The sequence below is a fragment of the Marmota monax genome, unplaced genomic scaffold (assembly GCF_021218885.2).
Source record: "Marmota monax isolate L192 unplaced genomic scaffold, Marmota_monax_Labrador192_F-V1.1 WCK01_AAM20220418_F8-fsc00064, whole genome shotgun sequence".
Taxonomy (NCBI): domain Eukaryota; kingdom Metazoa; phylum Chordata; class Mammalia; order Rodentia; family Sciuridae; genus Marmota; species Marmota monax.
Genome location: NW_026694542.1, coordinates 7605245 through 7666192, shown reverse-complemented (window position 1 = coordinate 7666192; position 60948 = coordinate 7605245). Strand labels below are relative to the sequence as shown.

The 60948-nt window shown below is 44.9% G+C and overlaps 2 protein-coding genes across 4 annotated transcripts; both read right to left on the bottom strand.

The window, feature by feature from the left end:
• Window positions 1-417: 417 nt before the first annotated feature.
• On the bottom strand, window positions 418-6931 carry Slc35b1 (solute carrier family 35 member B1). Of its 2 annotated transcripts, none has more exons than XM_046420456.2 (9): window positions 6706-6931; window positions 5781-5884; window positions 5075-5205; window positions 4753-4783; window positions 4002-4159; window positions 3085-3211; window positions 2077-2183; window positions 1750-1903; window positions 418-1154 (listed from the first exon to the last, which is right to left on the bottom strand). In XM_046420456.2, exons 1-9 carry the CDS (start codon window positions 6915-6917, stop codon window positions 1102-1104), a joined length of 1077 nt encoding a protein of 358 aa, XP_046276412.1. In that variant the 5' UTR covers window positions 6918-6931; the 3' UTR covers window positions 418-1101. The 2 variants fall into 2 exon arrangements, with proteins under 2 accessions (XP_046276412.1, XP_046276413.1); XM_046420457.2 differs by having other exon boundaries at window positions 5075-5180; window positions 6706-6722.
• A 2437-nt stretch (window positions 6932-9368) lies between these two features.
• On the bottom strand, window positions 9369-53212 carry Fam117a (family with sequence similarity 117 member A). 2 transcript variants are annotated; one of them, XM_046420455.2, is made up of 9 exons: window positions 52981-53212; window positions 28081-28250; window positions 18509-18604; window positions 16998-17108; window positions 16432-16566; window positions 14993-15191; window positions 13625-13775; window positions 11677-11714; window positions 10417-10593 (listed from the first exon to the last, which is right to left on the bottom strand). In XM_046420455.2, exons 1-9 carry the CDS (start codon window positions 53174-53176, stop codon window positions 10565-10567), a joined length of 1125 nt encoding a protein of 374 aa, XP_046276411.1. In that variant the 5' UTR covers window positions 53177-53212; the 3' UTR covers window positions 10417-10564. The 2 variants fall into 2 exon arrangements, with proteins under 2 accessions (XP_046276410.1, XP_046276411.1); XM_046420454.2 differs by lacking the exon at window positions 11677-11714 and having other exon boundaries at window positions 9369-10593.
• Between the last annotated feature and the right edge of the window lie 7736 nt (window positions 53213-60948).

Sequence of the window (60948 nt, the reverse complement as noted above, 5' to 3'; positions counted from 1 at the left end):
GAGAGCCAAGGGGCTGGGGCTGTTGAACAGATGGAGGGAAAGTTGCAGCTGGTGGAAATGCACTTTCATGTGTAAAGTTTGGTCCTTGGAGGATTGTGATTTCCAACTCTGAAGGCAGCAGTGGGCAGGTGGCTCTGCTCCATGCTCCGCCTTATCCCCCCATTACCACCCAGAAAACTCTACAGAGGCTCTGTGCCAGGACTCAGCCACCATGCCTTCCGCCAGCATCCCTTTCAACAGGCAGAAGCTGGCATGGTGACACCTTGGCACAGCCAGGATGGCAGAGGACTGCAATGCTTTCGCAGCTGAAGGGGGGCAGGGGAATAGGAGGGATTAATCCAGCCTCCCTGGAGGGGACCAGGTGGACTGAGAACAGACGGAGAGATGGAGGGAGGGAATAGGAAAAGTACATTCACAGACTTTCCAAAGCTGTTTATGTTTTTTACATGCATGGGGTCTCTCTGTCATGCTTTGGCTGAGAGAGGCAGTGGGGAAAAGAGAAAAACTAGCAAACTCTGGGAATCTGGGTTCATTTAACCCTAACCTTGAGGTACTTCATAAGGAGAGAATATACCTTCGGTTTTTCATGACATGCTTGCCCACCCAAACTTAAGAAGTGATGCCTACATCTGTAGCTATAACAAAACAGCCACCTGTCATAGCATATTCAGAGCTTTGCCCACAGGAACAGAGACTGCTGGCACAGCCATACAATCATACAATCTCTCAAGGTTCTACCTTATCATGCTCAGACTCTTGGGGAATAACTTGGACAACCATGCCACCCACACCTAAGAGAGCGGCCAGGGGCAGAGTGGGATGCGAGCAGACCCCTGCCTCTTCCTTCTCTTTTTATTTGTACTAGACTATGCCCCAGTTGATCAAGAACAGAAACTGCCCACTCATCTTGTGAAAATCCAAGAGCTTTTTTTAGAATATGTGATTTTGCTTCCTTTGATTAAAAAAAAAAAAAACAAAAACAAAAAACAAACAAAATCTGGAACCCAGTTCCTTATCACTACTAAGTCCATTTTCCCAGGAGATGTCACTGTTGGAGATAATAACTTAAGTATTCTTGGAGTGGAGGTAGTCTCTCTCTTCCTAGTGGGTTGTCTTCTTTGCTCCCTTCCCAAACTTGGCATCAAGACCAAGACCTATGGAAAGGAGAAAATGGACTTAGCTTCATGGGGAGACACAAAACCTACCAATGATTTTGGGGAGTTAGTCTTGGTTCTCCAAATGGGGACTTTAAATAAACTGAATTTCAGAACACTGGTTCTACATAACTTTCTCAGAGACAACAGAATAGCACCAAACAAACAAACAAAAAAAAATGACCAAGATACTGGTAATGACAAATATGTGTGTGTGCACGCATGCATGTTCACATGTTCATATTTGTGTGTGTGTGTGTGTGTGTACATATAGCAAGACTGAAAGAAAGTTGAGTCAGAATGTCTAAGATAGTTTTCTCAGTTCATCTATGTCATCACATGTTAGTAGGGAATAGCATAATTTTGTCTTGCTCAGGATCTGGGTAAATCAAGTCAGTGGAAGGAGACCACTGAAGAACAGCACACTAAGAAGAATACATTAGAAATAATGCTTCCTTTTCTCTTTTGAGAAAGTTTTCTCTAAAACAGCTAAATTTTCAAATACATAAATATATTTTAGGGGAAAAAACATAAAGAGCTCTGTCATCGCCCCTCTGTGTAGCCAAGAGAGGTGTCTTCTCTGGATGGAACTTACCCAGGAACACAAGCACAGTGCCTACCCACTGCATGAGGCTAATGGGGTTGGCAAAGAGGATCACAGAGGCCAAAATAGTGAAGAACTTCCGAGTTGTCGTGATGATTGAGCAGGTCAGGGGACCAAAATACACAACTGTCATGAAGATGAAGCTCTAGAGAATGAGAGAAAGGTGGCTCAGGTTGATTCTTAGGTATCTTACCATTAGGTCTAAAGTAACAGACATCAGGGCTAATCTTGACATTTCTTATCTCAGCCAGGCCAGTCTTTCCTAAGGAACCAGCCACTACCACAAGGAAGCCAAGATATCCCCTCTCAAGAACTCACCTGACCCAAGGCACTAGTCAGGCCAAAGAGCAGGATATTATAGATGATGATTGGGTACCTTTCAGCAAAGCTCAAGAACTCCCAGAGCTCCCCAGTGAACAGGATTCCTAAGAAGAAACAGTGAAAGATAAATGGCACATCTTATGTGGCACACACACCTATGCATGGTCTGCTCCAGTACTATGAAGGAGGATAAGTATGGAAAACTACATGTAGTGCCTTTATATTGCCTGTCATGCATCTTTCTCATGTTTTTGTTTTGTTTTCTGATTAGAAAAACTAACTAAAGACTTGATTTGGTGAGAAAGGCTTGAAAGTTAAGGAGTTACTTCCACTCCAGTGATTGGAGGCAGCAAAGATCCTTGGGTGCTGTGGAGATAGTGACCCATACACCTCTCACTCAAAGAAGCTCCTTGCATTAGTCACCTCCAGCCACCTCTAGCCTCCTCCATTAACCTGATGTGCTACACAAAAAATACTTTCTACAGGTGCCCAGATTTGAAAAATTAGGAAACAATCATTTCAAAGCAAAATATAAGCCAGGGAAACTCAGTGAGACCCTGTTTAAAAATATAAAAAGGGCTGGGGATATAGTCCAGTGGTAGAGTTTCCCTGGGGTTCAATCCCCAGTACCAGGGGAGAAAAATGCACTCACATTTGAACTGCATTCAGTGTATACCTGTTTGTTTCCTATGAACACCATTCCAATATCTTGTTTGCCTCTAAGAGGGAAAGTTCCCAGGTACTTCCATGTGTTTTACAATGTGTGTCTTCCCATGATATCTGACACACAGAGAGACCCCCTGTTGCATTAGTGACAGGTAGTAAGCAAATCCTGCTAGTGCAGGTCATTCCAGGAAGGTTTCTCAGGGTTTAGACAGAAGGGCATCTTGGAACCAAGCACTGGTCTGCACAAAGTAAGCAACTGGCAGCAGAGATAGGATCAACTGGACAAGTGCAGTCTGCCCTCTGGTGATACATGGAAAGAATAGCAGAACTGCTCCTTACCAGCTCCTAGAAGCAATGTCGACCAAAGGTTGATGTTCAACATCATGTGGTTGGAGCCTGTTTGGTAATGAGCCCGCATGTGGTCCTGGGAAACACCTGTCAGTCCATCCAAGGTCAGAGACAATAGCTGGGAAAGAAAGGGAGCAACCTGCAATGCAACCACCAAGTCCTCTCCCTAATTCAGGACACAGGATTCCTATCCTCAGGGCTCCTCAAAAAGCCACTACCCCAGGACAGAGACCTAGGAACACTGATGTCATTTGGTCCTGGGTAGAAGGTGGGCAGAGATGATGTCCGTCCCCCAGGCACTGAATTGACAGGCTAACTGAGCTGTAGAATGGAACTATAATAGAGTAGAGCTTTCATTAAAACTGGAAAACTCTAATCCCATCAGGTTAGTTTCCTAGCTTGAAGTACAGTGCTTCAAATAATGGATTCTGTGGTCAGACTGCCTGGTTTGGAATCCTGACTCCACCATTTAAATAGCATGGACAACAAGCCTCGGTTTCACTATCTGTAAAATATTACCTGTGTTAGGAGATTGTTGTAAAAATCAATTAATATGTAAAAGATTTGGAATGGTCCCTAACACATAAGCAATAGCTCCCAGTGTATTATTTTTAACCCTGGCCTCCACACTGCTTGGAAGTTCACAGTAAGAGCTACATTATTCCTTTTTTCTCAGGTCTCCATGACCTCACATTATGATCTAGACACAAACCTCAGAGTTAACTGTTCCCCAGAAGCTGTAGTTAAATATTTCAGGCTTCCCATCATGGGTTCAGCAGAGCCCAAAAATGGAGGTCAAGGAGTACCACAACCTTTCTCAAGACATGTAACTAGCCTTCTGTCTCCAAAGTAGGGCTGTCCTCTGGTTAACTTTGCCAGAAAAGTCTGCCCTCCCCAGGACTGCATACCAGGAGTAATTCTCCATAGCCGATTGTGTGTTCTTCCATCCCAACTACTTTCTTGGGTTTGTACATGAAAAGGGCCACTCCAGCCACAATTAGCAACACACACAGGTACTTGGCCAATGGGTACTTCTTCTTCAAGAGGGTCACCCCAAGGAGCATGACTACAGGGAAAAAAACAGAGAGGAAAATTCAGGTACTCACAGGCATCAATTACCCCAGTTACCCTCCTCCCAGGAGCCAAGAAAAGACTCAGGAAGAAAAGAATGTCTGAGAAAGAAGTCCTAAAGAAAATGAGAGGAGGGGTGCCAAGCTGGCACCTAGATAAAGATGATTGAGCAACAAGCTTGAGTAGAGTATAAGGCGGAGAAAAGGTAGAGGACAAAGGTGAAAGTTATGGGAAGAAATGCAGCATGAGTGGGAAACAGTGGGGAAAGATGAGGGGTTGAGAAAAAGAAACTGATGAGCAAAATGGGACTTAGGATATGTAATAATAATGTAAACACATGGACACCAAAATGACTGACCACGTGAAGCTGACTAGGCTAGTCTCCAGCTTGCACTGAGGTTTACCAGCCGGTACACACCACAGGAAATGGCAAAGATGCCTAGATGGGCAGGGAGAAGGACTGAAGGAAACTCTTTGGAGAAAGGTATGATGAAATCCAGAGAGACACAGATCTCTCTGGCAGAGGAAAAGTGAGCTTATTCCAGGAAAAGTGAGGACAGAAGATGGAGATCATCTTCTTCTGCTTACCTGGGATTGGCTTGCAGGATTTACCAAGGACCTGAAATTAAATTCAGCAAATAATTTCTGAGCATTTATGACATGCCAGGAACCATACTGCATGTCACATTAAGTAAGCAAAGGGCTTACATGGGGCACATTAGCCTCAGAAAGCAGCCCTGTCATTGCCCAACCCACCACTATACCCTAGCTCCAGGTTTTATACTCTGAATTTCTCAAATACTGTTTCCCAAGGCTGTTTCTTTTTATTTAAGTCACAGACATGACAGAAGCCCCCTCAGTTCTTTTCAAACAATTCTGAGCCAACACTCATCCCACCCTGAAGTTTCACCTGAGTTGGATAGTTGACAAACTGTAGTGCTGAGTTGCTGGAGACCATAGCACCCAAATAGGACAAAGAACAGGCAGCATAGAGCCAGCTCCGAGTACGATCCACCCTGGCAGTGTCAAAAAACTGGATCACTGGGAGAAGAAGAAGAAAAAAAAACATACAAGAGAAACCTGGTGGGGCTAGGATGGACCACTAAGCAAAAGTTGAAGCTGCATGAAAGGAATTTGCCAAACTATTTCTATTTTCTTAGACTGAGGAATCGCTGAAAATTATTCAACTCCCCAATTCCACCTGATCCTAACACAAGATGACATGTTGGGTGGAGATGGGGATCTCATTCCATTCAAGAGAGGACTTAGCCCTGCTGCTAGTCTCCTGGAAACAAAAAAAGTTCAAAACATGTTTGAAGATGACACACAAAGGAAAGTCAAAGGGCCAAAGGAAAAAAAGTTTTCAAGTATTCTCAATAGGGATTTAGAACACAAAAGATCCACTTTCTGCATATTTCTAACTCAAAAGTTGGGCTATGTAAGGAAATAATATTTAATCTCATTTCAAAATTATTAGTTTTACAGACTGCAGAGAGGTTGTGTGATTACTAAAGTGGGTGGAGTTTGAAAAAGTAAAATTTAAGGTGAATCAATGCCTAATGCCCAGGGTGGCAGGAGGTGGGGGACATTCAACAATTTACTATTTAGGTACTCACAGATCTTGGCAAACACAGCATTGATCACACACTGGATGAAGACTAGGGTTAAGGCAAAGGTGAACGTCTCCTGTTTGGCTCCCTCCCCATATTTTCCTCTTGTTCTAAAAATAAAATGCATGAGAAAAAAAAGGGGGAAATTAGTATACTTCATTCAATTTCATCTAGTGTGTCCAGAGCCACTGAAGGCTTTGGAGTTATCTTTCCTCTTTGGATGTAGGAAGAAAATGTCTGTGAGGATCACTGGGCTCATTTACAAAAGGGGTTGATTTTATTGGATCGAGACAATAGGCACCTCAGTATCCCACAGTCGAAGGAAATAATATCCATAAAGGAGAGAGATAAAGGACACAAGTAAAATTTGACAGTGAAACGAAGTACCCCAGGCAGAAGTATTTGCGCTAGACAGCAAAGCCGAGAGCAAAAGAACAGGCTGGGTGCAAGCATCTGGGAGTTTCAAAGAGCAGCTGGTTCAGGTCAAGGAAACCTGCTCTGGGGTAGAAGTTCCAGGTTTTTTGTTATTGTTGTTGTTATTTTATTTTGAGACAGGGTCTCGCTAAGTTGCTGAGACTGGCTTTGAACTTGGGATTTTCCAGCCTTAGCCTCCCCAGCCGCTGGGCTTACAGGCGTGCACCACCACGCCCAGCAGTTCCAGGTTCTTGAAACCAGCAAGAGCAAAAACACTAAAGGAAGAAAATTAACCAGGTACCGAAAATCCAGAGGCCAACTCTGGTGTTTTGGAATTAGCGGGTGGCTCAGCTGGGGATACATACGTAGCGGAATACTAGGAGGGCCAGAGCCAGGCGGAAGAACAAGAGGAAAGCCCAGGGCCAGAAAATGAAAGTCTGAGAACTGGAACGCAGGCTGGGCAGAGAGGACTGGGTGAGGGGGAATGTCTGCGTTCCCTCCCCGGGGGTCCGCTCACATCTTTTCCTGCAGGATCCCATAGTAGAAATAGCAGACAAAGACACCAAGGAAGCAGAGCGGCAGGCGCAGCCGGTCGGGCACCAGAGATTTGCTAGCGGCCATGAGACGCCCGGACGAGCCGACCACAGACCCGCTCACAGCCGGTAACGGCACCGGCGGCGGAGGCGACAACTCCAGGCGGACATCGCCGACCGGCGGCAGGGGCCTCATAGGAGCTGCATGCGACCGCCTCTCACTAGGCCCCAGAAGTCACCTCCAGAATTGCCAGCTCAGGGCTGCCGAGAGGGAAATTCCTTAGAACCCAGCGACCGCCTTCTAGGAAAGAAGAGCGACGCTGAGACCTTGACTCCATTCCTGGTGGTCAGAGGAGTAGGAATTCGCAAGGTTAACGCCTCGCTAAAGAGATTCTTTTGACCAGGCAATTCCGAAGACAACTGCAACCCGGAGCTCACCGGGGTGGCTTGGGAGATACCCGGGCGTGTGATGATGACGTATAAGGATGTGGAGGTCACCAATTGGCTGCACTGCGTGAAGATAGACAGGTGGGCGGGGAAGGAGGAGGGGCGCCGGCGGAGCCCATCGAATAGTCTTTCTACGGGTCTGCAGCCCGGCTTCTGCTGGGTCCTAACACCAAGAAGCAGGTGGAGCCTTGGCGCCCTCTAGCTGCTACGTAGCGTCAGCAACTCGAGCGGACTCCTCCAGAGCGTTCAAGGCCTGGCTTAGAGGAGCAGGGCTCTTTACAAAGCGGTGGGTCAGGGCTCTTGTCACTTTAGATCCGGGCATCCTACACATGTAGCCTAAATTCTGAGCCACGTTCAGAAAACTAGAGATAATTAGTAATAGCCGCGTTGTCGCCCCTTCACTGTCCTGAGGATCAAATGAGCTGAGGTTTATGAAAGTGTTTTATAAACTGTAAATTGTGACCCACTTGAATCAAAGTGTGAAATATGATATATCAAGAAATTTGTAATGTTTTGAACAACCAACAATAAAAAAAAAACTGTAAATTGTGATGTGGAAATTTAAGATATTATTGGTCATTACTGTTTCTCAACTCCGATCTTATTTCATCACATCCTGGAGGTGGAAATGCAAGCTTATTGAAGTGAATTTTCTTCAAGGCCTTCCAGCTCACCAACAATGGAGCAAATACTTTGGCTGCCCCCCAGCTTCTTTCCCACCATTATTAAGCCCTCTTGGGACCTCCCCCCCCCCCACCCCGCATCCAAGGGTTAGATCTCCACCCGCTGAACAGAATTGCCAGGGCAAGACTGACACCAGGTCTTTCCACTGCCACCCCCAACCCTCCACTTAACAACTGGCCCAATTCTCAGGTGGTCCCTTGGACTCTGAGCTTCTCTCTAGCAGCTTATTCCTTTGGCACCACCTCAGGCAAAGGAAGGAAACGCTGGGCAGCACCACACCCATCGCCTGGGGCCTGACTCACTAAGGCTTTGGGGGCAAGCCAGATATCTTTCATGGAGTGGGAGGAGTAGTAGATAGAATACAGGGTCTGTCCCCAGCTCTTTTTATGGGTGGGAGACAGGGGTCCCCACACCTTTGCTCTCTTGCCTCTTAGCTTACTCCACTGAATCAGGTGGCACTTCCTGGGAACCAAACAGGAGCTGGGACCAGACCTGAGTTCTAGTTCTAGCTCTGCTTCTTTGCCAGCTGGGACCTCAAACAATTCACCTGACCTCTGAGTCAAGTTTCCTCATGTAAAATTAATGGGAATATAATAACAAGCAGGAGAGCACTGTCATTAGAAGCATGGACAATGAATTCAAATGATCAGGTTTCCAATCCTAGCTCCCCCACTATGTGTCTGTCTTTTGGGAAAAGTTATTCAATCTTTTTGACCTTCCCACATCAGTACAATGGGACTTATTACATTTCTCTCCTTGGGTGGTTGTCATATTTTGATGGCATTTCATATGAAGCACCTAACACGGTATCTGCTGCTTTACCAAGCCCATGAATGGTAGTTACAAGTGGCCTGAGATAGGTAGAGTTATTTATATCATTATTGTGACTCTCCTTCCGGTTGTCAACTTTCCATCTATGCAGTGGGGATGTCCTTTGTGAGAATGCTTTGTGAATTCCAAAGCACTGTCAGAATGTTTGGTGATTATTCAAATTTTCACCAAAAGCCTCAGAACTCTTACAGGTGCAGCACTGGACCGAGAGACTGCAAAAGGGCAAGGACGGTTTCTTTGTATTCTCTAAGGTTGCACACTGTGCTGGGGGGTACTCACTGAGAATACCCAATGGGAGCAAAGCCTTCTTTACTGTGCCATGGGAGTCCACCTGAATAGTCTTCCCTGGTCTTGTCCCCCTTGCCAGTGCAAGGGCATACTGTCTTTCCTTGGTCACCTTCTTTCCTCTCTGAAACCCATTCGGCTTAGACTCATAGAGAAACAGGTAATTTCCCTAATGATTCCCGCACCCCACCTCCAGGACACACCATTCTGGAAAGATTTTTCTTGGACCTGTTTTTTTTTGTTGTTGTTGTTGTTATTCTTGGGAAGAATTCATACAGCACCCAAGCCCACTAGTTATATATTAAGTAAGGGCTCCTTCTCTTGAAGACAAGACCAAGTGATGAATATGGTACCCTGTATCTCAGCCCCACTCCTCCTATCACAGGTATTTAAACAGAACTTCAAGCTGCTGGGAATACGTATTGATTTATTTGGTCTATTAACACCAAGATCTGAAAAAAAAAAAAAAATCTCTAAACACAAGATAAGAAAACTTGGAACATTAACATTCTTCTTCAATTTTGTGTAAGCTCTGCAGTACGGAAAATATACAAACTTCAAACAGCTGCAAAAATAGTGTCTTTGGGAGAAAATAGAGTTTCTACATTGATACAAGAAAAATAGGCATTTTTCTAATCCAGCCCAGCCCTGGGGCAGGTGGAGGGTGTAGAGTCACCACTTGCCACCTGGAGGAATGCCAGCCCTCCCTCTCCCCTGCCACCCACCTGGGGCTGGGCTGCTGCTTAAGACAATCTTTAGTCAGGGTGAAAGTGAGATGAAAATGCCACTTGGGAAATACTTGGTTCCTCCCTCTGCCAGCAGCTGAATTGGTCAAGTGTTGTGGCCCTCTAGGGCCGCTTTGGTCAGCTCCTCCAAAGAGAGGGAGGCACGGAGCTGGGGTGTCTGCCTTCTGGGCTGCTCTTCCGTGTTTCTGGAGGTGGAGAGGGATTTGAACTTGGCCTTCCCCTCTCCTTCAATCACAGCCAGCTTACTCCACCACAACAGGAGCCTCCTATAAGTCATTTGGACTTGCATCCTGGGGTGGGAAACTCAAGACCTTCTTGGGTGAGTTTCCACTGAGTGAGGGAAGCGGCAGGTACACAGGTGTGAGTTGTCAGCTGCCCAGCTGCTAAAGGAGAAGGCAAGTCCCCTCACATTTGGAGGGGCTGGTGTCCATCAGAAAGAGGACCTGGGGCTTTGACACAATAAGTGAAAGTGCTCGAAGGCCGAGAGGGAAGGGCTCCTCCATCCCCCTGCTTGGGGAGCTAGAGAGGGGCCTGCCACCAAGGCACTGGTCTCCATGGTAAAGTTGGGGGGGGTCCCCTCAAACCACCAGGGAGCTCTGGAAAAGCACAGACTCTTCTGATGGTGGGGTGCGCTGCCATGGCTCGAATGGCAGTGGGGAGGCCTTGGAGGCCTCTGGATCCTTCCGAGTCGGTGCCCTGGGGCTGGCAGGGGGAAGGGGAGACCCCGGGCTTGAGGGGCAGTTACGGAAGATGAAGCCCATGCCAGGGAAAAGTGGCTTCATCAAGCTGACAGGGCAGAAGGCTGAGCCAGTCGGGTTGAAATGGACTTTGTTCTTGTCAGGACAGGAAGTCAGGAAGGCCAGGTCAGGACCTGGGGACCTGGAGGATGGAGAGAGACAAACACATACAAACACACAGAAAAGTGGCCAGTGAGAGAGGTTGCCAGCAGCCAGGGAGCTGGGTCTCTGCTCAAACAGGATGGTAGCTTTTTATTTTTTTTTAATATTTATTTTTTAGTTTTAGATAGACACAATATCTTTATTTTATTTTTATGTGGTGCTGATGATCAAACCTTGCACAAGCCTTGCACATGCCAGGCGAGCGCGCTACCACTTGAGCCACATCCCCAGCCCTAGCTTTTTTATTTTAAATGGCACTGGGGATTGAACCCAAGGGTGCTTTACCACAAGGCTACATCCCCAACCCTTTTTAATTTTGAGAAGCTCTAAATTGCCCAGGCTGGCCTTGAACTTGTGATCCTCTTGCCTCAGCCTCCCAAGTTGCAGGGATGTCACTGCACCCAGCTCAAACAGGAGAGTAACTTGATCGATCAAAAAATGAAAGGCTATAGTCTTTAGGCTCCTCAGCTCTCTATTTTTTAAAAATATGGCTAAACAGATGAAACACAATTTAGCTAGAAATAGGAGGAACAGTTCCCAGTAATGTGATTCTAGGAGACCAAGGGATCTTTTCATTGGAAAATTTTCTCCAGGGAGTAGTGTTTGAGGGGCAGACCACATGCCTGAAGGCAGAGATCTAGGCACAGTGACCATTCTAAGACTTTATAGCCTAAAGCAGGGTTCTTGGCCTTAGTGCTTCTGACATTTTGAGCTGCATAATTTTTTGCAGAGGCGAGAGTGGGAAAGCACTGTCCTGAGATCGCAGGATGTTTAACAGCATTCCTGGCCTCTGCCCAGGACAGTAGCAATACCCACAGTACTATGTTCTTTCCCCTTCATACACACTTATGACAACTAAAAATGTCTCTTAACATTGTCAAATATCTACCTCAGGGCAAATATGTCTCCCATTGAAATAATTGTCCTGAAGATTCTAATTCTTGAGCAGGTTTGGAAGGTAGGATTATCAAAAACTTTCACTGGGAGGAAAGGACAGCAACAACTATGAGAAAGGCTGTTAGACTTTCTCAGAAGGTCTGGATTCTGACTCCCCACGTCTCACCTTTAAAGTGGGAAGAATCATCTCTTCCCTTCTGACCACTGGAAGAAATGGAAGGATGAAAAGAGGTGAGTTCAGTGAGCTCCTGAGTAAGGAATCCTTATGATAAAAAGTGTCTGGAGTGAAGCAGCCCTGAGAAGCTGCTGGCTGTGAGGCTCCCAGTGAGAAGACAAAGGTGTGGGAAGATGATGGAGCTCCATCACTAGTGGTTCCCTTTACTGGTTCTTTTGATTGAAGGAAAATATACATGGAAAAACCCACTTAGGGGGCTGGAGATCTAGCTCAGTTGGTAGAGTACTTGCCTCCCATGCACAAGGCCCTCAGTTCAATCCCCAGCACAGCAAAAAAAAAAAAAAAAAGAAAAAGAAAAAAGAAAAACACACTTAGGGTAAAAATTGATACATTATTTTCCATTTTAATCCTAGAATCCTAATAATTCCAAGGCCTAAGAAGAAGAGTGAGATGGGAGAAGAAGAGCAGAGTTCTGGCACAAAGTGGGAAGAGGTGGCAGGCGTGATAGGCCACTGTGCCAGGGGAAGGCCTGTGGGACCGGAGACTTCAGTGGCAAGCTGTTCCCACCAGAGAAGGATTTAAAAGAACCCCTCTTTATGGAGGAGTGGGGAATGGGCAGAAGAGGGAATGTTTTTGGTGTGTGACTAGGGGAGACCAAGCAACAAAGAACATGAGTGCAACCAGCATAACCCTGAGCAGCCAGATACCCTCCCTGAGAAATCTAAGCGATCTCAGAGGAGACAGCAGCTAAGAAGAGGAAAATGTCGCCAAAAAAACTCACTGTACACGAGAACTCCCCAAAGGAAAGATGGTGAAATGAAGAGACCTCATGAGCTACAGAATTTCAGACCCAGGATGTCTTAGAAAACAACGGATCAGTCACACTCTCTTACAGGGGTAACGCAGAGGCAGAAAGCTAGATGAGATGACTTGAAGACTACTTCCGGCATTATGAGTCTGTGAAAGAATCAGGACATGCAATAGCCTAATTTCTACCAGCATTTCCAGGATGTGACTATTAACCTATAACATGGAGTGACGGAGGACACAAGAGCCTGAGATCTGCTTAAGCTGTAAGTGCTGGCCTTTTGCTTCCACAACACCTCATTCTTAAAGGACACCAGGCAACAGCAACAGCAGGAACAAACTCCTACCCTCATGGGTTGTCTTCTCTATTGTTTGAGATACAAATGGTACCCTCAATGCCCAGAACCCAGTCCTAGCTAAAGCTTCACTCACACACCATGACTGAACTCCCTGACTGCCACTGAAACCACGACTTCCAATGTGAATCTGCCCTGATGGATATGAAGCTGCAGGAGAAACCAGAGGCCCTCTATGGGGCCTGCTAAGGGGTTCTGTGTGTACCTTTGGAAGGTGACCTCTCAATCTTCTGCTAACAGGAGGAACTGTAAAGAAATCACAAAAGAATGGCCTCTGAACTATCCAGTCTGGTTTGGGAATATTCCACAGTCCTTACTTGCAAGGTCTGGAACTTTCTGTCTGCAAGTTCATGATACTTGATCCATTACAGCCACAGGGTGAAGAACTATTAGTATGTTCTCTCTCTCCCTCTCTCTGATCATGGTTTAGCAAATTCTCACACTTTCCCTAGGGATAAAAAAATAAAAATGGAAGAAACAAAGGGCTGAAGTTTCTGATATCTTTCCTTTTCAGCTCCTGCTGTGCTTATGGCTGGCATGTGGGCAGAGAACAGGTTTCTATGGAGATAATGATAAGCAAAGATTTAAGTGCTCAGAGTAGGTAATGTCAACAAGTTTGATCATGAGAAAACTGCAATACTGAAAATCTGATGTTGCCAACACCTCTAGACAAGACAGAGTGCAAGAGTGAAAAGGGCCTGGCAGGTGGGATAACATAGGGCTTGACCTCCATCTTTGTCCCTCCCTCCCACACCCCATCCACTTGATGAACTCACGTGGCCTCTTCAAACACGCGCACTCTCTCACAGCCTTCTGGGGGCTCCCGTTTGAAGACATAGCTGTGATTGGGCCGAGGGGAGGCAGCAAAGGCAAGGACTGGAGATGGGCTGCCATCTTCAAGGAAGGCTGGGTGACCTGGAGAATAGGCTGCAAACAAAGTAAGGCTGAGTCCCAGAAGGGACATGAAATGAATGTCATGAAAGGGACATTACTGCATTCCTCAGCTCAGACCTTGGGTGTAAAGGGGTGAGGCTGGGAGGTACGTGATAAAGTAGGTGGTAGTGGTTATGCTAACCAGGCTGCTCTGTTTCATATTCACATTAAAAAGCCTTTGAGGTAGCTTACAAACATACATAACATATGACAGAATACAAGAACAGTGGAGTTGATGGGAAAAGAAGGTCTTATAATACTGTACTCTTGGGAGGTAGAAGAAGACTGGAGGTAGAGGAATCCTATATGGCATCCCTCTTTGCCTTCTCCTGAGACTGTGATGCCCCTGACTGTCCCTACCTGCCAGCATGCCAGGACTTCTCCTTGTTGCAGTCTGGAACATACATCCCTCCTTGCAGGGAGCACTCTTGTACTAACTTTGAGGAACCACCTTTACACAGGATAAAATTTTATCAGAGGATAAAATTCTTCTTATTTTATACCTAGAGACTGTACTTTGCCTAGGTTACAAATATTCACTTTATCTGCATTTACCTCATTTATTCCTTGTTACTCGTGGCTCTATTTACCTATGTGTATTGTTAGATCATTCTGTCCCTGAGAAATCCAGCCTACATCATGTGCCCTTGACCAGCCTACCTCATGAAGTGGCTGGGAGAATCAAATCAGGGGATGTAGGCACAGTGCTTTATAACATATGGATCATTAGTAGGAGGCAGGAATCCTATCTCTTCTTCCCCATGAGAAGTCAGGGCACAGGAGAAAGTCAGGCTTTGGAATCAGAAAGTTCATATATCAGTCTGGTCAAACTGGGCCCTGGACCACATTCTCTTATTTTTTGATCATTTCCAGTCACCCTGAAGGCTTATGCTGGTAACAAGTAGTGTGGACACCCGAACGGAGATGTGCTGGCCTCCTACTATAGCACTCTAACCCTCAGCCAAAAGTAGGGACAGGAAGGATTGCTCTTCTGGACTCCACTGAAGATTCAGTAAAGTATAGGTACAGAATTTATAAATTACAAATCAGAATGTCATGAAAGGGACATTACTGTTAGTATAGTGTACAGAATGAAAGACTAACGTTTGGCTCACAAATCGTGCTGGGCCTAAAACTCCTGGGTGGGAAAAGGGAGAGATACCCTTCTTGCAGTCCAATGTCAGTCCTGCTGCCTCTGCTCTGTGGCTTACCTTTGTCACTGGGGACAGATGCCAGCTCAATGGCACCCCGGTGCTCCTCACGGCTGGCCCTGCCAGAAGGCTGGGGGGATGCCAGGGGCACGGAAGGAGAGCTGGCAAGGTTGCCTGGCTCCAGCAGTAGGAGGGAGTGATCACAGCTGCCATTCTGGGGAGGAGCAGGAGCACGGTGTCCATCAGGGACCTCAAGGATCTGACAGAGAAAGAAGGGGAGACTCTCACTGCAGGATCTTTTCAGGCCTACAGCACTGCAATGACCCGAAGGGTACTCCCCACATCCTTCCTTTCAGCCTCTATTCAGAACACACACACAATAGAAAACCATGGGCTCGAGATCTTGATTTCCCTGACCTCAACTCCATTTCCCCTCAGTCTAAAGAAACCCCATTTCTCCTCCCATGGCACTTTGTTCTTTTCCCTCCTAGCACTGGCAGTCCAGTGTATAATCACATATTCATTTGTGCAGTCGATCAATGTGTCCCCCCATTAGTGTATAAGCCTTATGAGGGTAAGGACCTTCGTGGGCAGGGCTCTGGGAACACAATGGTGAGTGCTATATTCAGGGGGACACATATAGCACTGACATTTAGTGCTCTATGAGTGTGTCACTCACCCTCAGCAGTTCCTCTTCACCCTGCTCCTTCACAAGAGACAGGGCACCAAGATGTGCTGTAAGCCATCGCAGGGTGAGTATGCAGACGATTATCATGTATAAATACCTATTTGCTCCCTCCTTATTAAACATCAACAGTTCTTGTACCCGCAGCTCACTAAATTGTACACATGTGTTTTGGTGTATATGAAATCCTGCATATTTCCAAATTAAAAATAAACCAGGAGGTAAATCATAAACCGAGGAGTGTGCCCATTAGAATTATATTAATACTGTCCAACTGGCATTCCCCAATTGTACTGTGTCAGTATAAAAATGTGCCTGAGACTGCAGAAAAGGTAGCACAGAATTCTGCCTGGGAGTGGGGCAGGGAGAAGGCTGCACAGGGGCAACTGGGCATGAGGATGGATGCGTGTTACCAGGTTAAGCTGGAGGGAGGGAAGTGGCCACAGGGCAATGGCATGAACTGAGGTACAAGTGGGTAAAGTTGCCAAAGATTCAAGGAATAGTGAGCTGGCAATGTGGCTGAAGAATGAGGTCCTGCCTGCTGCTTCCTGCTGGGGACCCTCTCCTCTACCAATCCTTGCTCCTTTCCTCTATTCACCATCACAAAGCCTTCCCCAGGTACAGCCACCCCCTCTGCCACCTTTTTGCTTAAGTCCACTTGAGACTAATGAGCTCCCCGTGTTGCTCTGGTAGGCAGGTGTTTGTCCATTCTTGTTTACACAGCTAGAGCCTGAGAGGCCTAGACGGGCACGCCCATCTCCCCTGACACCGCCTGTCCACCCGTTGGTGCATACAAGGAGCAGCTGCCACTTACTCTCAGCAGTTCTTCTTCGCCCTGCTCCTTCACAAACACCTCCTCCAGCTCTTGGTTGAGTCCTTCCAGGCTCCTGTGCAGGCAGGGGCTGAGTCGCAGGACAGGAGACCCTGAGGGGAAGCTGGGAGGCGACGCCTGAGGGGTGGCAAATGAAACAATTAGGTGAAGATCCACCGAGACCTATCCAGCTATCAGTTCTGACCAGAGGGTAATGGTGTCCACACAGCAGGACCCAGTGAATAAAGGACAATTTGGTGACAGTTACAGATTGTTATTGGCCCATTTGGTGGCGTTTCCTCTGGGAGTTGAGACTTTGGGGTCTAGAGTGTGATTTTAGAGTCATTGCCTCAACTGCTCAGGGATGGGTAGAGAACAGCAAGAAGCCTTTCCAGTGTCACTCAGATAAATCCAAGTTTGGACTAAAACTTCACCTGTCCCCCATGTGGCCATAAAGCATGCAATGTGGTGGGACTCAGTAGCCGTAAGACCCAAGAGAACTCTGCCCACCAGGAGAGTCCACTCTGGAGGGAAACAGAGGGGACTGTGTCTGGGGAGGAAACACATACCCTCAGTGCTCCCCGCACAGCATGGTCCCCTTGGAGCGGGGAGCTCCGCTCTTTTTCCTTCCCACTGCGGCTCAGCTTTGTCCTCTGCAGCTGTTGCTTCAACTTGGTAATCTAGAGGCCAGAAAGAAGAAGAGCAGAAGCGAGTGAAGCCAAACAAAAATGTACTGGGTCCCTCCTCCCAGGTATGTCCTCTGTCACAGGCCCAAAGACACATAAAAGGGACATGGAAGTTAATCTTCCATCTCAAAATAGCTCAGTAGTGGTTAAAACCTGTGAAGATCAGTTCCTCCAACAAGGTGGATGTCTCATGAACCAGACTCTTGCATTCTTAAAACATTACTATGTATTTTATAAACAGATCAGTCTTTAACAATTTGAAAATATGCAACACTGGAACTTTTTGTCTCTTACAGATTGCAAAAGCATGGCATACTACTCCACTAATAGCGGAAACTGTTTTGAATGTCAATGGCCATACATTTTCAATACCCCCAGCAGTCCTGAGATGAGAAGGATGGAAAGATTTCCCCCCCTTTAAAACTATACCATGCAAAGATAGGTTCTCTAGAAGTCATACCACATTTCATCTTGACTCCATACCCTGTCACAATTACAGAGTATCATCAACAAGTTTGGATATTATTCTTGTCACATTTGTAATGCTGGACCTTCTTGCCCCCAGCTGGCAAATGCTCACGGGATACAGAGTTGTAGAAATGTGAGCCTAAAGGGAATTCAGAGAGATCTGCTGTCCACAGCCAGAAAACTTGTGAAGAAAAGTGGATTTGCCATTGTGGATCACTCATAACATGACTCCCCACTTCGTGTGAGTAACTTGCGTACTCTGATCGTTAAAGACTTTTAAGTACTTTTTAATTTAGCCTTAAACTTAGCCTTAAACTCTCTTAGCTTTAAACTTCCAGTGCATTCACATCATACTTTCTCATTGTTCTCAGCAATGAGGAGGACAGGAGCAATTTTCTTTGTGAAGGGGTTGAGAGTGAGTCCTGGCAAGCTGATCCTCATGACATGTCGAGGAGCTGGATTGAGAGCCCCGAATTCCAGCCTACGACTCTAGACTCAACTTTGGTGTCCTGGGTCCTCCTGAAGCAGAGGGAAGGCCAGAACAAAGCATTTAGGAACACATAATCATTTTTCTCTTCTTTTCAAAATGAGTGAATAGTTAAGTGGTAATTGAGGTTGGGAGTTCCTAATTCCCTGGAACTTGTTCCCTATCTTCCTTCAGTTTCTGAACCACTTATGTGGCTCCAACCTCAAATGTAAAGTGAGAACAGCAGCATCTGTGGCCCTGTGCCTGGCTGCCAAAAGGCACCAGCAGCCCCTGGCCTGATCTTTCCCTAGCAGGAGGATCTGGGCTGCTGAGAGTAGGCACTGAGGGCCATCTCCTTAAGAAAATGCTGGGTGGAGACAGGTGACACTGGAGGTAAAGTGTGGCTGCCCTTTGGAGCAGAGGCAGCTGGCCCATTCAGAGAGTCCAAGAGGGCAATTACCTCTTTTCGGTGGTCTGTGCTGCCCCAGGACGCTGAGCGCTTATGTGTGCAGGAGCTGGCCCGCTCACCTTCTGGCTCTTGCCAGGACAGGGGTGTCTGTAGGGGAGAAATACAATGAGACTGAGCAGTTTCAAAGGCAGGCCCAGGAAGCAGAGAGTTTCCTGGGTAGGGGTGGTGGCTTGTGACGCCTTCTGTATCTGCTCATCAACCTCCTGTTGTGTTCTTCCAGGCAGGACCACCACGGGCACTACCTCCTTCCTAGTGTACATCCTCCAGGAAACCCTCCTGATGCCCCAACAGGGCCAGCCTCTCTACTCTGTTCTGGCTTTCAAATAGGTTTTGTACCCACAGTTATTGCAGGTGCTCTCAATGGTAAGGACAAGTACTGTTCCTCCTTTCCTAACCAGCTCTCAAAGGGCACAAGCTCAGGGAACCTCTGCAATCTTTATTCTCGGTGTGCCTAGCACAGGCCTGGGAGCCTGGGGAAAACAGTAAACAGATCCAGGGAGGAGTCAGTACTTGGTAAAATAGGAAAAAGGCCAACACCCTCCTACCCCCACCACCACTGAAGCAGGAGTCTCCTGTATAGAGCAGCACCTCAAGTTTGCTCCTTGATCTATTCCAGCACACAGAATGGGGCCCCACAGTCCTCCTGAATAAATGAGCCACGAGTCCTTTTCAGAAAGGAGGGAGCCAGAATTCTTAGCCCAGCCCTGATTTCTGACCCCTCTTGGCCTTATCATTTCTGGTCTTAGGTCCGCTTGCCCTTCACAAAGAAGGCCTCTTCATCCCCTATCTTCCTTCCCCTGCTGCATGAAGACAGGGGCCCAAGATGGAGGAAGGGTTGGGGGATTTGTAGAGCCACTTCCTGACCCCCCCCAACTAAGGAAGGAAGCTGAGGGACCCAGATCCCTCCCCACCAGCAACATCCCTACTTCAATTCCAAGGGAGGGGCCTGAAGGGAACACTGCAGCAGGCCCAGCTCTTCTCTGACTTGTGTGCATGCACCGTGAAAAACATGACAGTCTGGGAACTGTCTCCTCCAAGAGATCTGCTGGCCTCCCCCAAGAGGTTGCTGCAAACAGAGAGGGGGAGGAGAGGGGAAAACACCACCACTCACCACCCAACAGCTGCTAAGGGGAAGCTCAGCAGGCAGTCTGAGCCGGATTGTGAGAGCAGACTGCCGGGTGTGACAGCTGTGTGGAGGGGGCCACTGGGGACTGAGCCTCCTGACTCTTCCTGTCCCCAGCTACCCACTGACCAGGACCTCTCTTAGGCTGTGCAACACGACCAGGGTGAGACAACCATCCTAACTTCCTTGTCCTGATACTAGTATCACAAGGGAGGACATCCAGAGATCCATTCCCACCATTCCTCCTTTAGGACAAGGGCAGACAGCATATCCTATAGGCCCATGGTGTAGGCTCTCGGGATGACACCAGCTCTGACAGTTTCTGGAAACCAAGCAGCTGGAATTATTCCACATGCCCCTCCCCCCTCCATACATCAGCTCCTCTGAAATGGCTACAGGAGTGCTGAAAAGGGAGAAGGAAGCCCATGTCTCCCTCAGCCACCTGGACCCAGCAGACACACACGACCTCCCTTCCTAGGGTGCCAAAACCAAGCCTGAAAATGACTAGTTCTGTCAAAGCTGAGTCCCATACAAACCTGTCATCCCTTGAAAGGTGGCAGGGGCCACAGAAGAGGGATGACAACAGCTAAGGAGATGGTGCCCATCCCTTCCTCCAGGAAGACACTGTGCTCACAGAAGGGCGGTGAGAAGGAGAAAAAACAGCCATGTACAGCCTGCCCCTGGCTACTAACTAAACTCTTCTCAGACTCTTTGTCTATCTATCTTCCTTTTTCTGGGATGTGTGAGGGGTGGAAGGAGGACATGTGGGCGAGCACAGGATTTAGAAAGGATATGAAAATGTGGCCGCTGGCATCAGCTCTTCCCCACCTCTGCTCAGGAACACCACTGTTGCCTACTCTGTGGAACTTCCTGCTAAGGCCTCGCTTGGTCTCAACACCACTCTATGGCCATAGGTACCACCATCTCACCTTGCATCCCAGGGGTTCTGTGTCTTGCCCAGGCAAACCCATCTCTAGCTCCTTCTTCATACTCACCCCTTGGCCTCTAAGCCTGGTCTGCCCACTAAGATGGTCCACCTGACAGCCATTCCCAGTCTTGTTATCAGGGGGCCTGTCCTCACTCGTCTGCCTCATACTGGGTGCTCCTCTGCTTCGTGTCTCCCTGGGCACATGGGCACAGTGTACATCATTCATCATTCAATAGTTACTGAATGCATACAATGTGCCAGGTACTGTTCTAGGTACTGGGGACACAACAGTGTACAACAGATATATCCTGGACCCCTGAGTTTATATTCTAATCGGGGGCAGAGTTTAAATAGTGATTTGTGCTAAAAAGAGAAATAAGGCAAACAAAATGGATAGGAACACTGGGCAGAGGGGACAGGATTTGAAATGGCAGGGAGGTCCTCAGTGAACAGGTAACATCTAAATAAAAACAGGAAGGAGGTAAGGGAGCAAACCACACGGGTAAGTGAGGTAGGAGTGACAGAGGGAAGAGCAAATGGAAAGACCAGAGGCAGAGCAAGGCCGGTGTTTCAGAATCATTAGGTGGCCAGGGTGGTGGGAACAGAGTGAGGCAGGGGCAGAGTAGCAGGAATAGAGGTCAGTGTGACTGGGCGGAAAATCTTCTGTGTCAAAGGGGGACTTTTATTTTCTATTTTAGGCTTTTCAAGATTTTGTAAGCAGTCTTTAGTGCTTCCTGATCTCTACTGGCAATAGTATTGGTTCTTCTAATTATAAAATGATGTATGTCCATTGTAAGATATCAAAAAATTTGAGGCAAACCTAAGTGTATCTGGGGGGGCTGGGGTTGTCGCTCAGTGGTAGAGCACTGACGAAAGACAAAGCCTATCACATGTGAAGCACTGGATTTTATATTCAGCACCACATAAAAATAAATAAAATAAAGGAATTGTGTCCATCTACAACTAAAAATTTTTTTAAAAAAGTAAGTGTATCTGGTGTATTTTGGTGTCACCTCAGTGGGGTATGTAAGATCATAAAATGGTTTTATTTTTTCTAATATTTCCTCCAACCATATTCTGTTGAATCGCCCAGAATAACTGATGGAGGGAGAAAAAGAAAAAAAAAAATCCCAAAGATTTAGAAACCTACAAATGTTACCTTATATGGTAAAGTTTTTGCAAATATGATTAAGTTAAGGATCTTGAGATGGGAGGATTATTCTGGAATCATCTGGGTGGGCCCTAAATGCTATTATAAGTATCCTTGTAAGAGGAGCAGAGAAGACTCTACACACACAGAGGAGGACAAAGCGATAACCACAGAGGAGAGATTGGCTACAAACCAAGGGATGCCAACAGCCACTGGAAGCTGGATGAGGCAAAGAACAGACTTTCCAAGAGACTCCTCAGGGCGTGTGGCCTTGCCAACACCTGACCTTGGCCCACCAACACTGAATTTGGACTCTGACCTCCAGAATTATGAGAGAATGAGTTTCTGTTGTCTTAAGTCACTAAATTTGAAGGGATTTGCAAAAGCAGTCCCAGAAACCTGGCATGAAGGCGCTCCTGCTTGAAGCTGTTGGCATGCTGGCGTTGAGTATTATTAGGGCAGATGTATACTTAAGTGGGGCTTTAACCCCTCCAACAGGGTGCATCAAAGTGGGGCTGGGGTTGTGGCTCAATGGTAGAGTGCTTGCCTGGTGCATGTGAGGCACTGGGTTTGATCCTCAGCACCACATTAAAAATAAATAAATAAAATAAATGTATTAAAAAAAAAAAGTGAGGACCAGGGGCTGCAAACAGAGCTAGTGTACACAAGGCCTTGAGTTCCATCCCCCAGCACTGCAAAAAAATAAAGAGTGGGAATCATGGCCACTTATTTCCAGCACCCCTGAAAGGATAGGACTCTCCTATTGTGGATCTCGCCACAGAGGTCTTGATCAAGATCTCCTTAGGGCATAGAAGAAAAGTCACTGTGAAAGGCAGCCACCCTTCAAAGAGGTAGCCATGCTACATGGCAGCACTCTGAGTACTCATTCTAGACGACCCTTTGGAAACAAGCATAGCTTGAGCACAGAGACCAAAAAGTCATTTGTCCAGGGGACTCATGCACCGGAACAGACTTATTTCACAGCCTGGCCTGGGGCACAGCTGAGAGAGAAACAGGGCTGTTCACTAACCATGAGTGGCAGCGACAAGCTCTGCAGCTGGTGCTTAGATTGCACAAAACTGGATATGGTCAGGCCAAAGCCTTGCCTAGAATTCTGAGGTGCCAGCATAACATGTGGGAGGATAACTGGGCCTGGGGATGGAGGACAGCTTCCCAAAGAGCTGCCTAATATAGCAAGAAGGAGGGGCAGGATAGAGCAGAAAACCCTCCACACAGGAATGCCTTTCTTGGCCTCCAACCTCACTAAGTTTCTATCAGGACTCCATGTCCAAATGCAGGGAGAATCCTGGCCTCATCATCTCCAAAGAGCCTGGTACCTGAATAGGTTTATGTAGAGCTGGGCTGGGCCCTGGGAACAAAGCCCACTGTACATATTGGAAGTGCAGAAAAAACAATGGCTGGCCTGGAAGAGATGCTCAGGAACTAACTATGCAGTGAGCTGATACTCAGCAGGGACTCAGTCCCTTTGAGCTCTGGCCAATCAAGAAGGCAGGAAAAGGTTCTGCGGGTGGCCCACTGGCCAGCACTGAGAACCCTGGCTGTACGTGGCCAAGGCCCCGTCTCTGGCCCTACCATGATTAGGCAACCCTCAGATTTTTCCATCATGGCCCCATGTTCAAATATTTGCTGCTGTTGTCAAACCATATACTGAACAACTGGTCCTGGTCACCAATTTGGAAAACAGGCGCTGTGCCCAGGCCCCCACACCCACAAAGAAAAACATTTTTTAAAGGCCTGTGATGGTCACACTGAATTATGTGTCATCACTGAACACTGAAGCACTGGCCTGGGAAAAGGGGAGGATGGCATGCAGGTAGGGAAAACGCACAACAGGGAGTCCCCCTGCAAACCGCATGCTCGCCTGCACCCTCAAGACATTCTATGAGGTTTGTCAAGGACTTAGGCTTCCCAAAAGGAAGTCAGGGGTGACGAAAAAAGGAACATCACCAAAGCTTCCCCATCTCACCTGGAGAATGAAGAGGAAGTAGGGCTGCAGAGGAGAGGAATGGGGCAGGAGCAGGCAAGGTCCCGTCTGTGGGCAGGATGAGACCAGCAGGGGAACTTGTCTCAAACAGTCATCCCAGCTGTGGTGAGACCACTTCCTCCCTCCAGAAGAGTGCAAGAAGACTCAAATGTTTTGCACAGCAAGAAGGAAGAGGGGTGACCACAACCACTGGCATGTTCTGCCATCACTGGCCCTGGTCTGGACACAGTCACTAGAAGGGGCAATGCAAAGCACTTGGTGGCCACCTCTGGGTTACCAACTGACCTGGGGGAATATGGGCCAGAGAGGAAAACGTATTCAGACAAACCTGGGGAATTCTGAAAAAGTGCTTCCAGATACAAAGAAACTTCCTACAGACAAGGGTGACACTATATAGGAGGCTTTCTAGCCTTTTCTGGCGAGTCACTGTGCATCCAGCTCCTGCTGGGCCCATCTTCCTTGTACTCACTAGGCTGATCTCTGGGACAGCTGGTCATTCCCTCTCCCATTATTCCTCCTGGCTCAAAACATGTTGCCTCTCCAAAGCACTTCCTCCCCAGTGATCACATTCACACCTCTTCCTCCTTCCTAAAAAAATCAATTTCCCAAATAAGATCCATCCATACTTCTCCCGGTCCTGTTGCCCCAAGTACTCAGGTAACCAGCTCCGCATGTCAGACTGTGAATTGCCTGAGGAAAATCCTTTGTATCTGCCTAAGAGCTTAAGACAGCCAGGAAGTGAACACTGGTGCTGTTGGCAACACAGGAATAGACTCAAGAACTAAGAGCTTTTAATTCCATCTTCTGCCCTCCAAAGAGGCCTTGAGTACAGAGCAAGCCAGCTATCTAATGGCAGGAGTTCTGTCCTTGCTGCCTTGGTCTGAAAACTTGGTTGGAAAGTGCAGGGACCTTGTTCCCTTTAGGGGATTCAGAAGAGGAGGAGCTGCTTAGCCTTAAATATAACTATGGCTCCTCCCCCTAGGAATGCTGGGGCTGATGTGGTCTCTAAACATACAATCTGGCACTGCCTCTGTGTTGGGGAAGTTAGGCAAGTAAGAGAGCAGCAGCAAGTACTGCCAGTTATGGTAGATAAAGCGGATAATAAACGACTACACTGCTAGTGCTAAGAGAAAAGGGCAGGAAGTGGGAGTAGGGTTGGGCAAAAGGGGAAGGTAAAGGGTCTGTAAAGAAAACTAATGAAAAAATTAGATCTGTGTTTGTAGGACGATTTAATGTGAGGAGAACAATTAGGCTAATTATCAGACTATGAATTGAGGGATTAATTCAAATTATAGAGGGTTTTGAGAATCATATAAGGGGGGCGAGTAGGATTGTGGGAATAATAATTTTTAGCATTAAAGAATGTTTAAGTTTTGGACGTAGTCTAGGCCATATGTATTAGATACTATTACGAGAAGGGCTAGACCTACAGCTGCTTCACATGCAGCAAATACTAGTAAAGTAATGGGAATTATGAATGATAAAGAGAAGTGGAAATTTATAGTTAGCCAGCCTTCTAGCTCAAAGCAATTGGGGGAAGTCTGGTATCCATCCATTTTTAACAATTTAAAAAAGCTTTCAATGGGTTGGGGGATACTGAAGTTCAGTGGTAGGATGCTTGCCCAGCATGCCCGAGGCCCTGGGTTCCATCTCCAACACTGCAAAATAAATAAATAATAAAGCTATGAAGGACTTCAGTAGTCTCGGCCTCCGTGTACCTACCAATAAAACCTCTCTTCATCTCTGACCCTTCTGGGTGATCTCCCTGTGCTCAGTAGGAAAGGAACATGCTATTGAAGGAGCTGTCAGGAGAACCTTAGGCTTTCACAGTGCAATACCAGCATTGCAGAAGGTAGCTCATGCCAGGCCAGGGGCCTCAAGCAGGAATTAGAAGGGAGCCGAAAACCTAGAAGCAGAAAATTCCCAGAAGACCAGGAATGAAAATGGGCAGAGCGCATATTTTGGTTTGGATGCGTATGCTGATCAGAATTCTCCCATCTCTTGCCTGCAGCCACAATATTGACAGGTTGCTAAGAGTTCCTCGAGGGCTGGAGCCCATCCCAGGAAAAGAGGAAAGCTGTATGGCTGGGCCTTGCCAGACCCATGGAGGCGCATCGCTGACCTCTGTCTTGCTGTGGCAAGAAGCCCAGACTTGTTATATAAAAGATCTGGCCTACAGCTGGAGCCTGAGCAAAAACACGCAGCCTGGAACCCACGCCTCTCCACCCAGCCAGGGAACATCTGAGGCCAACCCTTCTTGCACTGACAAAGAGAAAGTTATCTAAGGGGTAGGATGGTGACTTCCTAGAAGGCTGGCAGCAGGAAATGACAGAGGCAGAGATGGGTGGGCTACACAGAAACCTGCCATCTGGCAAAGCGGGAGCCACGGTGAGTCCATGTACTCATGTCCTGTTCCTCCAGGAAGCCCTCCCTGACTACATTATTTGGCCTGAGCATTTCTCTAAAAAGAGAAAGGGACATGTGCTTCCAGGCCCATTAGGGAGGAGCATAAACTAGTTGGCTTGCCCTTGTCAAAGGTTAAAGGACATTGGGCTCCCAGGAAGTAGACCCACTTTCTGTGCTACCTAGAGTGTATTCGCTTCATCTTCTACCTGAAGCTCCAAGGAGGGCCATCAATTTTAACTTCTTTTGTTTTAAATTCTTGTTGGTTCAAGGTGGAGTATCCCCAGAAGAATTCTCCTCCTCTAAACTTTGCTAGACATTTGGCCCCATCTCCGCCCTTGGCTGGCTGCTCACTGGCCTTCATGGAACTGGAATCCAGGCTCAGAGAGGCCAAATCTTGTCTTCATTTCCTTATTCTCCATTCCAACATGCCAAGAACAGGACTGGGCATTCAAACATTCACTAGTGACATTTGAAAATGAATCTTATAAAAAATAAGTAAAAGAACCGACATGATGTGCTCAGGAGAAGATGTAGAGTGAGCTGCAGGGGTACGTTGGCATGTCACCTGGCCGTCAGGATGCCTACAAATAGGCAGAGCAGGCAACTTCACCTAACATGCAAAGAAAGAGCTGACTTGTCCAACAGCATCCAGAAGAGAGGGCTGACTTTGAGCCGAGTGTCCTTTCCTCCTTGTTTACACCTGTCTGGGAACTTCCATTTGTTTTAAAGGTGAATTGCTTTAAACTGCATCAGAAGAGAGACTTGCCTCCTACCAACTAAACTGCTAAGAATGTTGAAGTCCTGAATCAGATTAAGAAATATCTTTGTAAGAGATGATTTCTTGCTTAGGCTAATACTATTTTACTCAAAAACTGACAAATGGACTGGATGGTCTATGAGACTTCTTCCAAGCTTAGGGCTTTTTTTTTTTTTTTTTTTTTTAATATTCTAGATGAACACAATATCTTCATTTTATTTATTTATTTTTATGTGGTGCTGAGGATCAAACCCAGGGCCTCGCATGTACTAGGTGAGTGCTCATCCTCTGAGCCACAACCCTAGCCCAGGTTGTTTTTTTTTTTTTAGCACCAGACCAGAGATTGAACCAGAGCACTTAACCACTAAGCCACATCCCCAGCCCTTTTTAATTTTTATTTTGAGACAGGGTCTTACCAAGTTGCCAAGGTGGCCTCAAACTTATGGTCCTTCTACCTCAACTTCCCAGGTAGTTAAGCTTAAGTTGTTGTTGTTACTATTATTTTAGTTGTAGATGGACACAATACATTTTATTTATTTATTTTTATATGGTGTTGAGGATCAAACCCAGTATCCACATGTGCTAGGCAAGTGCTCTACTGCTGAGCCACAACCCCAGCCCAAGCTTAGGATTCTTAATGAGAAGAATAAACATACTGAAGGAGAGGAACCTGGGCTCCACAGGACTCAAATGGGTGCACTGGAATCCCAGTCTGGGCTACAGGCAAGGAATAACTCTATTATCTGAGAACTTTCCACTCCTAATTCTCCAGTGGGATTGATTCTGGCTCAGCATATTTTTTGGCCACTTCCTCTGGCTATCTGGGGAATGCAAACTCAATTGAATGTTGGCCTTAGTTTAATTTTAGCAAGGTAAATCTCATTTTTTAAAACCCAGTCTAAATTCCAAAGTCAACTGTTGATTACCCACATAAGTACTGAAAGTCAAACTGAAAACCCAGATTGACGTCTCCCTTCCACCAGTCAGATGGAATGCAAACTCATTTTCATGTAAGTTTACAAAAAAAAAAAAAAAAAAACAAGCTGGTAAACAGCAGAAGATGAAAAGCTATTTACATGTATAACCAAAACCAAGGACAAATCATCTCAATGACTGAGAAGGGTATGAAACCAGAGGCCTCCTCAGCCAGCCCTCCCACCCCATCCTGATCCCATTAGGATCGAGTTGCATTACCTGGGTGGCCTTGTCATTGGTACAGCAGGTGAAGGCCCCATCAGCATCTCGTGGCCACTGGCCCAGAAGGTAGGAGCTGAGGATGGTGTCCAGGGAGAAAGTACGTCGGACCTGGGGTGGCTGAGGCCTACACACTGACTTTTCTGGGGCCACCGAACATGGGACACTGGCTGGAAGAGAGCACAGCCCACACACCTTGTCATCAGCATTAAGGAAGGAAACATGGCAACCGGCCTTCTCTCTTCTAGGAAGCCTTGCCTGGTTGCCATGCCTTCACTTCCCTCCTAGAGGAATGTGAAGCAGCCTACAAAAGCACAGTCTGTCAAGGGGTTTCCTGACTTAACCGCCTAGGCTTTATCATTGGAAGCAATTTAGACCATTTTGCTATGGACTTCAGAGTTACTTTATACCTGTTTTCTGTCTTTTTCCTGTTCCTAATGCACATGAACCATGAACACAGTTTCCTGAAACTGGCAGTGTTTTCCATCATTAGAGGGAATTCTAAGTGTACAAAAACCAAGTTTTCTCCCATCTTTGGTGTCTGTTTCCCCTTCCTCCTCCAGCACACATTGCAGGGCTCCTGCACACTGCTCAAAGTCAGCTCAATTAACTGAAGGATTCTTCATACTCCCTTTAGAACAGTAAGCTCCAGGGAACCTAGTGACTGCGAAGAGGAAAATGACATAACTACTTTCAACTCTCTAGGACTGAGGAGTCCAGTTTAAGAAAATATCCAAGTCATTTGATTCTCTCCTCTGTCTCAATAGGATAAAATGAGCAATTATAAATCCATTCATTTTAATCTACCTTGGTTAAAGATTTCTGGGAGAGGGCAAAAGTTGAAATTGTTGATAAAATGCAAGGGTTCTGGAATCATCTGGAAGTTTCAATGGTCTGAACTGACCCTATTTTCCATGGCCACATTAAAAACACTCCACTATCTTAAGATCTATAAAGGCTCTCTCCTTTAAACAGAATAAAATGATTTCACATCTGCAGTAATCCCTTGATAATTTATGTGTATATTAAGCACAGCAAAAAGAACTAGGAACTGTAGGTATAAATAGACTTGAAGAGTTTTATATTAAAAAGACACTAAAAAGTTGGCAATTCCTCAAAATGCTAAACATAGAATTCCCTTATGATCCAGCAATTCTGCCTGTAGGTACATACACCCCCCCCTCCCCCCCAAAATAAAAGCAGGGCTTGAAAAGGTGTCTGTGTACCCATGATCACAGCATCACGAATCACAAGAGCCAAACAACAGATGCAGCCTATGCTACAACACAGACGATGGCAGGTGAAATGAGCCAGACATACAGGGCAGAAATCATGAGTCCACTTATTCAAGGTGCCTAGAAACCAATTCACAGGGACAGAAAGGAGAATAGAGGTTACCGCGGTATAAGAGGAGGGAGAATGGGAGTTTTTTAATGGATATGAAGTTTCTGTTTGGGATGATAAAAAAAAGTTCTGCAATTGGCAGCAGTGGCCAGGCCCACAGTCCTAGCTGCCCCAGAGGTGGAGATGGGAGAATCACTGGAGCCCAGGATTTCAAGACCAGCCTGGGCAACAAAAGGAGACCCCACCTCAACAAACAAAACTAAACCCCCCAAAGTTCTTGAAATGCACAGTAGTTATGGTTACACAACCGTGTCAATGTATGGCAAATTTTATATTATTTATATTTTACCACAACAACAAAAAAGACATACCATCACCTTCTCCAAATTCATTTAAGTAGGTATTTATGAAAATCTTGACATATTTGTAATCAATATAAAAGGTACTACATTTTGTTCTATCCCATTCCACTCTTTTTACAACTCCATTTCCAAGTATCAACAATCTACATATTTGTCATTTTTAAAGACTATATACGATTGACATATCACCAGGTTGACGTATGGTAATTTGCTCAGCCATTCCCACGTTAGTGAACATTTGTGGAATTCCCCTCCAATTTGGATATATTATCAGTGTGATTGTAAAGCCAACTTTCACTCTCAATTTTTATCTATTCCCTGGCATATTTCTAGATCATCTCCCTCAGCCGTCATACAATATGTGCTCAGTTAAAAGAATTTATAGGGCTGGGGATGTGGCTCAAGTGGTAGTGCGCTCGCCTGCCATGTGCGGGGGTGCTGGGTTCGATCATCAGCACCACATAAAAAAATAAAATAAAATAAAGATGTTGTGTCCACCAAAAACTAAAAAATAAATATTAAAAAAAATTCTCTCTCTCTCTTTAAAAAAAAAAAGAATTTATAAATGACTTCTAAATACAAAGGCAGTAAGTATGAATTGTGAAAGTGTCAGGAAACATATAAACAAAAAGAACAAATCTCAACACCCAGAGATAACCACTGTCACTACTGTGAGATATTTATCCTTGTACTCCTTACCTTCTGTGTGTGTGCACGCATGTGTGTATGCTTTAGAATAAAAAAATGGTATCATACTGTATATACTATTTCACTGCTTTCACTTTATATCATCAACTTTAAGTGAATACATACTGACTACAACATATCATTTTAAATGATGTTAACATTTCCATGTTAAAACCCTTCACAAACTGTTTCAAAGATGGAAGTCAAAAGCTTCATGTTCTGGTCTCACTAACTCTTTACATCTCACTCCTTTCTAGGTCTTGGACCAAGTACATTACACACCACTTCCCACCACCGTCAGGGCCCTCCCTCCTGAGGTTTTGCCCAACGTTTAAATATGAGCCACCTGCCAGGGCCTGCCTAACTGCCTCCACCTCCAGTGCGCCTTCCGGATCATGGGAATCCCCTGCAAGGAGAGTCTCAGGACATTCTGAATTTCTTCAGTATACTTTGTACTCTTTCAGTACTTATCATTCTTTCTCTTGGGTTGCAGTTATCTGTGACTCCTAGATAATAAACAACCTGTGGCCAGAGGACTGGCTTTGATTCATGTTTATATCCCCCACAGTGTCTACAGCATAGGGCCAGCAATTGGTAGGTACTCAAGAATTTGAATAAAATTGAACAATTGAGCCGGGCACAGTGGCACATGCCTGTAATCCCAGTGGCTTGGGAGGCTGAGGCATAAGGATCGAGAGTTCAAAGCCAGTCTCAGCAATGGCAAGGTGCTAAGCAACTCAGTGAGACCCTCTCTCTAAATAAAATACAAAATAGGGCTGGGGATGTAGCTCAGTGGTTAAGTACCCCTGGGTTCAATCCTTGGTACCCCCCCTCTCCAAAAACTTGAACAATTGATACTAGAAGGGATACTAATTAATACCATAGATCCTGAGTTTGCCTGTCGTACACATCCAAACCCAGCCCAAACCCAGACCCCATGAGCTACTTGACTTTCTCTCTCAAGTCTGGAAGACCCAACCTCTTTCTTGCCTTCCCTGAAATCTCATAGCCCAGTAAGTTAGTGACAGGTCTGCTGGTTCAAGCCCCAACTTTACCTCCTATACAGCATTTCAACTATTCATTTTCCTGGGCTGGCAATCCGAATATTTCTGGGAGCTTCTGGCCCACATCAGCAGCTGGCTCACAACTGAAACGCTGTCCTGTGGGCCTCCAAAAGCACCTACAAGAGCCCAGTGATGAGGGAGGGCCTTTGGAAAGCAGATATGCAAAATTACATGACAGATAACCAAAGAGGCAGGTGGGAGGTGGGCGAGTGAGTAAATAAGATGAAGGATAGAATGTTCTGATTCCAGAGGCCAAAAGGAAGGGGACTATGACTCCAGAGCTGAAAGACAGGAATGGAGGAAAGCTCTTGAAGCTACCTGTCCCATCCTCTCAAATGAGTCCCTGCAAGAATCTCCTTTAGGTTTGTTTTTTTTCTGTAATTAAAAATATAAAGTACTATCTCGTGTTCATATGGTACTCTCAAGCTTTGCCCCATCCACAAAAAGTCCTTTGTGTGATATAATCTTTTATTCTCCTGTCAGTTCTAGAAGCAGCTGAGGAGAGGCTGATAAGGAAGAGAGGCACAGAGCAGCTCAGATGGGACTCTACCACCCAAGGAGTCGCAGAAATCCAAGCCTCCTTCCTATAAAGTCAGTGTTCTCTCAGCTGTTCCCAAATCTCACATCCTCTAGCATCGGGAACCTGCTGGGACACCCGCCTGGATAACTGGATGCTGGATTGCATTTTTTTTTTTTAGCTCCTGTTCAGGAATGGAAAACAAAGAGGAGATGGCAGGCCTAACCTGGGGTTTTCTGGTGACCTGTTTTTATTTTTTATTTTGTGTATTTGATTGTTTCTTGAGGAAGTCTTTAAAACCTAGTATAAAGGATTCTATCTCCTTGGGATAATTTTAACGACACTCATATTGCATGAATTCTCATCACCCTCATGTTCCACCCTATTCCATGAATTTTTGTTGGAGTCCAACCTCAAGAACAATAATCATAGTGGTACTTTGCCCCAGTACTGGCTGGGCTAGGGTAGGGTGCACCCAGAATCCTGGAATTTGGTGTGAGAATCCAACCACCCATTTTGCTCAATTCCTCATTTTTTCCAACCAAAGTTATTTGCAATGATTCTGCAGATTTCAGGGGTCCTGACTTGCTTCTCCATATAAAAAACTTACACAAATAGTAAAAAAAGAAAAGAAAAAAAATGAAAGAAAAGAAAAGAAAAAGGAAGGAAGGAAGATAGGCAAGAAAGAAATGAGAGAACAAGTACTGCCTCACTCTCCACCGCAGACCTGCAAAGCTCTCACTGTATCTGGCCCAATTGGAAGTCTTGCCTCAGTTTCTCTTCCTTAAATGAGGAGTCAGCTAGACCTCAGCCACACCCAAGCACAGTACCCTGGCTCCACTCCTAGCTGGCCACAAGACAGAATTTCTACTGTCTCAGAACCCTCAGCACGGCTCCACTGCCCCTCCCAAATCCCCAAATTCTTGGCATGTCCAGCCCCTTAGAGGAGGGTAAAATGCCATGTTTCTTATGTGCCTAGGAAACAGAGGGGGCACTTTTAAAAAGATTAAATTTTGATAGGGAAAAATAATCTACTCCTTCTTTTATAAACCTCCACATGGTTTGATAAGCACCAGCTTCTTTGGACAACAAAACTAATTAAGAACTAAACCAAGATGTCAATTTCCCCCAAATGGAATATAAGTCAAAGCCCAAATCAGGCACTGGTGTGTTCCCATGCCTTCCTTAAAGGGACTGCAGGCTGACAGGGGCAATGTGGTCCCCTGATATCTGGCAGAGGCTGAGATGCGAGCAACACAGGTCTGACTGCAGCTCTGTCCTCACAAGGATACAAGTGCAGTCAATATGACCTACTTCACCAGGCCTGCTCTCCCTCCACAAGCAGGGTCCCCAGCTGGCCTGCGTTACCCCTTAGGGATGCTGGGAAGAAAAGCAGAGATGAAAATATCATGAGTGAGTCAAGAAAAAGGAGACTACCCAGAAAAGACGTGACCAAGTTATAGCCACCATGTCCATAGGCCTGTGCTCTCCTGCTCCCTGGAAAGATGTGTGCATGTCTTTTGTGTCAAAGCTCTTTCCTTTAGTAGTGACAATCTAACAAAGTCATGGATGCCACCTGAGATAAATGGTGACAGGGTGGGAAATAACACAGCTCGCAGATTTGGGCATCAGCAGCTGCAGGTCAGCACTTAAGTTCTGCTGCACAATGAGACTGACCTCAGTTGCAAACAGCCCCCTAGAAATCTCATGAGTGTAGATGCAATAGGGGTTCTTGGGCTAATCATTCATGGGCATACCGGAAAGATCTGGGCAGTGGGTCCTGCCCTGCGCTTACGTGATTGTGACCAAAGGATAGGAAGCATTGAAAAGTCACAACGGCTGCTTGTGGTTGGAAGATGAATTAGTTTCATTTCTGAAATGCACCCTCTCAGATTTGGGAAATGGCCTTAATTGGCTCTGGTATCAGAGAAGTCTGTATCATGACAGGTCATGACAAAGCAGCAGGCGCTGGGGCACTGGCTGAGTGGCTGCGGGAGGGTGGAGTGTCCTGTTTACAGCACTGTGGGGTATTATCGGCCCATCGCATGCAGCAGCCTCCCCAGCCCAACCACCTGGTGAAGCACCCTGGCACCAGGCCAGGCCATTTCGCCATGTAGCTGAGCAGTGGCGGATGTGTTGGTTCTTGGGCAACAGCAAATGGAAAAAACAAAACAAAACAGCACATGCTGGAGATAAGAAGCCTTAGGTGCTATCTTCCAGAACCACTTGGCCCTGTCTCCCAACTGCTATGGGTGTATGGCTTTAGGGAGAGGGGCTGTCTGTGGTGGGGATTAGAGGTCAGGTGTCTGCCTTTGGGGGACAGTCAACAGGGCAGACAGCACACAAGGCAGACAAGATACTGAACCAACAGCGGAAGAGGCCTGGCACATCACAGCACCCAACCCATTCCTTGAAGAAGCATGCTGAGTACCCACTACATCAGCTCTGTGATAAACACTGGTGATGCTAAGGAGTAAGACAAGAAGCTGCAGTCAAGGTCAAAGTGGGGAAGTAATGCAACTTATCCCTAAGTGCCAGCTACCACCAAGCACGATCCTTGAGAAGAACCACACCCATTTGTCTCTGCTGCTCCCAATACCCCTTGCTGGAAATCAATTCCATCCTGACCACACCAGCACATCCCTATCAGAGGAACCTGATGGAGAAGGGTAACAGCTCTTAGAAGAAAGGCAGGAATGGGTTCAGGAGAAGGAGGAAGGGAGCAGATGATGCAGGGAGTGAGGTGCTTCTGGCTGCTCTGCTTAGCTTGGGCAAAGAGACTCTTACAAGATGAAATCAACCCCTGAACAATAGGTTCTAACTGGGCATCTAAGGGGACTGTCCTCTGTAGAAGGGGCAATGTGGAAGAGAGAAGCCTGGGGCATAAAGACAAGGCTATCATCTACTCCTCCATCAGCATGAGGTCTAGTCATCCCAGAATACCCAAGGAGGACTGCAGAAGGAAGAGACAGCCAATGAGATCTTGCGCAGGGCAAAAACTCAACAACTAGCTGGTTCAACAAACAAGCTATGAGTCATTTTCTCACTCTTCGTGCTTCAATACTAGCACTAGCCTTCTCACACATAAACCTACCTTTTTTTTTTTTTCTCTCTTTTTGCAGTGCTGGAGATCAAACCCAGCCTTGTACATGCTAGGCAACCACTCTACCACTGCACTACATCCTCAGCCCTCACTTCCCCTCTTAAAAAGCAAATAAATAACTCTTATCATAACAGAAGCTGCACAAGTTACAGGAAATAAGAAAATGCAGATGAGCAAGAAATAAAAAATAAAAACTATCCAACCACCATCTATAGATCACCATGGTGCACATTTGTCCTGACCTTTCTTTGTGCACATAGGTATGCATATACATTTTCAGTAAAAAGAGGTCATGTTATATTTTTCTACCACCGTTTTTTTTTTTTTTTTTTTGTTGTTTGTTTCTTTGTCAATGATCTTCACTTAGAGAGGTGAAGCAGGCAGGGCCAGGGTAGTATGGCTAGACATTAAAGGAACAGGTTCTCCCCTGTTCTGTTCCTTGTGATACAGCCCTTTTGTTGGGGAGAATTATTATTCTTGAAAGGAACAAAGTCAAATAGGGATTCAGAATTTCCAAACATTTCCCCAGGAACAGATTTGAAGTAACTAGGGAAAGTTCTTCTAAGCAGCCTCATAGGCATTACTTTTCTATTTCAGTACATGTACTGGGATTAAACAGGGCAAGCCTCTCCAGAGTTCCCTGTGGTCCAGTGCTGCTTAACTGCTTAATTCAGGAACGTATGGGTTTGGGAGGGAGGTTGTGGTGAAACGGAAATCCCCAATATGACTATAAAAGAGTCAGAAAGCCCTCTATGGAAAGCCCTCGAAGACCCCATTCATCCCAGCTGGGGAAATTAAACCTGGAGCTTTGAACACCTTCTTCAACATCAAGTTGCAGCTAACTTGAACCTCATCAGGGAGAAGAAACTAGATTCAAAAGAAAGGCAAAACAGGAGTAACATCGTTTCCCTTAATAAGAAGGCTTAATACCCAAAATAAGAGTGATGGTGTTTGTATATACATGAACTTCTCAACCAGGCCCTCCATCAATCACGGACTCCATATTTAAGTGTACAGATCAAGCGAGAGCCAATGAAAGCATTTCTGGCTGCAAGTCTGACTTCCCAAGCTGGAGGCAGCTGGAGAGATGGGCCAAGAGAAACCCTTCTGGAGATGTTACTGTGGGAAAAAATAAGGAATACGCTAACTCTTTGTATCAGTAAGGAGGCAAAGGTTAGAGAGAGAGAGAGAGAGAGAGAGAGAGAGAGAGAGAGAATATCTAGATAGCAGTCACTGACATTTGTTCAATTCTCAAGAAACTACAGTTAGAAGAAAAGGAAGTGGTGTGAACTTTTCACCTTTTATCTGAATTCTCTAAAGAGGAGCTCTGTAGGATTTCAACATTCTCAAGACAAAACAGAACGCCAGCAGTTACTGATTGGAGCAGTTCCTTTAGGGTCTACAGGGCCTTTGCAAGAACAGCACACAGTGGGCAGCCTAGCCCCCTCCGTCTAAACAAATCCTTACCCCACTGCTAGTTGGGAGTGATGGATTTGGGGGTGGCCTATACACTCAAAGGATAGGTAGACACCCTTCATATCTTTACTTCTTATAGCAATCCGATTCCTATCAAGTAGAAAAGGAATCATAATGCCCAGTCTGCTCTTGTCTTTTAAGATAGTGAGGCACAGGAAGAACCAGAGATTGAGGAGGTTCACCCATGAGAGATCTTGCAAGAAGACGACAGTGATTAAAACTGCATCCTGATTTCTGTTCTGAATATGTGCACCCCACACAGTCATGAAATCTACAGGGCAGGGCTTCCTAAGTGTTACACCCACCCTGTGGGGGTGAACTGATTTCTCCAAGGTCAAAGAGTAAAGTGAGGCCCTTTATTCCCCACACAGAAGACTTTTCAAAGTACATTTCCCAGTTTTGTATTTCACTGTCAGACTCAGCTGTGTCATGACCTCCTGGCTGCCTTGGTTCAGGAACTGCTCCATGGACCAGAAGATTGCATTCCCTTCCTTTGGTAGGAGTGAGGATGTTTGTTCCTGGGTCTGGGGAACACTGTTTTATCTACTAGGCATGTTAGGTCAGCCAAGGAAGGAAGAGACAATTAAAAAAAAATACAAGGGATTCCTTTTCTAGTGAGGAAGGTAGAAAGAGAGTAAAAAAAAAAAAAAAAAAAATGGAAATCATACAGATAACTTTCAAATAATCAAAATAATTTTTGCTTTGTGAACAAACCATGACTTACTTCTAGCCCCATCCAACCTGCCTTCTCTCTGACTTCTAGCAAACTGCCAGACAGCAATATGTTTAATTAAGTAGTAGTCAATTTAATGTTAGCCTAAAATGCCTATAATTGTTGATAAAATTTTGATGACAGCATTTTGTTGCCTTCCTCAATGATTTCAAAAGTCAAAAGAAAAAAAATGTTGGTATTCCTTATTTGAATTGCTCACATCAAAACTTATGTTCATTAGTGTTAATTCAGAACTGGCTTTGTGCAGCTCCCAAGGTAATATCAGGGGGTAATTATAGATTTTTTTTTTTTTTTTTTGGTACTGGGGATTGACCTAGGGGTGCTTCACCACTAAGCACATCCCAGGTCCCTTTTATTTATTTTTATTTTGAGACAGGGTTTCAATACATTGTTGAGGGTCTTGCTAATTTGCTTAGGTTAACCTCAAACTTGTGATTCTCCTGCCTCAGCCTCCTGAGTTGCTGGGATTATAGGCATGTGCCATTGTGTCCAGCTAGATTGAAGACTTTTTAAATGAGATAGATCTTAACTGGGTTCTAGATCACAAAGCTACTAAAGAGGAAATGTGAAAACAAACTCTATGTTATATGATATGAATCATAGTTAATCTCCTTAGGCATCATAATATTATGATTATGTAGAGGAATGCCCTTATTCCTAGAATATGCTACTGAAGAGTAAAATGCCATGATATTTGCCACTTACTCTCAGAAAGTTCACCCAAAAGAGTGTATATGGATGCACATATATGGGTATGTCTACTACAAGCACAGGAGAGAAGACAGGTAAAAACTGTGGCAAAAAGTTACCAGTAAATCTAGATGAAGGATAAATGGTTTGAAAAATCTCCAAAATAAAGTCCTGAGGGAAAAAAACAAAAAACTGGCTTAACAAGATAGAAATTCAATTCACTCTGCAGCAAGACCTACAATCTTTAGCATCCCAACCTTGGCAGGTTGTAGCCAAATTCAATGGTCACTGCTCTGGATGTCTAATTGGGGAAAAAAGAAGATGAGCAAGAAGAAATAAAACCATGAAGGAAACAATCTGAGGCAAGGAATGAAAACTCACAAGAAGATGCAAGTCCAATCAAGCTAGAATAAAGATAGTAAATGAAGGGAGACATCAAACTAAATTAAGGAGAGACATGTCGTCCCAAGGACAAAACTAAGACTTCAGGCAGAATTAAGGGGTTCCTAGGAGTCCAGAAACATGGATGGAGTTGGATACAACCTCAGATAGAGCCAGTCAAGAGACCCAAATGCATCCATTTGTCTTTACTGCCCTTCAAAAGGAAACCTGTGAGACTGAGAAAGATCCCGAGAGAGAGGGGTAAAAATGGCTAGAGAGATGGTAGCTAGACCCCAGGAGGGAGGTAAAATGAATTAAAATTTATCAGTAGCCTTCTGTGTTTGTGAAAAATGAACCATAAAAAGGTTTTAGCTGGAACAGGTGAGATTTTGGCTAAACAAAGGAAGAACTTGCTCATCAAAACTGAATGAGGGAGATTGTAGAGTCTGCTCCTGAAAAGCATCAGGAAGAGATAATTAAAAGTCCTCGGCTGTCTCAACATTCACCCAATGAAGCCAGGAGGTCACACTAGATAAGCCTGAGCCTCCTTTAATGTTACAATTCCCTAAATATTAAAGGATAAGTAAAGATGGCTACTGACCAATGCAGCTAAGGTGAAATCTCAGAGCTCATGCTATTCCAGGGGCAAGTTAAGAAGAAGAAGAAGAAAAAAGGCACAAAGTTAAAGGAAGGCTTGCCTTACCTAGGCTGCTCCAACAGCTGTGTTGTGAATTACCAGATGATCTCTCCTAGCTCCTCCCCTGAGCAGGAGAATATAAATAGTGCTCAATTTACCTGTGGCTAGCCACAAGCAGAAGATTTGGTCATGTGACTCGACAAGCTAGGAGTTAACCACCAAGCAGGCCTCAGAGCTCGGAGGACAGGTTGTCCAGCTTGCTACCCAGCACTGGCTTGGACTATCAGGATCCGCTGCTCTTAACCTTGACTCTGATTTGATCTGCTCTGGGCTTGTGGGGGAGGGGATGCATAAGGTTCAATATATGCGTCAGGACCAGAAAGGTCACAAAGCCTGCTCTGCCTTTAGGGTCTAAGATCCTATTAGGGTTACTCTCCTCAACCATCACATCCTTGAAAACCTGTGTGAACCATCTTGTTCACTTTCACTGCTCTGAATATCTATAGCCTCACTCAAGTTCTGCTCTACATCTCCGGCTATAAAGAGGAGAAGAGATCACCATATCCCACGGGGTGATTCCCTCCCCAGGCCCTGACCTTCAGAAACTGACCTTAAATCAGTGGCAAATTCTCATGCTATGCCCTAGCTGTGGAAAAACCCAAAGTGTGCTGGGCAACATTCCAGGACAGCCCCTGCTCTGAAGCCCTGGTCTTGCAGTTGTTCAGATTTCCTAAGAGAGGCACAAAGGTTATGCAGTGCCTCCAGGGTAAACTAGTCTGAAAAACAAGATTAGGTGGCCCCTCCTGAAAGAATCTTGAAGGTATTACATTAGAAAGATTTTTTTTCCTACCCTCAACAGATGCCTGACTTCTGATGACTTCAACAGAGGGTCCCTACCTGGGTTACCTCCCCACATGCTCTTGCAGAGGGCACTGGAAGATAGTTCTGCCATCTTTCCCTGCATATGATAGGCTTTGGGTCTGATCTAAAATCAGGAGCTGCTTCATGATAATATCATCTTTTATAATTTAGGTAAAGAAATGACTTTTTTCTCCGGATGCAAAAGGGAGAATTGGATCCAGGGAAATAATACGGGATGTTAATTACCAATATGTCTGAGTTGGAGATATAACTCAGTGGTAGAACACTTGCTTAGCATGCAAAGGTCCTGCACTCAATTCCCAGCACTGCAAAAACAAAACAAAACCCAAGACAGAATGTCCTATCCAAGCCTCTTAAGAACTAGAACGTAAAAGCTCAGTTGTCAGCTGAGCGTGGTGGCACACACCTATAATCCCAGCAATTTGGGAGGCTGAAGAAGGGGGATCATAAGTTCAAGGCCAGCCTGAGAATCTTAGCTGACTTAAAATAAAAAATAAAAAGGGTTGAGGATGTTGCTCAGTAGTAGAGCACCCCTGAGTTCAATTCCAGTACAAAAAAAAAAAAAAAACCTAAACAAAAACTCACTTGTCACAGTCCTTTCACTTGCACAGCAGCTCCAACAGACATCTAAGCTTCAGACAACCTCACAGGAATTTGGGAGCAGCCTTTTGTCGCCCTCCTCCATCTCACCCTGATTCTGGTTGTCATCCACCTGGCACATACTCTGGGGTAGAACAGAAGCAGAATAGTGGAGGTTTAGAGCAAGAGGATGTCAAAGAATTGTAGGGGATAGTCTATATAACTTGACAACTGCCTGAAGACAAACAACCTGAGTGTATGAGCTGGGGTGATAATAATAGCAAATGCTCACTGATAAACTTCATGTAACTGCCTGGGCCCTTGAAAATCATCCTGAGGACAACTTAACCACAGCTAGATTAATCAAGTCTAGGGAAGCAGCAGGTAAGAATTTCACATAAAGGATGCACATTAAGGGGCTAGGGTTGTAGTTCAGTGGTAGAGCGCTTGCCTCGTGTCCGTGAGGCACTGGGTTCGATTCTCAGCACCGCATATAAACAAATAAATAAAGGTCCATTAATAAGTAATAAAATATTTTTTAAAAAAGATGTTCACTAAAACAATTTTCAGAAAGCCTTTTTTTTTTTTTTTTTTCTGTTAAGTAAGATAGGGGGCTGGGGTTGTGGCTCCAAGGTACAGCACTCACCTAGCACGCATGAGGCACTGAGTTCAATCCTCAGCATGACATTAAAAAAAAAATTAAAAAGTATTGTGTCAGGAGCTAGGGATATAGCTTAGTTGGTAGAGTGCTTGCCTTGCATGCACAAGGCCCTGGGTTCAATCCCCAATACCACAAAAAAAAAAAAAAAAAAGTACTGTATTTACCTACAACTAAAAAATATATATATTAAAAAAAAAGTAGTAGTAAGGTAGGGTCAGGTAGTGGGGTATACTTATAATCCCAGCTACTCAGGAGCCTGAGACAGAAAGATCACAAATTCAAGGTCAAATAAGAAGAGCTGAGGGTGTAGCTCAGTGATAGAGCACTTGCCAAGCGTTCATGAGGTCCTGGGTCTCTTCTCCAGCACCACCAAAAAAAAAAAAAAAAAAAAATCCATGATTTGAGGGCCTTCAAGGAGCACAGATACCTAACGTGTGGTTGAGCGTGAAAGAAGACACAATGGCAGGGTCTAATTCCCTAACTCCACCTGCCTAGCAATGATCCAGCTCCCCTTTGCCGCGCGATGCAGGGAAGATTCTCAATAAAAGTGAGCCATTCCTTATTGTACAAAGTCGTAGTTCCCATCCCATTTGGTAAGATACACCGCACTGAACCACACAAACACCCTCCCCTAAGTCCATGACATTTACAAGGCAGTGGGTATACCAACTAATGGCAACATAGCGGAGAAAAGCTGCCTGGCTTAGGCCCATAACCTGGCATCGCTTTCTAAACCAAATTCACTGCTTTCCCACTTAGAACTCTACTGGGTAAATGTGAAGTGGTATTACGTTATTCCATGGCTCTGGTGCAGAAGAGCCTTCCAATTTCATGTAATTCAAGAAATGAAGAGTTGAGGAAGATCACGGTGAGAATGTGTAACCTTAGAGTAAGGAGGCAGTTCTCCCTAAAGGTACCTGGACATCCTGAACATGCTCCGTATTTCAGCACACTGCTGCAACCCTGCTGACTCCGCTGCTGGGTCCACGTGTAGCAGGGGCTGGGCACTCACAGGGCAGCAGGCACCCAGTCAGCTGTCAGAATCTGATGCCAACCCTGTCCAGTTTGAGAGGTAAGGCCCAGCTGCAGTCTCTCAGGAGACTCTCAGGAGGTGGCCTACTACAAGGTCCACACCTGGACCCAAACCCTGTCTTTACCTCAATGTGCTTTGTGAACTCAGATGAGTCACCTAACTTCTCTGGGTGTCAGTTGGTCCGTCTGTTAAATGGGGAAGAATAAGAGATGTTATAAGGATGTAGAAGAAAACTTCCATTCTAAAGATCTTCTGATAGTCAAATCAGCCTAGCACAGTCATTTGTTAAACATTTTATTTGGAAATCATTTCAAATTTATAGATGCAAAGATAAGAATAGCAGACAGAGCACCCATACAATCTTTACCTAGATTTGCCTATCAACATTTGCTCCGTTTGCTTTACTGTTGGCTTTCTTTCACATGCACTTTTCTCTACACATGTGCTCACACACACATTCATGCCTGTCACCCACTCATTCACACACAAACACACATACACAAGCACTGTCCTTCCTGGGTTTTTGTGTGGTGTTCTGTTTGAAAAAAAAAAAAATGGGAGCTATCAGAGGGTGGGAGGTCGGAGCTGAAGAGACAGCACTGGAGGCATCGCTGCTTGGTGATGGTTCCTCAGTTCTGCTCCCCGCCCCCCCTACAATGCACACGGCAAGCACTCAAGTATTTTGTAGTAGAGGCGAACTAGTACATGGAAGGGGACCAAAAAAGGTCAAAAAAGTTAAATAAGGTTGTTGGTTACTCTTTTCTTTTTTTTTTTTTTAACAACAAAAATCCACAAAAAAACAACAACAACAAAGCATTTATATGAACCATGGAAAAATCTTTATTATATATACAGAAATGGTTTTGTAATATTTATTATCTTATGAGGCTGGAAAGTAACAGGGAAAGAAAAACTCCACACAAGCATGTGGGTATTAGAACATTAAAGTCTATACAAAATCTGGTTTGGAGAATTAGAGTTGCCCATAACCCTTTTGGGAGGGTTAGACACCTCTAAGAAGCAGGCCAGGCAATTCTCCCTGATGCCAAGTCCCCAGACAGAGGTTTCTCCCAGAGTTCCGTCCCTGTTGTCACCCTCACTGGGCTATATTGTGTATACATCACCTACTCCCAGCTAACCTTAAGTGAGGAGAGGGAGACATGCTCAGGCATGTCAGATGTTCCCCCAGGCTCCCTTACCACCAAAGGGGAGTGGGTACACCAGGGATTCCCTTACATGGCACATTGCCACGCACTTGCACCTATATCCCACCATGAGAATGTACCACCCACATTTTTCCCAGATGCTCTTTTGGTTTCAGATTGTCACACATTAGAGAGATAGCCTCTCCTACTAGCTCCATCTCAGCATATCCCCCTGACAAGTTCCCAGCTCTGTAACCATGATCATGATCCAAAGAGGCAGGACACCCCATCTGCCTCTGGTGCCCTCTTTATGGTAGTGGCACATTCCACGTGGAAATTGCATCCTCAAACCAACTAGAAACCCTCAAAAGCCACACCACATCACATATGTAGTTATGCAGTCACCATCACCTTCCAATTATCTACATCTGTCTATACCTCACAGGGAAAGGAGGAATGTGGAAAGCCGGAGGGTGGATGGCCACTCTGGGGTGCTGAAGAAACAGACTACTTTGAAGCCCAATTTCCAATTCTTTTTTGGGTTGTCTAACAAATCAGTCTTTGCTCCTGGAATACAGGAAAACAATCAGCAGGGAAACAAAGGCCGGAGAAGTGCTAGGCAGGCAGCGGGATGCCCAATTGGGGTGAAATTTACAACAGATTCCCCATACATATGTGGGAAGAGCCCTTTGCTTAATAAAGCAAAAGGATTTTATCAGTCACATGGTCTTGGGCCTTAGTTTCCTTATCTGCAACAAGGACACATTACCTGTATCAATAGGACAGTTGTGAGGATAAATGATAAAATATTTGAGTGCTGATTTTAAGTACCAAGAATGAAACACATGGAATACACTGTCAAAACTAAAGCTATCTACCCTGGATTCAATCCCCAGTACTGCAAGGAAAAGGAAAAAAAAAAAAAAAAAAACCTAAAACTATCCATAATCTGAAGAATACAGGTGAATTTTAGGGCCTTCCAGAGTTGGGATTCACAGACTCCTACAGAAGGAGCCATTTTAGTTTTCTGCTGTGAACACAAAAGTACCCAGGATCAAGGTTCCACTGAGAAACCATCCAGGTGCTGCTTTCAGCTTTAAGATGTATACATCCCTCTGTGGATGTAGCTCCACTGCCCTCCTCTCCCCACTCTCTCAATCCAGACTAGGCAATATTTACTATGAAAGCCCTGGGTGGCATCCCCTCTATCATGCCACATGCTATCCACACCTGCCCCACCCCCAGTTTGTACGTCATATCTGATGGGCACGAGTCAGACAGACAATCCCCAAACAGGGGCTGTGCAGCAGGTTTCTGCCAGCCTGCAGCTGTGGGGCAGGGAACGCACGTGTTATCAGCAGTGGTTCTCTCAAAGCCGCGTGGGCGATCAAACAGGCATGGAGCACAAAAAGCTCTTAAAAGGAAGGGAGTGTGGAGGAGTGTGGAGGAGGGAAGAGAAGGGAAGAGAAGCTGCCTAGCCTCATAATCGCATTTTATTCTGTTCAAGTTACATTCAGCTGGGCAAGTTTATAAAGTCATTTTGACTAATTCACCAGACCCATGGCTGGCAACCTCAAAGGCAAGGGAACACAGACTGGGAAGGATAGTTATTTGGGGAGTGATAATGAGCACCTCTTTCATGCTTTTTCCTATAGATGGGTGCGGGGGACAGGGAAGAGAAACAGCAGTCTCTGGTATCATAGAATGACGCCTGGCTTGGGAGAAGGGGCTTCTGGTCTATTCACACTTCAGAAGCCACCCTAGGGCCCACAGGTCATTCTGCTCCCTGGCCTAGGAGGTCAAAGATTTCAATTTTGTTGTCCTGCTTTTCCTTGCTATGTGGTATTGCACGTCTATTCTTAGTAGTGCTTGGAACAATCTACTAGGAGTGAAAGGATATCCAGCATTTGTCTCCAAAGCCCATCACCCATATCTACTTCTAAGGCTAAAGACAGGTGATCTGGCTTTTTAACAAAAGCATAACCAAACCCTACAAATTGGCTATTTCCAAAGATTAATGTGGTAACTGCCCAAACTCACCCTCTGGCTTTAAAATGTGTTGGGAAGAGAACCTACAACCCAACAACGACATCCATGGAAATGCCACGTCTTTGCCACCAGCTGGGCTTTAAGCCCAATGACCGAGATGAATAGGAGACCAGTGATTTAAAGAGAGAACACTAATGCATTGGGGGTGGGGGGGTGCTTTGTAAGTTGCCAAACAGAGGTGTTACAGAGGGGAAGTGGTGTGTGGAGACCAGAAGTGGGAAGACTATTACAAGCGAGCCTGGGGGAGGTGTGGCTCCCTCTCCTCACCCCATCCCCTTTCCAGCAACTCAATCCAACAAGTATTTATTGAGCATGACACTCCCCATCTGCCCTGGCCCTCCCTCTGCAAAAACACTCAAATCTGTTCAAGCTGCATTGTGAGTTCCATTGCACTTGAACTTGAAACATAAGGTGCCAACTTCTTAAAAAGGCAGCACACAATTTCCAAAATGGGGCAGAAGGAACTATAGAGGTTTAAAAAAGTTAAGAAACACAGCTGACCAGAAAACACTACTTCAATGTTTCATTTTCTTTCCTTTTTTTGGGGGGGTGGGGGGCCTCAAACCTAGGGCTTGGCACCTGCTCTACCACTAAGCTACACCCCAGTCCCAACAATGTCACTTTGAAAGGGAGAGAAGAAAGTTAAGAACTCAATTTAACTTTAGAGAGAATAACAACATTGGCCAATCAAAAAAGAAAGAAACAAACAAAAGCCTGCTCAAAACATTCCAGTAGTGCCGGGGCACAGTGGCGCATGCCTGTTATCCCAGTGGCTTGGGAGGCTAAGACAGGAGAATTGTGAGTTCAAAGCCAGTCTCAGCAACTGCAAGGCGCTAAGCAACTCAGTGAGACCCTGTGTCTAAATAAAACACAAAAATAGGCCTGGGGATGTGGCTCAGTGGTTGAGTATCCCTGAATTCAATCCCCACTACCAAAAACCAAAAAACATTACCACTGTGTAATGTTCCCTAGCCTTACCACACAGTGAATATTCACTAATTCTGTGCCTCCTCCAGCTTGAATTTATATTTTATTCACTTGTAGATGTACTGGATCTGTTTTGGAGTTGTGTGTTGAATCCTACTTTTGGCCCCTAAGGACACAGGACCTTAGTACTCTCACAGGTCTTCATATAGGATCAGATAATAAAGGAATCCAAGTGGCAGAGCTGGTGGTAGACTAGGCAGACTGCTCCCTAACAAGCATGGCTCCCCTGGAAAAGTTACCCACCATGTGCAGGAAAGAGCTCAAGGTCAGAAAGGAGGCACCCCAAGGCATAACTCCACTGTGACAAACCCTACCTATCCTGAGAAGCCACGCTAGGGCAACCCCAAGGAGAGAACACAGTCCTCAACTCCTAACACAGGCCGATTGCTTCAGAGCAGCCAAGTGCTCCCCACCTCTCCCCGTTTGATGAGGCAGCTAGAAATACAAACTTCTAAGGTGCGGGTAGGGCTGAGGCAAAGGCACTCCACCCACCCCCAGGGCCAGCTGTCTGGGGCTCCTGAGCAAACCCAAAGACCTGGGTGCCTGAACAGGGCAAAGTAAATGTCTGTACATGGCCTGAACTTCAGTTCCAGGTCCCCCAGGGCTGGACTTGAAATTTTCCTATTATGAAATATTTTGATAGCATTCTTTTAAGTTTATTAAAGCCACCCTTGATTGGCTGTGGTGCTCCCACACAGAAAAGTCAATTGAGGCTTATTTGGGCCTGAGGATAAACATTTAAAAGACTCCAAAGCTAGGCATTCAGCTTTGTCGTGACCCTAGAGGGAGAACACAGTGCCAGAAAACCAGGAGGTCTGAAGGGCACCAGGAGCTTGAGTCTGCTGTTCACAGTCAGCTGTACCAGAGCTTCCCACCACACAGCTGTGCCCAGGAACCATGGCCCCTTCATGAGCTCCACATGGCTGTGGAGGAAATGGAGCACAGATAATTTATAAACTTCAAATAGCATCCCAAACTTTCCTCTCTGACATCAGGATTTGTTTTTGACCTAACCATGTGAATAGATTTGGCTAATGTTTGGTTAATTCATACCCTGCAAACCAAATAATGGAATTCTCTATGAAGATGCAACTCAGCAGAGGAGAAAACTGACCAGATTTCCCACTCAGCCTTTCTTAGCTTCTACTTTCTCTTCTCTGCTCCCACTTTTAGGACAGAAAAAAGGCAACTTCCATCTTGGAAGAGAGGAAAACTTATTAACCCTTAAAGAGACTGTCCACTCTCTAAATTAACTTGCTAATAGGCATTCACCTGTGCTCTGAACTGGAAAGGAAACACCAGTTTTCCCCTCCAGCCCTTCAAAGAACTTTACACTGCTCCTGGAATAAGAGTAAGCCCAGGTAAGCCATTCAGAGCACTTGAGCTAGTATCAAATAGCATTTTATATATGTGACAGTTTCTCTAAGAGCTCCAAAAAGCAGATCTGTCCCAGAATATGAAGACTATGAAGTCTGAATCCTTTGGCAGAAAGGCTCTACTTGAGACTTCTAAGGACCTAGAGAAGGCCCCTCCACTTCTAAGGTCTTACTAGAAGAGGATACTGCATATCTAACAGTTCCACCAAGGTCAAGGAATAATGGGGCCATGGAGCCCATCGTGCCATTCATTTTAAACTGAATTTAGCAGAGAATGCAGGCAGTGTTCTCTTGGCCACTGAAGCCCACCAACCACTTTGGCAACATTCCCATTAGCCCCATCACCATGAAAGTTTGCAATCCTGCCTCGAATTTCCTAGAGACCCATATCTGGATGTCATTTTACCACTATACCCCACTGAGGTTTTCACCCCTCTTCAACTGACCTCAAAGAGTTTAAGATCTTTTAGTTCTACATTATGTGAGTGGAGAACTTCCCATACCATCTAATCCCATGATATTCAAAACAGTAGACCCACACTCCTTTAGGTACCAAAGAGACAGTTAGACAACAAATTTAAGATAACATTTAAGAGTCAGATGCTTTAGCAGTGCATTTTGCTGACCATGTTCCTGGCTCTGGCAAAGCTATCAAAAGCAGCAGTTAGCAGTGTCAGGCTAGGAAGAGCCTGGGGTTTTAATGATGCCCCAATAGAAGCTGCCTCAATCACAGGTTGTAGGACAATTGTATTCCTAAAGGACTTTTAACTGTACCCCTAAGCCTCATTATAGCAAGATGGCTCCTTAGTGTAGAAAGGTCCAATTCTATTATAATCTCCAGACTGTTTCTGACACCAGAGGCTAGAAAGACCACAGTTTGATGAGGGCTTTCTCTCCAGATCTCTAATTTGCAACCTCTTTGATACGGCTCCATACCTAGCTAAACACCCATTCCCACAAAGGACTAACCTTTCAAAGCACTGCAAGAAAAAGGGCTTAATAATTGCCAATAGCATTGCTAATAACAATGCTGCCTTATATTCATGAAGCAGCCATAATAAACATTTGACAAAAACTACCCTTCCTATGTCCCTGTACGGAAGCCAGTATTTTAGGACAACCATGACTACTGCCAGCTCTCAATGATCTGTTCAGAAAACTGAAAGGTAATGAGAAAAATTCAAAACAGGAGATATGCCTAAAGTAATTTCCATCTGATTTTAAAATGTGTTCACTGCAATTTGAGTTGTTAGATTGAGAAGAGGGGGACATAGGGAGGAGGGGGAACAAATTTGCCTAACAGTTAAGCTTTTATGTAAATTCAAATTAGCTATGTCTACTGAACACATGTCACCTGACAGCAGTGGGGGTGGGCAGTCTGGATTCATATGTGCTGATCTTCCACAAAGACTGAGAACTGACTGGAAGCAGATGGTCCCCTTTCCCAGGATGGGGATGTAGCTCAGTGGTAGAGTGCTTGCCTAGCACATGCCAGGCCCTGGGTTGGATCCCCAGCACCAGTGGGATGTGGGGGGATGGTCCCCTTTCCTCTAAAATACTAACAGGGATATAGGCTTATTAGTTACTTTCTTTAACCTCAGGGTTTTCTGAGGAGGTATATATTACACACATTTAAACTGCTCTTTATGTAAGAATAATGGTCAGGTATATTACTTAGGACAAGGGTAGGCAAACCTGTAAACTGTCACACAGTGAGTATTTTAGGCTTTGTGGGTAGTTTCTATCACAACTACTCAATGCTGCCACTGACAACATGAAAACAGCCACAGATTGTACCTAAAGGAAGAGTGTGGTTGTGTTCCAATAAAACTTTATTTACAAAAACAGGCAGAGATATGTAGCATGTGGCCCATAGGCTGTAACAAGCTACTGGTTTTAAGAAGGTTCTGGTGGATAGAGAAGGTTCCAAGGCAACATTTGGCTTCAGCCAGTTAGCCCCAGAAGAGAAATAATTAGCAAAGTTTGATTAAACATTATCTTCATGGGGTTGCAGCTGTAGCTCAGGGGTACAGTGCTTGCCTAGCATGCACCTAGGCTCTTGTTTCCATCCCCAGGACTACAAAAACAAAACAGAAACCCATTATCTTCATTCTAGGGCTATAGAGACAGAAATACCAAATAGAATAGGTAAGACTAAAACCCAGAAAAATCCACCTCTCAGCCCTGATCATCAGTGGTCCTGGAAGAACATAAAAGTCAGCAGCCTCTAACTGACCTAAGACACAAAAGAGAATTTAATTTAAGGGGCAAGTACAGTAAGAAATTTATTTTGGGTTTCTGTTACCCACTAGTGGTTTCTTAGGTTTGACCCTCATTTTTCTTTTCACTTTCTTAGCCTTCCTCTCTCATAGCCCAGACTCATAAAAATGAAGTCATTCCTCGCTTTATGAAGATGTCTCTTGTGGATAAATGGTTGCAGAAGGTAAATTCCACTCTTCACGCCACAACCCTTTTTACAAGATCTAATATATCTTGTCAAGAACACAGTAGGGTGTGCAGTGTGGAGATAACTGCACAGCCTGAATGTTACATCATTTTGGGATGAGAAACAGAAACAGTGACGACATGTGATTGTTCCTGAAACCTAGTCCCAGCTCATATGCCTTTTTAAACAGTTGGGTTTCGAAGCCCTGTTTAGAAAGCTCATTTTAAAAGATGAGGGAATAAAAACACACAAGGAGCCCTGAAATTCTGAAACCTGCAGTACTGGTTTCAGACCAACCTAGGTTTGCTCTTTGAAGCCTGAAAAGGCAATGGGCTCTGGCCAACAGTGCTCTCACCTTGGCTCTGCCAAGGGAATAAGCAGCAGCAAACATTTCTTAATAGAACCTTCTGTGTGTCAGTCACTGTTCTAAGTACTTTATGAACTCATTTGATTCTTAGGATGTAGATATTATTACCCACAGATGAGGAAACTGAGGCACAGAAATTAACCAACTTTCTCTAGCCACAGCTAGTAAATAAATGGCAAAACCTGGACTCAAAACCCACAGGCATTCTGATTCTCAACACCATTCTCTTTAAAGAGTTTGGATAGCAAGGGATTTTCCTCCATCATGTATCTCTTACTGGCCTAGAGGGAACCACCCCTGCCACTTCCCAAAGCAATGGAATGAAAACAACCTTCAACATGGAGGCTAAAGTTAACATGCAGAAGATCTGATGTGCCAGGTACATTCCTCTAATGCCTGGCCACAAAGAAGTCCACAGGCTCAGGCTAGTCTTTCCCTCTACTTTTTTCTTTCTCCTACCTTACTGCAGATAATCCCACCACCCACTAGGTAAATGTCTTATTAGTACCTCTGGGACATTAACAGGTGGAGAAACCATCAGCCCAATACATAACAAGAGATCTTTTGATTTGCCCTAAGGTACCTGACAAGCTATGCTGAGTTCTAGCTTCCTGTGTTTTATCAGTACCTTAGGACCCCTGATGTTACAAAAGGAGCAAGCCATGTAAAGAATTTAGGCATCCAAACCTACACTCTTCCCCTCTGCAGATCATCCACCACTGTTTTTCCTTTTAATGTTAGCTCTAATTGGAGTCACAAAATAACTGCTCTCAAAATATAATTGCTAATCAATTTCTACAGCACAGGCAAGCTATCTGTTGATTTCTATTAAAAGTGACTAAGGTTCTGGTGCTTGTTGTTCCACTAACTTCCCTTGGTTTTAAGGAAGCCCAAACAAAACCAACAGGTTTGTAGTCTTGTGGTATGCTTTATAGCTCATGATGGGCATGAGTTTGTCTGGGCATTGCCTTCTTTTACACCACCAGATTCTACAATTACTTTTATTACTCGGTCACCATCTTGCTACCAGATTTGACCAAGTTTCTATGTTCTGAGATGTGATGCTAACACAGTGAGGTCCAGATAGATTTGGGGGTTTTCTACCTCACAGACTTGATTAATCTCCCTTTCTACCAAGTAAGGCACGGTAACAGCTATACTTTTTGGTTGGGAATGTGCAGCAACTAAGCTTTGTAATCACCAAAAGCTCAAGAGATTCTGGTTTAGAGCATGTCATTAACTGTTAAGATGGCAGGAACCATGACTTTCATACATTTGGTACAGACTCAGGCTTTGGAAGTGTGCAATGAATGATCTTTTCACATCTGGTGTGAATCAAATGCAAGCCTCACTTTCAACTTATTGCCAACCTCCTCATGCAAGTAGGTTCCTTTTCCGTTCCTAAGTGCCTGCATTTGTGGGTCCCGTCACAGCTTTGAGTGTGAAAGCAAAGTTAAACTTGCTCCTCCCTAGTTTCCCCACACCCACATCAAGCTGCTATTAAGAAACTGTTTCGGTGAAGTTCAGAAAGTGGGGTATTTGCCACAGCGTACTTGAATGTAGCCCTCACCCCACTCACTGCCACGTTGGCCGGCAATGCTCAGGACAAAACCACCTGGTTGGGGGGATGGGCAAACTCCCCGGGGTTCTACACACATGCACACACTACACAGGATGGCTGGAATGAGACAGCCATATCAAGCAGGTCAATGATCTGGGAACAACTTCCAGACCACACTGAGAGGAATGTAGGGAGAACTGAGCGATTGCAGGGCAGTAAAAGCCGTTAAACTAACTTATTCCAAAGGATTGAAACTAAATCAGCTCCCGGAGGTGGCAAAAAGGGAAGCGCACGTGAATGCGTGGAGAAAAGATTCAGAGCTGTAGAGAGGGATGCTGGGGCCAAACTCAAGCTGGAGAAGTAACACATGGCTCCACGGGGCTCTCCTCTACGCCCCTCCCCCTCCCCGTGCAGGCGTCCAGCGCCCACCGGCTCCTAGCTCCCAGCGCAGCCCTCCGCACAGGGCGCCCCCATCACTCGTCACTCCTCACACCTCACTCCCACTCCCTGCATCTTCCACTCACCCCCATACGACACCTCTGCCCACTTTTGGGTTACGCCCCCAAACCAGCCTCTATCTGCCAGGTCCCTCCCCTCCCCTCCCGGGCCAGATTCCCCGCACACAAGGTCCCGGTGCTGCACCCCAGGTTCACAGCTCCTCGTTCTCTCTCCCTTCTCCCTCGCAGACTTTGTATGCTCCCGTTTCTCTTCCCTACTCCTCTTCCACTTCCCCCTCACACTTCTCCCCGTGCCCCTCCCCCCACCGTGCGCCCCCTCCCCCAACGGCGCCTCCCCAGCACCCGCTCCAGGCCCGGCTCACCTGCGCGGCCACCCCCGTCCCGGCGCTGATGCGGCTGCTGCAGCTGGAAGGGGACTGTGGCCCTGAGCGGCTGCAGCCCGGCCCGGGGGGAGCCGGCGGGGACTGGTGGAGAGCAGCCCCGCCGGAGCCCCCCGGCCCCTCCGCGCCCGGGTCCCCAGGCACCTCCGCCTCTGCCGCCTGCTGCGGCCCCTGCCATCGCCCGCCCAGCCGCCCGCCTGCCTCGGCCCCAGAACGAGCCCCGCACAGCCCCCCAGCCCCCGCGGCCGCTGCTTATCTGCCCTACGGGGCGGAGACCGGCCCCCAGAGCTCGGAGCTCTAATTGGCGTTCAGAACCCCAGACCTCCCCTCTCAACCAATCCACAACGGCCTCTTCCTTTAACAAGGCTGATTGGTCGCTGTGCCTAGCGATCCAAACCAAGACCCCACCCTCACCCCACCCTCTCCTGCTTTCCTATGTCCGAGAGGCCGCTGATTGGTCCATCAGGAAGAAGGCTGGTTCTCCAATGCCACCAATGAGAAGGCTCAGAAAGGGGGAGCGTCACACCCAGTCCCAGGTAGTATGCAAATACAGTGTCACGTGACGTCAGATGGTACTGGGGGCGGGGCCGGGTGTAGGGTGGAATGAAGCACTAGTGAAATCTTTGTGGGGGACAGAGTATCAAACTTTTAAGCAGTCGACTCCCCGTAACACAGAGAAAACAATGATTTGAAAAGGTATTACATTTAGTTTAATCTAGAAACCTCATAGAAGTTCAGTGCAGCTTGCAAGGTCCACACTAAGACTCTATAAATTAATGCAAAGTTTGCATACCGTTTGCCTGCGATTTGCATTAAATTCGTGCACTTAATAGCTACCTTGCCTCGAGTGACAAACACATCATTTGTCTTTTTCCATGTTTCCAAGTTCCTACTTGGGGTTTATCCAATCTTAAAAAAAAAAAAAAAAAAAAAAAAAAAAAAAAAAAAACCAGCTGTTAGCCTGCAAATTAAAATGGGACTCTAAAAGGGAGATGGGAATTTCCCTTCTGTCGTATTCCAAGTCTACCTCAGCAGAGTGGAAGGAGCAAAGTGACTGAGAAACGTGCTTAAGTTTGCTCAATAACTCCACTTTCCCAGCTCAATGCTCTCTGACCTACAAGTCAAAATGAGATTGGATGGTCTCCAAAGACAATGCATGCGGTTATGAAAAGCACATGCTATAAATATATATGCGAAGGTATTTGGTAAAGAAAACAGCATTTAAGATAATACTATTAAAAATCATTACTCTTAAAAAGAAAAAATAATACACACACACATATATACATATATTACTCTTGGTATTTGTTAACCATTTTGTTCTATATATGAAAGAAGCAAAAGTCAGTCAATCCTGGGTTGTCTGTGATAAGGGACCATTCAAATAATTGGATAATTCCCTCTAGATTTATATTTAGCTATGAATTCTATTTTTGATCTTGCTTCAGATTTATCTTTCTATTTCTGTTTTTGCCTAGTTTAATGTTAAAAGGAAGGTATTCCCTGAAGCCACATGAACTAATCAGAGAAAAGGAGGTAAACTGGTAGCATGCTGTGAGAAACAAGAGGTCATTTTGGGATTAAATACTGAAAGCATATAATACTCAAAGTGGAAATTCAAGAGTTGGTTGAATATTAAAATCAGCCTACATACACAGAACAAATCAAGCAATAAAACATTCTATTGAAAGGCTTTCTTTACAAAGTCAGTAATCTCATGGGTTTGAAGGATTTGCTTCAAGATCTGACATACAAATTCATTTTTCAGTGACTGAAGAAATTCTGTACTTCTATAAAGAGGACAGACTTATCAAAGATTTTATGTACAAAAACTGCTGAACTTACAAGAACTCTGTCTTCATAAACTTAGCTCAGTTTTTAAAATAGCCTGCATTCATATTGTTTCTCAATAATTTAGTTCAAAGTTTTTATACACTTTAAAAAAAATCCTCATGATGATCTGGAGGAGAAAAAAAAATCTTACTGTAGTGTAAGTAGGGAAACAGGTCCTTTTGATTCCTATCTCAAATCTCTAGTATCACTGGTCTTATTGAACCACCCTGCCTCACATCTTCATTAATAAAATCAGTAATGATAGTAACTAAGATTCACTGAATTCCTTTCTCTGTACTAGGTACATCTTAAGGACTGTCTATATGCCGCAGTCCAGCTGCTGCAGAATAATCAGGGGGTGACGAATAACTTGTGTACGTTGATACAGCAGGAGTAGGAGCCATTTATTGCAGGACAGGAGCAGTATTTATATATTCCACACAGCTTATCTAATTAACATAAACTAGATACATCAGTCAGCCAATCAGGAATCTCCACACTTAATGGCTCAGTTTTGTTACTTCTCAAACCACTCCCTCTGGCATTTTGCCAGGCACCATCCAGACTTGTTTACGAACTCTAACATTCCCCTGGCAAAATGCCAGGTGTTATTTTGACTTGTTTACAGACTCCAACATCTATACATTATCTAATTTAATAATGCCACACCTGTGAGATGGGTTATTAGTTCCTCTTCACTGAGACTTCAGAGAAAAGTAGCATGCCCAAGGCTACCTAGGCAGCCTAACTCTAGAACTGAGTTCATAATCTCTATGCTTGTAAAACTTTCTCATGAAACAGAAGGATTACTATTTATATTATATAAACAGCCTCCAAAGATGCAAATCTGTCTATGTTAAAATTAACATTTGCCTAGTACTTTACAGTTTTCGTGTACAGCATCTCATTGAATCCTCACAATAAATGTGTAAAGTAGAAAAATGTAAATATTATAAATATTCTTGTCTTCATTCTATAGATTAAATCACAGAGGCTAGATGACTTACCCAAGATTGTCCACTTAGTGGTAGATTTAGGACTTACTGTCTAGGTCTTTTTACTCCAGATTCAAGTTCTTTCCCAGTAAACACTCAATTTATAGACATTAGAACTGCCTGAAAACGAAAGGGTGAACTTGTTGGTCTATTGAAATCTGTTCTTGCTTGACAGCTTTTACCATTTTAGGATCTCTCAACTTGTAGAATTTTAGATGATCTTAGGAGATGAAGAGTGCTTTTTTTTATTGGATGAGCCTTATGATGTGTGTCAGAGGGGAAAGCCCTGGGATGAGGAATCTTGAAATATTTTGGGCAGGTGGTTTCCTTTCTCTGTGCCAGAATCATTCCTTCTCCATCAATCTCACAGACTTGTTCTACAGATAAAATGGCACGTTATTGTACAGATAGATGTATTCTTGCTTTGGAGAGAGAAGAAATATGGTTGGTCCTGAGGATATAGGGGTTAAACTTTATTCCAAAGCCTCTGTACCAGGATTTGAGGACCTGGACAGTGGACAAGAGCCATTGGTGGTGGCATAGCTAAAAATTTGAATCTTCTGAGTCCAGAAAGTCATGGTCTTTCCTGATAAGTTGTTGGCAAAAGACATTGAAGTTGACCCTAGCTGCAACAGTTGAAGGCAGGCATGCAGAGAACTCTGTATCTCTTCACTAGGTATCATGCCTAACCAGATGTCTCTTGTTCCCTTCTTTATTCCTGATAGCTTCTGGTGTGGGCATGATGGAAGGAGAAGGATAAGGACCTCATCTAAAGATCAGCTTCCATTCTCCTTTAATGAAAGAAGGCATAGCCATGACTTTCAGGAAACTGCGTGCGGCTGAGGGGAGATGTCATACGTTATAAAGCATCTTCTTGCTTTCAAGAAAATCTTTTTTACCATCCCCACTATCATTCTTATCAACATGATTGTCATTTTTTAATTCCCTTATGACAAATTTACTGAAATGACCACTATGTGCCAGACACTGAGCTAAGCACTAAGGAATGACAATAATGTTCCAGACATGCTCCTCAACTTGAAGTTAACAGCCGGTAGGTATAGAAGCTTGTGTGGAAGTGGAACTGGGCTAGATGCTATCCAATTAAGCGACGTGACCTGGTTTTTGCTTTCAGAGACTTTGGGTCAGAGGAAGGCCCTCAAAAACATCAAAAGTGGAGGATTTCATACACCAAATATATCAATGTTTTTTTATCTACAGAACCCTTATTTGATTTATGGGGTTCCAATAGCAAATGTGCTAGACCCTTGGTCCCAGACTGCTCCTGGGATGTCTATAACCATCACAAATAAATGAGGAACTCAAGGAATGATTTTCCCTATAAGTGTGAGTCAGAAGTACAGCCACTCCCCCAGCAGTCCCTATAAGGCTTGGTGCCTTAAAAATTGCAGGACCCGGGCTGGGGCTGTAACTCAATGGCTGACCCGCTCACCTCACATGCGTGAGGCACTGGGTTTGATCCTCAGCACCACATACAAAAATAAATAAATAATACAAAGATTGTGTCCGTCTACAAATTAAAAAAAAAAAAATTTAAATTGCAGGACCCTGAGGGACTAACAAGGACAAAAGTCTCAGGGAATTGAGGCAGTTCAGTCAGCAGGAAGGCCTTCTTCTCCTTCTGGCCACTGAATCCAGAAAGGCCAGGGTTGTCATAGCTGAGAGAAGTTTCCAGTTCTGAAGGCTCTCTAGCCCTTACACTGGGGCACCTTGAATCTGCCCTGTGCATCATATATGCCACAATAACCCACAAGAATGAAAGCTCCAATTTTTTACCCTTTGAAATATGACAACCAGAAGCAGTTGCTCAGAGGAGACTTGAGAAGTCTTGATATTCCTTGGTCCCTGAGGGACTCTTTCTGAACTTCCTGGTAAATTTCTGCATGCTTACGTCTTTAGCCCCCTAGTACCAAAATAATCAAACAGAAATTAAGATGACGCAGACACAGTGTCTCTTTCTGACCTACCTCCTTTACTCAGCCTCTGTCTGAAATGTCAGGCCCAGCTCTTCAGGGAACAAAATCCTGAGGAAATGGGGTCAGAACTGAAGGAGCAGAGCAGCTAGAGAGGGATTGGGAAGGAGGGCTGAGGGAACGAATGAGGTCACAGGAACAGAGTAGGGAGAGGTCCTATCCTTCAGCACTTCTTCCCATTCTGGTAGCCTCCCTCTTCCGGTACCCCTTCACTTTTACTCCCAGGGTGACCAATTGGCCTGAATTTTGACCTTCCATGCTTTCTGTGACACATTTTGTCCCTTGTTGTAGCCCACAACATTCTTTTTTCTTTAGTTCTTTCATTAGTTCTTCATTTGGATTGGAGGAGATTCACTCCTTAACTCTCCTTTTGCTCTCAGTAAGAATCTAACTTTCTTATTAAACTGCAGCCTTTTAAAACTGAAGACTCCTCATTATTTTTTAAAAACATTTTTTTTAAAAAAATTATTTTAGTTGGGCTGGGGATGTGGCTCAAGTGGTAGCGCGCTCGCCTGGCATGCGTGCGGCCCGGGTTCGATCCTCAGCACCACATACAAAACAAGGATGTTGTGTCCTCCGATAACTAAAAAATAAATATTAAAATTCTCTCTCTCTCTCTCTCTCTCTCTCCTCTCTCACTCTCTCTTTAAAAAAAATTATTTTAGTTGTTGATGGATCTTTATTTAATTTATTCATATGCGGAGCTGAGACTCAAACCCAGTGCCTCGCACACTCGAGGTAAGCACTCTACCACTAAGCCCTTCATTCTTAACAGTAAATGATAGGATGGATGGAAATTTTCAAATGGGCAAAAAGTAAATGTGGGGGTCCAATACATGGAAATTTTAGAATATTGGGCCTAGTGGCACTCCATGAAAAATACAAAGTAGATTTAAAAAAAAATTGGTAGAGACTATATTTGATTCAGCCTCTCCCATTCAGTTGAGATGCTGAGACATGGGAAGGACTTACCGGTCATTTAGCAAGTCAGAGGCAGGACAAGGGACCAGAACTCCTGCATTCCATTGTGTTGCTTCAAAACATAAATAACTTCTAAAAGAATTTAAATGGAATACTATTATCAATAAGCAGGACAGATTACTGAAACATGCTACAACATGGAGGGAACTTGAAAACATTATGCTAAGTAAAAGAAGCCATTCACAAAAGACCACATATTGTACCATTCTGTATATAGACAATGTCCAGAAAAGGCATATTTACAGAGACAGAAAGCAGATCAGTGATTGTCTAGGGTTGGGGATGGAAGCAGGAATTACCTGCAAATAGACCAAATGGAAATTTCTGTGGTGGTGAAATGGTCTTAATTTGCAAAATGGTGAACTGTGAACAATTCTATTAATTTCAAAACAAACAAACTTATAGAATCACATATGTATAATGTGTGAATTTTATGATATGTGAATTATACTTCAACCAAACTGTTTTTAAAAAAGGATTTATATAAACTTGTGGATAGAAAGCTGTGTGCAATAGGGCACACCTATAACCCCAGCTACATGGGAGGCTAAGGCAGGAGGATTTCAAGTTTGAGGCCAGTCTGGGCAATATAGCAAAATCCTGTCTCAAAAAAAAATAGGGCTCAGTGGTAGAATGCTGCCCTGGTACTGAAAAAAAAAAAAAAAAAAAAAAAATATATATATATATATATATATATATATATATGGATGAGAGATCCATATGAGGGAGACCTTGCTAATCTTTTTAGGGAAATATTCCAGGAATTCCAGGAAACAAGTACACCTGCTCCTTTGATATTGCTAAAAGGTCACTGTGAGAGATGGAAGATGTGGCTCTTTGGACTATGGAATACCTAAGTTAGCAGTTCTCATTTTTAAAAATAGATAAGCTTCCTAAAGAGAACAGGTGTGTCTGGGTCATCACTCCACAAGCTAGTACTGTAACTAGCATACAGATGGTGCTTCACAGAAAAATGAATTAAAATACACTCTAGTCCATTGTGCCATGTGGTCTGTGTACCTTGGGGAGCCAGCTGGTTTCTAAAGCAGTGCCTTCGGGGAAACACTCTGTACCCCCTACATCTGATTTTACCAGGTACTCTCCTCTACTCCAGAGATGAAAGTCTTTGGAGAGAGATTGATTTAGCACATTCCCATCAGACTGCATACAAACCAAAAGACCTGTTTGCTTCATTCCCTCTTTAGATTTCTCACTTCTCTACTATTGTTCTCTCTCTTTTTTTAATTAAAATACCTTTATTTTATTTACTTATTTTTATGTGGTGCTGAGGATGGAACCCAGGGCCTCACACATGCAAGGAGAGCGCTCTGCCTGCTGAGCCACAGCCCCAGTCCCTATTGTTCCCTCTTAACTCCTTTACATCTGTCTTAAAAATATTTGCCCCTGGGGAAAATCAGCTACAATACCTTTGACATTCTCCATCTAATTTCACATCCAATCCTTCTCTCTTCCCCACACCATGAACCAAGCCAGGCATCAAGTATCATGGAAATCTAATTCAAAGATGTTATAACAGAAGGACAAGTAATTTGAAAGTTGGCCTGCCCTCTGATTTGCTTTAGACACAAGACACAGGCTCCAGAGCTTATATTCCAGAGCTTATATTCAGCTTATATTTATATTATCTACATAAAGGGTTTTTTAAAAATAGATACCTACAAAGTACCACTACAGATTTCTTATTCAATTGTGTGCATGTGTGCCTTGGTAAAGAAATTTTCCCCCTCCCTATAACTCCATCTTCTTCACTCTAGTAGCTTTAGTTGTGTTTTGCTTTCTCCAAAGTTCCCCAACCACCCAGTAAGACACTAGATGACTCTCTCAAGACTCATAGCCCATTGTTTTATATTAACTTGTAAAGACATTTATAATTCCTCCTAAACCATTTTTAAAAATATTTATTTTTTTAGTTTTAGGTGGACACAATATCTTTATTTTATTTTTATGTGGTGCTGAGAATAGAACCCAGTGCCTCACGCATGCTAGGCGAGCGCACTACCACTAGGGATATGAGCCATATCCCCAGCCCCCTCCTAAACCATTTTATATATGTTTGTCCTTTCTCTCCAGCTCAGGACCTATAAGTTCTGGTATCACTTGTCAGCAACCAGTATAAGCACTGAATC

Coding starts and splice junctions, on each gene's coding strand:
- Slc35b1 (XM_046420456.2), bottom strand. CDS start 6,917: ATGAGGCCCCTGCCGCCGGTCGGCGATGTCCGCCTGGAGTTGTCGCCT. Junction 5,206..5,780: donor TGCTGTGTTTGCCAAGATCT/GTGAGTACCTAA, acceptor TTCTTCTCCCAG/TGATCCAGTTTTTTGACACT. Junction 1,155..1,749: donor CACTGTGCTTGTGTTCCTGG/GTAAGTTCCATC, acceptor TCCTTTCCATAG/GTCTTGGTCTTGATGCCAAG.
- Fam117a (XM_046420454.2), bottom strand. CDS start 53,176: ATGGCAGGGGCCGCAGCAGGCGGCAGAGGCGGAGGTGCCTGGGGACCC. Junction 17,109..18,508: donor GCACAGACCACCGAAAAGAG/GTAATTGCCCTC, acceptor TCTGGCCTCTAG/ATTACCAAGTTGAAGCAACA. Junction 16,567..16,997: donor CTGTGCGGGGAGCACTGAGG/GTATGTGTTTCC, acceptor GCCACCCCTCAG/GCGTCGCCTCCCAGCTTCCC.